General features: G+C 33.2%; 2 protein-coding genes and 1 non-coding gene across 5 annotated transcripts; 1 reads left to right on the top strand and 2 right to left on the bottom strand.

Moving 5' to 3' along the window:
* Window positions 1-2,667: 2,667 nt before the first annotated feature.
* On the top strand, window positions 2,668-20,177 carry LOC129802313 (alpha/beta hydrolase domain-containing protein 17B). Of its 2 annotated transcripts, XM_055848035.1 has the most exons (4): window positions 2,668-3,100; window positions 6,643-6,922; window positions 10,611-10,968; window positions 18,792-20,177. In XM_055848035.1, exons 1-3 carry the CDS (start codon window positions 2,805-2,807, stop codon window positions 10,920-10,922), a joined length of 888 nt encoding a protein of 295 aa, XP_055704010.1. In that variant the 5' UTR covers window positions 2,668-2,804; the 3' UTR covers window positions 10,923-10,968; window positions 18,792-20,177. The 2 variants fall into 2 exon arrangements, with proteins under 2 accessions (XP_055704010.1, XP_055704009.1); XM_055848034.1 differs by lacking the exons at window positions 2,668-3,100; window positions 6,643-6,922 and having other exon boundaries at window positions 10,609-10,968.
* A 7,059-nt stretch (window positions 20,178-27,236) lies between these two features.
* On the bottom strand, window positions 27,237-33,617 carry LOC129802307 (senecionine N-oxygenase-like). Of its 2 annotated transcripts, none has more exons than XM_055848025.1 (4): window positions 33,478-33,617; window positions 31,367-32,347; window positions 27,591-27,737; window positions 27,237-27,523 (listed from the first exon to the last, which is right to left on the bottom strand). In XM_055848025.1, exons 2-4 carry the CDS (start codon window positions 32,330-32,332, stop codon window positions 27,356-27,358), a joined length of 1,281 nt encoding a protein of 426 aa, XP_055704000.1. In that variant the 5' UTR covers window positions 32,333-32,347; window positions 33,478-33,617; the 3' UTR covers window positions 27,237-27,355. The 2 variants fall into 2 exon arrangements, with proteins under 2 accessions (XP_055704000.1, XP_055704001.1); XM_055848026.1 differs by having other exon boundaries at window positions 31,367-32,358.
* On the bottom strand, window positions 27,778-27,850 carry Trnav-cac (transfer RNA valine (anticodon CAC)). The gene has a single exon. It is a non-coding gene; the product is annotated as a tRNA-Val (tRNA).
* Window positions 33,618-72,089: the final 38,472 nt, after the last annotated feature.

The following is a 72,089-nucleotide window of genomic DNA, read 5'->3' on the forward strand; positions in this document are numbered from 1 at the left end:
ACTTAGAATTAGCATACCCTAATGATATTCATTATGTCCGGTCCCTGGTAGAGCACTTCTAGCTCATGGTTTGTCCGAATACGCTCCTATCCGTTAACCAGTTCCTTCAGAGGACAATAGGTCTGTTTCAAGTCTCTCTGACAATATGCCTAAATATGGTTTTTTAAGTGATGACAAATCAGGGGTAATAACGATAATAAGATAGTATAGTACCCATTTATCATAATTTTACCTTTATTCAAGCTAACCGTTACGTACCGTGTGTACGTATTTAAAGGAAAATTGGAATTTTCGATCTGCTTTTTGGTCTACCGCTTGAAGGAAAAAAAATTCTACCATATGCAAATATATAATGCTTTTTGCTGAAATAAAATAACTAAAAAAAGGCCTTACAATTTTATGCATCAGATTTTTGTATATATCAACTGTTGGTCCATTATCGATAACACCTTTGAATGGGTTAATTGAAGGGTAATTCATTTCGGAGAACTCGAACCAATCTGACCAGGGAACCCACGGGGAACTCGGGGAATCCAGATGAACTCTGGGAATGCACGGAAAATTCCAGGAATCCTTACAGTTTTCCGGGGAACTTACGGGGAATTCTGTGAACCTATACATTTTTTCAGTGAACTCGCGGGGAACTCAGGGAACCCATAGATTATTTCGGTGAACCGGGAATTCGAGCCACTCTATTTACTTATGAATAATTCCTTGTTTAACGGCGTTATCACACTTGCGCATTAAAATTTTAATGTGATTCACATTAATTGTCGTTTGTGAGCGTCCAAATATGTTATTTGTGTCTTTGAGCCACTTAATAATTAGGGGTTTTTCTATTTATTGATAAAGAAGTGGACTTGGCCTGCAAAAATAAGTTTAAATTTACCTAAAGCACAAATATTTTTTACATTAAAAAATTAAAGAGAAAATCGCATTAATTTTTCGCATTAATGCTATAAATCAATTTATATCAAATTTTGCGGGCCAAATCTACTTTTTTATCAACAAATAGATCAAATTTTGAATATAAAATGATTCAAATACACAAATTACACATTTGGACTCTCACCAGCGACAATTAATGTGAATCAAATTAAAATTTTAATGTGCAAGTGTGATAACACAGTAAAGCATTCAGTATAATGTATTTACAAAAAATAACATAGGTAACCCAAACATATTCTTAAAGTGGCGGAGGATCGACAAGGGATAAGCGGTTGAAAATGAATGCATGAACATAGGTTTAGAAAGTGTATTTTTAACCAAACAAGTCTATTGCTGTAAGGATCTAATTGTTATAAGGATAAGTCTTAAACCATTTCCAGGTTAAGTTAAGAACCGGTAACTATTCGGATAAGGATCGATATATAAAAAATATTTCTAAATTTGAATGAATCAATCCTAAGCTATTTTAGGCTATTTAACACTTTAAAACCCGAGTCAAAAAATCACGTAAAATACCAAATTGGCATAAAATGCCAGTGTAGATATTCTCCACGAAAAACCAAATTTTCAAGTTTTTTGTTCCGTAAGACTTCTACAGCAGTTCGAGGACTCGTAAATTATTTTTTTGAATAAATATTTTCCCAATTTTCTTGCCAATTTTATATAAATTTTGTGAAAATGGACAAAAAATGCCAATGTGAATTTTTACAAATTTTCGTAGAAAAAAGCCAATTTCTATTGAATTTCCTTTTTCTTAGCAATTTGGTAAGAATCTTAGAACACATATCTATAATTTCTATCTATTTCCACATATCTATTTCCTGTAAAATTTTCAAATTAATTTGCGCTTTTTGTTTAATAAAATTTTATGTGAAGTTCCAATAGGAATTAGGAAAAGAAAAATAAGACGTAAAGTGAATTTTCACCTTATTTTTCTCTGTAGTACCACTTTACAACAATTTTAGGTCTTATATTATTTAATTTTTAATAATTATTTTGACATTTTCACGTATTTTTTAAGATTTTTTCGAATCGTGACAAAATTCAAAAAATGGTAACATTTTTTAGGTTATGTAGAATAAACCATTCAAATGTTCATTTCGGATGCAAACTCCATATAAAAAAAAGTTGGCATTTTTACGCCCATTTGGTATTCTACGCCCATTTTTTGGTTTTTTCCTAATTTTTTAAATAATAAAAAAGTTATTAACTATTTTTTTGGACTAAACGAAAGCTAATTAAATTCTCTACACATTCGTGTTATCACTTAAGCATAATATTGAATAGAATTCCTACTATAAAGCTCCAAATTTAAAATTGGAGTAAAATGCCACTTTGGGTTTTAAAGTGTTTAATTAATAACCGATAAGTAAATTCGAATCGGTTTTGAATCGGTTAAACATAAAAAATGATACAGAGGAAAATTTTTGCCGGATTTTTTTAATTTTTGAACAGAATACTCTGACCAACAAAAGGATTATTTCTAAGTTCGAATAATATTCACAAAAGTTTAGAGGCCCCTCCTGAATGAGTTAATGGGTTAACTTTGCCATAAGAGACTCTTATTTTAAAAAGCGCGGGAAATGTGAGATCTCTTAATTTTAAAAGTTTCTGGGTATAACTTGTTCAAATGCTTGTTTTTCGCCCAGATCTCGTGAAATATTTCGGAGAGTGCGCTGTACCTGAACCCATGTATTTATTCCTCCAGAGCCACTGGTTGTCTTTCCCCTGAACCACAGTGACAGATTGGTTTGTGTGGAATCTCTCGGTGTCTGTGGCAAAGGCAGGAAATACTTGTGTTTTGTGCTTTGGGCGGTTCTGTGAGACTCCTTTAGATTAGGGTGCGTTTGCTGGAGATGCCACCAGAGGCAAAAACAATGAATGGGTTAAGCTTTAGTGAGCTGTGTTGCCTCTTCTGCTGTCCACCATGTCCTGGGCGGATAGCATCGAAGCTGGCCTTCTTGCCACCAGAAGTTTCATATGAACTCAAAGCAGATGAGGCATCAGCCACAAAGTATGCCCTGGTACTGCTAGAGAAGGCTGATTGGCAATATACAGATCGTGAGAAGGATTTCTTTGAGGCTTTCTTCACACGTTCCACGCGAGGCAATAGAATTGCCTGCCTCTTTGTCCGTTGCAGCACAAATGCCAGGTGAGCCCCATTTTTCTTACTTTGTCTCCCATGCCCTGACTCACGCCTAAGGCACTCGGTGGGGCAGACAAAGATAAATCCACGAGGTGATACAGTGTTTCTCAAACTGTTCCACCCTGACCAGGAAACACTTTCGCTCCTGGAAGAATACTTCCAAGAGTTCCGCGGCAAAAATCCGCAACATCTGTTTGTGTTTCATTGCACTCGGAGCAGTAATGAGTTGTTAACAAGCTCATTAGCGCATTAATCCAATTATCTCTGTAATCGATTGGCTTAACACCTATGTTACTTGTGACGACAAAATCCGCCCTATCCAATTTACTCCTCAGTCTACGGGACAATTGAAAATATTTCAGCTGGAAATTTAACGTCTTTGGCCTTTCAAATACTTCCGGAAAGATATAATTTTTTTTCTCACAATTGATAAGATATTCAAGTTTCTTAGTACTAAGGCTTCTAGCTTTCTAGAGACGTTTTAGTGAGCTTAATTTAGAAGACAGAGTTGAAAATCTAGCTGACAAAAATTTAGTTTGTATTTTTATAATGAGGACAATTTGGTTTAAGTTTTTTTTTAATTTAACTGAACTTATACGACGACTAAAGGAACTGATGAACTTCTATACGGTCGGCTGATTGTTCTATACTCTGGAAAAAAAACTGTTAAGCGGACAAACGGATATTGTCAAAATTTTGTCAAAAGGATGTTATTTACCAATTTGACAAACCTTTTGTGACATTTTACGTGAAAGATTATCCTTTTGACAAGCTTTTAACAAGATCCAGTTGATCCACGATTTGGCAAAACTGTTCCCTATTCGGTTTTAAAGAACCATAAAGAACATCCTTTTGACAAACTTTTCTTGTTAATTTGACAAAACCATTAACTATTAACTAAATTGACAAAAAAGTTCCTCAAATCTTAAATTAAGAACTCAAAAAACAATTGCAGATTTTGAATATTTTTAACTTCCAATGATTCTAAAACTTTTAAAATTTTTTTGGTAGTTAGAGATAGAAATGAAATTAAATTTAAATTAATGTACAGCTCTGATTTCGAAATTACAAAGTAATTCAATTTGAATTTAAAAAGAAACTTATTCGAATTGAAAATTTTGAAATTTTGTAAGTGCCATTTTTCACTTGGTCTCTTTTTATCAAAATAAAAAAAATAATTAGATTTTCATTGAAAACAAGAAAAACTTTAATAAAATTTGTTTTTTTTTTTAAATTAAATGACAAAGCTTCAATTTTTAGGATTTTTGTCTCACGAGTTTTTTTTTGGAAAATTAAGAATAATAATACGTAGAAAAGAAACGTAGAAACTCCATTCACAGGAAGAAAGGGGATTCGTGTATCTGGTAAAAGTTGAACTGAGATTGATATAAGGTAAAGTGCACTCGAGTCGACCGGATCCTCGACTCGACCAGTGGTCAATATTTGAATGTTTTATGGTAAATTTCCATAAAATTGTCACTGATTCGTATTTATTTATAGAATAATTGACCTATTAATGTTAGATCATACGCCAAATATTAGTGCAAATATAAATAAATTGAATAAATAACTCTATCGGTCGAATTGAGGAACCGGTCGACTTGAGGGCACTTTACCTTAAAAGGCAATAAATTGCTTGGGTCATAAGGGGGTAGTTTAAAGCTCCCCTCCTTCTCTGTCTCATCCACAGAAATTGCCTATCCACAGGCATATGCGTGATCCTCCCGAAGTATAGAGCTTAAGTGTAAAAAAAACACTGAAGCCACTATTCTGCAATTTTTGCCCCAAAACAAGTAGTTAGAACTATAAGGGTAGAAAGGCGCATTGTGAGATAAGGGGGAGGGTTCTCAATAATTCACTATTCTAGACATTTAAGAGGCAAGTTCGTCACAATGCTAAAAATAATAATAATGGATAATAAAAATAAGAATGGGTCAACACTCTCATAAACAAACTAAGTGAGATTTCTACGCCCGCATCTTTATTACATCTTCAGCTCGACAGTCCTGTTCTTCCCGAATTTGAAATATTCATAATTGTTCAGAATGATATAAAAATTGTTAGTCCCCAGTCCATAATGGCGCTATTCCAAAAAAAAACGAGCACGCTTTTTTGCACTTTACTGTTCTCAAGTGCTTCTACATTATCGACTTTTCTTTCTGTATGTTGCTGTTTCGATTGTTTTGCGCAGTCCTTGTCGTGCTCCAAAGTCACAAAACCGTCGTTGACAGTAACCAACCCAAAGATAGGTATATTGATGGTGAAACCGGAAATCGTCGGGAAATGGGATCTCTCAAGGAAAACTCTTCAGTTTTTCTCAAAGCTTTCGGCTCAGGCTCCGAGTCTTCATCAGTGATCAAGTCTAAGCTAAATCGAAAGCTTTGAGAAAAGTTGATTAGTTTTCCTTGAGAGATTCCATTTCCCGATGATTTCCGGTTTCTCCATTAATATAGTTATCCTCACGTCGGTTTTTTCTTCGCAAAGATAAGCCGATAATACAGAAGCAGTTGAGAACAGTCAAGTGCTAATAAAGCATATTCAATTTTTCATAGGTTTTATTTGTCTAAATTTGTAAAGTCAAGAATAAAAATTTACAAGTTCTAAATTTCGAAATTGAATAGAAAAGTGATTATATTTAATTGCTGTTTGATACCTTTTTTTAAATATAAAAGCTCTTGACATTTCAAAGTGTTATAGTGCTATTTCGTTCAAATATGAATAGGGGACATCTTCCTACTGAACATTTTTTAGTACACGACTGTTCCCAAGTGCTTCTGCGTTATCGACTTTCCTTTATGTTGGTTCTTTTCACGACTATTTGGTGGTTTTGAAACAAGACAAGAAATGGGGGAAACTATCGTACCAGGAAACAATGTCGATAAGGCAGGAGCACATGAGAACAGCCATGTACTAGAGATATTCAAGAAAAAGATTTCTTATTGCTTTTTTCATTGGAATTGCACCATTAGTCATTTTTTATTTGCATGAACATTACAAATTGAATTTGTTATTTGGAAAGATTCTATGGCTATGCAAGCCTTTGTGAGGGAACCTCAACTTCAGGGCATACCTCAGGAATCATGCCTTGGAGCGCTTTGGGATCGATCGCGTTATTGGGTCGACGTTTACAAAAGAACTCATATCTTCAACATTATCTTTGATTGACTCTTTTCACTTCAATTTTATCTTAAGCCCATTTTTATCAAAGACTAAACTTAATTCTACTAATTATGCATTTTTTCAGCAAAAAGTCATTGTCTAAAATATTCTTTAAAAGTTGAAAACAATAACTGAAAGTTGACATGTTGAGTATCACTGCCTTGGTTGGGTGAATGTTTACCAGCGGATTTCCTAATAGTTTGTTGTTGTGATACCACATTATTCACTTTCTGATTTTTATATCAACAACGACATAAAGCACGACCAAAGCTCGACTAATCGCAGTTTTTGTGCTACTCGCGACGCGTTTCGCACCATCGAAGTCTCTTGGGAATCACCGTGAATTTGATGACGTAAAAGACATTCCATTTCACTGGTTCTCTCAACAGATTCACATTGCTGTTCAGCCATGGGAATGCCGTAGATTTGGGCCAAATGACGAGCTTCTTCGTGAGCCTGGGCAAACAGATAAACTGCAATATCTTCAGCTACGACTATTCAGGCTACGGAATGAGCACGGGAAAGCCATCTGAGAAGAATCTCTATGCGGACATTGATGCAGCGTGGCATGCTCTGAGGACAAGGTACGGAATCAGCCCTGAGAACATCATCCTCTACGGTCAGAGCATTGGAACGGTACCTACAGTGGACCTAGCCAGTCGATATGAGGTAGAATTTCAAACACCTTTTAGATTAAATTTATTAATTCCGAATAATTTAAATTAATCTTGTGCATTTTCCTGCAATTCATTATAATTTTGTGTCTGGTTCTGGTTATAAGGAATATTCAAATTTAATCTTTTTATAAGTTTATTTTTAATCCTTTTAGACTATCTTTGTATTTCACTGTGAAATAATTTCCAGTCAACTGGACACAAACTGTGACAAATTTATAAATTACTCCACCAATTAAATCGTTCCCGATCTTGGCAAAATAGGCCACGCCCTAACATGTTATAAATGATAGACAAAGGGTTGTTTAATAAAACCACGCCCACTTGGAGACCACGCCTACTTCTTTGACAGAATTTCCCATTCAAAACTACAATTTTACTATAATTGCGAAAGATTTTCGGATATTTTATTCTAAAGGGAAATTTATAATGTCATGCTCACTTTGAAACCACGCCTGCTCATGAAGAATATTCCTATTATTCTAAATTATAATAAATTATTATAAAAACCAAAGGATGGGAAGAAAATCTAGGATAAGACATTTTACTAATATGACGACCATTCAGAAATCACTCTTACTCATTCTGGTAAATTTAGTAATGCCACGCCCATTTTAAAACCACGCCTACTCATAGAAAATATTTTAACTGACATTTTCTCACTCGAAACTAAATTTTGTTTAACAATTTATAAATATTATCGGAAAATCAGAGTAATTTAGTTTTCATTGTTTTATAATTACTTTTGTAATGAGCTTTTACGTTGATTTTAACTGTAAAAAGGGGCGTGGTCTAAATTAATTTTAAATTTCATGGATCGTTAAAATAGTCTCTTAAAAAAGCCATTAAAAAACAAGATATTGTTTGCACTAGCTTGGAGATCTAAGTGGCGCAATAGTGTTAGCATGTTAGTTACACATTTCGAAGGGGTATCGTAGAGAGGAATAGAATTGAGAGTTAGTTCATGTTAGATCGTCGTAAGGAATAGATCGTTAGGAGGAACGTTGAGGGTTCTGGAACAAGCTCTGGCGGCTAAGACGCTTTGCTTTAAAGGCTCCACCCTTACAAATTTTTTAATGGATCTAAGAATATATTCTTAAATTTGAAAACCCCATAACTTTTATGGTAGTTTTCCATTGAAAAATTAATATGTATTTCATAACTTTATTGTTCTCACGGGATTTTGCATTATCGACCTTCCTGAGTATCGGTTTCTGTCTCGACTATTTGATGATTTAAACTTTAAAGACTGCATGGACTTAGGGAAATAGTCGAAACAGAAACCAACAAAAAAGGAGTCGATAATGCAGAAGTACTCGAGAACTGTCCTACTTTCTGTCCTAGCGAAAGACATGAATTCTTCTGTATACTTTTTATTCACAAAGCAAACGACATTTATTCTTTCTGTCCTATTATTTAATCACTCCATAATCACTGAGTAACCCAAGAAGCAAAATAACTGCCTTATAGAACCAAGTATTAAACAAGTCTTTTAGTGCACTTTTAAAAGACTTAAAGTGAGAATTTTCTGTTGAAATTAATATAGAAGCTCTTAAAATCCTTAATAGTGCGCCACTTTACTTATAGTAATCTCAGTGATGGAACCAGGAGCGTTATAAGCAAATAAAAAGATTTTTGGTTCTATAATGCCTTACTTGGGGAATTCCACAAGACTGTATTGAGAAAAAATTGCTTCTTGGGAACTCTTTTGCAAGCTTTTTAGTGCAATATTTCATAAAAAATCCCCAGCTTGTTCTACAATTTAGTATTAAAATTCGAAATTGAATTTGAATTCTTCGAACATCAACAAATTTTTGTCAAGGTTGTGCCTTTACATAGCAAAAAATATTTTTTACATTTTACATGTAAAACATATATGTAAAAATGTGAAAAATATGTAAAAATAAAAATGTAAAAAAATATGTAAAATATAAGAAAGGAAATTAAGCATTTATGAATCTTTTAAACATTTCCTATAAGCAATTATCACTATTGATATTGCTTACGAGAAATATCAAGAAAACATTCTTGGAAAAGCCATGAACAAAATTTTGTTATGAAAACCTATTGATGTGAAGTTAAGTAAACGATTTTGTACACATAAATCATACTCTCTGTAGTAAAATAACGTTACTATTTTCTAAGTAATTGTTCTTCTTCCACAGATAGGTATTTCAGAATGTTGTCTGTATTAAATCCTCAACATGTTGATTTTTTACCTTTATCGTATAATATTAATAGACACAAAAATACAATTTTTGCACTGCTCACAAACAGGCAAATAATGTAATTTGATCAATGAATTTTTAATATCTAAAAAAATACTTTTTAATAATTTTTTATAGTAATTATATAGGTTATTTTTAACAGACTTTAATATAATAACACGTAAAAAAAAACTTGCAATTTAGTGTTTTTGCAACATTTGCAATAATTGCAATGTAAATATAATACAGTGATAATATAGTCTACATTATTGGTTATTATTTATCCAGAAATTGAAACTAAAAGAAAGTGCTTCAAATAGAAGAGTTGATCAAGAGTTATTTAGTTGTTTTCGTTTATTGAAAAAGCCAATCAAAACTCCAGGAGGGCAGGAAAAATTAAGGACTTTGTGTTCTTAATACAGGGGGTTAAAACACACAACGCAAAAAATAAAGGCGCAATATATATTTTTAAATTAATCTTTAAGTAAAATATGGTTAGTCATAAAACCGGCACTGCTTCAGCATAAAAGGGTTAATATTATGTTCAAATCCCGCACAACTTAAGCTTAAAATGATTTCACTTGTATCACTAAAAGGTTAAAATTGCATATAAAGAGCGCACAGTTGCAGCACAAAACGGTTAAAATTGCATATAAAATCCTCACAGCTTTCGAACAAAACGTTTGGCAATTTAGATCGTTTTTCTCGGATCTTGTGCAGATTTTATTAAAACCCGATATAATATTATAATTTCTGTGTGAATTTTTGTTTAATACTTTAGTCTCATTTTAATAACAAATATTATCACAGAAACATTCATTACCACAGAATCAGTAAAAAATGATGTAAAATGTAAAAATTTCGCCCAACCCTGCTATTTGTTCAAATAGAGTTCCATTTACTTTTTATCCAAGACACTATTGGAGAATCAAAATCTACTTCTGTTAGGGCTCACTCTGAGCCTTCCCATGACACACTGACTTCACCACACATAGCGTCAGGGTGCAGTTCCTCTCATTCTGAAGAAGAGAGGTTTGCCAATGACGAGGAGAGTAACGGCACAATCGCTACTTTGCCGCTGTCTAATGGAAAAAACTTATACACTATGTAGAAAATAAGTGATACTGCATTAGCGACTTTTTTGTATTGGTTCCTCTCTCGACTGTTTTCTCACCCCTCGTCGTATTTAAACTACTAAACAGTCATTACAGGAACCTATAAACAAAAAGGTCGATAATGCAGAAGCAGTTGAGAACAGTCATGTGCTAAAATACATGTTCATTTTTCATTGGTATAGCGCCATTATTTCGTAATCGCTAAATTTTCATAATTTCGAAAAATCTTTCATGTCGATATAATATTTATTCTGAGTGAGAAATCACTCATTCAAAATTCTCCCAGCTCTAATTTGCAGTAAATTGAGGTGGGAATAGCTGAAGTTCATTGAGTGTGTATAATTTTCTCACGGATTTACAGGTTGGTGCCGTAATTCTCCATTCACCCCTCATGTCGGGCATGCGAGTGGCCTTTCCCGCCACGAAGCGCACGTGGTTCTTCGACGCATTCCCCAGCATCGATAAGGTGCCCAAAGTCACATCGCCAGTCCTCGTGATCCATGGCACGGAAGATGAGGTGATTGACTTCTCGCACGGTGTCACCATCTACGAAAAATGCCCGAGGGCTGTGGAGCCATTGTGGGTGGAGGGTGCCGGACACAATGATGTGGAAATGTATAGTCAGTACCTCGAGAGGCTCAAGCAGTTTATCTCGGTGGAATTGCTTAACTGACATAAGCAGAACTCCACCAATAACAGCGCTCAAGAGGCTGCTTCTGGTGAGTCTGGTTACAAATTCTCTTGAGATCGCAGATGTGGAAAAATCGTTTTTTTTTCTCAACACTTTGCTTTCTTTCTTGCTACTTGAGTTGGGATGAAAGAGAAATCAAAGTTTAGCTTAATCTAAAATTGTCCCAAAGCACATGTTATTGGATCTTTCCACACATTTCTGCTGTGATTTTTAGCTTCATGATTTAAAACAAAATTCGACTCTATGATTGTTCCTGAGGTTGTTCCTCAATATTTATTTTTTATTATTTATTTATTTATTTACTTCCCAAATATGTGCATGAGTTGCGTCTGCCGCCGACTTACCATTACCGGCCTCCCCAGGTAAACGGCAGAAACCCTGGTTCACTGACCGTTTAAGCCAACTCATACAATCGAGTTAAGCTGAAAAAAAAAATCAGCTCAATAATATATAGACTAGGTTCAAGTTGACTCATTTGGCATGGTAAGGAAAGTGGGGAAGGAGCAAAGCACAAGATGGGATTAAGTGACAACGGACTTCTTAGAAGTACGTGTTGTTGCCACTGTGAGTTCAGTTAAATACAATAAGTGTAGAGATAATAGAAATAGAAATACAAATAGAGAGGCTTACGCAGAAGATCCAAAGGAAAATAATAATAATTGAGATATTTAAAATAATAAAGAATAGAAAGTACTATAATAGTTAGTCAGAAATGGGCAAAAATTGAAAAAGCAGGAATAGGCAAAAAAAGATTTTCAGCAAAAAAAATAAAAAATAAAAAAACCAGATAAAGTTACTACATCAGGGTAACAGGGAAACTATGAAGATAGTAAAAAGTAAGGAAAGAGCAGAAAGCTAGAAGAGAGTCGAAAGTCCGCACCAAAAACGGGCAAACCGACTCGGCAAGGCGCAAAGACAGCGACCATAAGATAGATCATCCCAAAGTGCTAGGTATTAGGTGAGCTCACTTAAAAGAAAAAATAAAATAAAATAAAATAAAACGAGCAGTAATGAATCTGTGAGACAATTTACCGAGCGAACACTTCACAAGGGTGGGCAGAGAGAGGGCAGAAGGCCCGAGAGAGATCCCACTAGATATCGCGCGGAAACAATCCCAGCAACATCACACCACTAAGACATGCCGCGAAAATGTAAAGATAGCACCATCCCACGGTCGATTACATGTCCCAACCAAGCCAGCAAAACAACGTCAAGCTACGGAAGACAATTCGACTCAAAAACCGCTAGCCCCTCGATGCTCTATACTCAGTCCATAGGAGGACGTTGACCTTATTTAGGAAAGTTTTGTATGAAATGTTTTGGCTTCTCAAGCGTTCAGGAAGGGAATTGTAATAAGTGGGTCCCAAATACGAAAAAGATCGCTTAAACCATTCCTTTCTAGGAAAAGGAGTCGGAACGGTTAAACCTATCCTTAAAGCGCGAATTCTTCTGGAGTTAAGGAAGCCACCACGAATGAAGAAGGTACGCAGAGTTTTATATTTAAATGAGTATGCAATAGGGAGTATTTTAAGGTCAATGAAGGTCTTCCAAAGCGAGTCAAACTTCCCAATCCCAAAAAGAGCCCTCATTCCGGATCTCTGAGCCAATTCAATTGTTTTAAAATTTGATGGAAAAGCCGCACCCCAGGCAGTCAAACCATACTGTAATCTGGAATTAATACAGGCGAAATAAAATGCACGAGCTACATCCCTAGGGCAATAGCGACCTATTTGAAAGGCATTAGAAATTATGGGTGCAAGGGAATTCTTTAATCTGGCTATATGCGGTTTCCACGATAGTTTACTATCAATGACCACTCCCAAGTAAGCGACCTCATCAGTGAAAGGGATATTAATGCATGCGTCTCCACAATTAGAGAGACACCCTGGTGAGTGACAAATCAAAGCTTCATCACTATCACATGGAGAGGGAAGAAAAAAACGCATTACTCTAGATTTACTGCTTAAGATTAGCGAATGATCGTCCAGCCATAGCCTAACCGTCTTCATTACACTGCGCATATCAGAATTAACTTCATTCCAAGAATAACCCTTGAAGACCAAAACCAAGTCATCCGCGTATGCAAGAATTTCGCAATTGAGATTAAGTTTTAGTAAGTTGTTAAGGTAAATTAAAAATAGAATAGGCCCTAGGACAGTACCCTGTGGAACCCCATGCTCCAGAATCCCAAAACTACTCATAACACCATCAATACGTACAGATTGGGGTCTATTAGCGAGGTAAGACTCGAAGAAACTGAGGCCAATTCCATTAATTCCCAGTTGAGTAAGAATTGTTAATAATTTGGAATGATTTACTGTGTCGAAAGCTTTTGTCAGGTCTAGAAAAATCGCACTGACACATTTTCCCTCATTAGCGCTGTTACAAATCCCCTCAACAAGAGTTGTGATCGCATCCTCAGTACATCTACCGGAAGTAAAGCCGAATTGATTCATACTAAGAAGATCTTTATTACGCAGAAAATTTTCTAGACGAGATTTTATAAGTTTTTCAATAATCTTTGAGAATACGGATAAAAGAGAAATGGGTCTGTAATTATTGGGGTCAGATCTAGAGCCTCTCTTGTGAATTGGGATGATAATTGCAACCTTAAGACAATTTGGAAAAATACCACTTTCAAAGCACTTATTAATCAAAACAGTTAATATATCAACGATATTGTAGGCAATATTTTTAACACAATCTGAGGTTATTGAATCATAGGATTTAGATTTATTGTTTTTTAGACTAAATATAGTTTTAAGGACTTCGAAAGCAGTTACTGGAAATACAAAAAAATTTGAAGAAGTATCCACAGTAGGGGCGTCAAAAGAGGGTGATGAGTTGGAGTTGGATGGTGAAATCATTTCATGTATAAGTGCACCTGGAGTATTTATAAAAAAATTATTCAAGCAACAACCTATATCTGAAGGCGCTGTAAGAACTTTATCAGAATGAACGATTTTTTCAATATTGGAAGACGCAGCCGACTCTCTACCCGTGAGCTCATTTATGAGCTTCCATTGAGCCCTACCATCACCCCTTGCAGCTTTAAATTTCCCCTTATAATACGCATTTTTTTCTTGTTTGACGCTCGCAGCCACTGATTTTCGCAATTTAGAATAGTCCTTACGTAGTTTAGCATTATTTGGGTGCTTTTTCATACGTTTGTAAAGCTTATTTTTAAGTGAAATTCGTTTAATTAAAGAATTGGAAATCCATGGCTGCAATTTACGAGTTCTTTTACTATGAGGAAGAGCAATGGAACATGTGGAAATCATATTTTGTAGTTTATCAATGAAACTCTGGAAGCTTAGGGACACATCAGAGATTGAAAGAATATCTTGCCAATTTTCATTAAGAAGACGTTGGTTGAGATCTGAGTAAGAAATTAAAGTGGGAGAAATTAGGTTTTGCGGGTTTTGCGAATTTTTGGTAGAATTTAATCCCTTCACTGTGAGACACAACAGGGAGTGATCAGTAATATCCAGATCATGTACAACACAAGAATTGCGAATTTTTTTGTAGTTGCACTTTGCAAAAATATTATCAATACATGATGAACTGTTGTTAAATATTCTAGTCGGGGAATTCACGAGAGGCTCGAAACCATATGAAGAGAAAAGAAACAAAAAATTATCTCTATGAGTACCAATGCAGAGCAAATCAATGTTGAAGTCACCCAGAATATATACGATCTGGTCATTAGAGAGAGAGATCAGAAGACTTTCAAGTTCATCTAAAAATGAAATAATAGAGACAGAGTGCAAACGGTATATAGCAACGAAAGTGAAAATTATCTGATCAATTCTGCACTTTACGAGAAGGCAGTCAAACGAGACAGTCTGAGGACTAACTGTATTAATCACTTCAATATTGCTCCTCACAAAGGCAGCCACACCTCCAGAACGATAGCTCTCATTGCAACTAGTGAAAAGAGTGTAATCAGCCAGACTAAAGTTGTTCTTTTCGCACTCCCGTATCCAAGTTTCAGTTAGGAACAAAAAATGAGGAAGGGAAGGAAATGAAGCCAAATGAGCCATAAATGAATCAAAATTTGCCCTCATGCTTCTAATATTTTGAACTACAATTGAAATATCATTTTTTAACATTTTAGAGAGGTTAGGAATGAAGGTGAAAAATCAAAGAATCAAGAGGCAAAACTAAATAAAAGAAAAGTCAATATCGATTTGATTACAAAAAAAAAAAAATGAAATTGGAAAGATTACTTAGAAATGATCTTTAAATCTGAGGTAGTAGAAATAAGATGAACTCTCCCAGCGTTCTCACGGCGCACCAGTATTTTTCCTCCAGAAGTCCAGACGTGACGCCACCCACACTGAAACGCAGTACTTCTCGCCTTCTTCAGCAATTCCCTCGTCGATTTATTGAGCCTTTCAGCAACTCTAAAGCGAATTAAAGGCTCACCATTGAACATGAAGCCATCTCTATGTGATTTTCTTTGCTTCCAAGCCTTGAAAACCTCCTCACGCATTCTCCGCGATGTAAATCGAATGATGAGTATCCCTGTTGTTGTTCGTAGTAATCTTTCGGAATTATCGGTCCCAGAAAGATCCCCATTCTCCACGACCTGTCCCGCAGCATCACCGACCTTCGATTTTCCACCGATGTAAAAGCAATCATCCAAGTCTCTCACATCCACCGTTATGTCCAATGCTTCTTTGAGAATTTTTTCCACCGATGAATAAACCTCATTCTCGATAATTTGTGGTACTCCATGCAATTCAACAGCTCTGAAGTCACAAGGGGGGTCTCCATATAATTTACCGTCTGCTTGGGCAATTTTTTCTTTTATATCCAAATTTTCATCATGGAGGTCATCAATGTCGTCACGCATTTGAACCACATCATGCCGGAGACCATTCACATCTTTTTTCAAATCCGAAAACTGGTCACACATCTTAGCAAAATGCTCCTCAATTCTTGCCAGGGAGCTCATATGATGCTCTACCCTCTCAAATCTCTTCTCCAGAGCATCAAATCGTCCATCCAGCAGTTGAAATCCCGTCTCAGCCTGATCGGATCTGAGAGCAGATTTTCTGCGCACACCACAATCACTACAATGCCATGCTTTCTTCTGCGCAGGTGATAAACTCTGAAAGCTTTCCAGATCCTTTCCGGATAATCCCTCACATTCAGCGTGAAACAGTCCTGAACACAAGCCACAACTCAAGCCAACTGTTAATCCATCGATACGCAAGATCTTCTTATCGCACTTTGCACAAGTAGATGACATATCAAAAATCACTGCACTGTTAATGATTAATAAAAATTCAACCGAGTAACAAAGAGACACGTCCAAACTCTTCTGCTGACAAAGCTGAACTGATTTAAGTCCAGAGAAATTGACAGAAAGAATAGGAATATTTTTTTAATAAAATCGAATGATTATTTCAATACGTTATGGACCGTTTTTCGATTTTGATGACCCCGACACACATTATAGATCGATAAAATTTCATAAAATCAAAATTCGTGTCCCTTTCTCAAAAGGTTTGCATATGTCTATCTCACTCTTTATGACGCTGGCACACCTTTTCAATTGAGTGAAATTCAAAAGATTGAAATTCAACCTTTTACTCTTTCAAACAGAATTCAGATATAGCTGTCTCTTTCTGTCAAATGATATTTCAAATTCAAATTGAAAATGAAATTAAAATTGAAATTTTCATTTGACAAAAAGAGACAAACATATCTTATTTCAGTTTGAAAAAGTAATGGCGCTGGCACACCTTTTCAATTGAGTGAAATTCAAAAGATTGAAATACTACCTCTTACTCTTTCAAACTGAAATCAAATATAGCTGTCTCTTTCTGTCAAATAAAATTTCAAATTCAAATTGAAAATGAAATTGAAATTTCAATTTTCATTTGACACAAAGAGACAAATATATCTTATTTCAGTTTGAAAGAGTAAGAGGTAAAATTTCAATCGATTGAATTTCACTAAATTGAAAAGGTATGCCAACGCCATTATCTCTTCAAATTCGATTGAGATAAATCGAATTTGTTGTGATGTTCAAAAGAAGAAGAAGAGTACGAAAGAATGAGACAGACACATTCAAAGCATGTGAAAAGATAAGAATTCGAATTTCGACTTCGTAAAATTTTCCTGATCTAAAAGGTGTGCAGGAGCCGTGATCAATCATTTTTAGAATTTATATTTTTTATTTAGATCAGTCAAATTTCATTAAATCAAAATCACGTCCTTTTTTTCGAAATATTAGGATAAGTCTATTCCACTCTTTCGAATTCAAAATTGGACTGAACTAAATTTAATTGGCATTGAATAAACGAAGAGTAAAAAGTCAAATTTGGTCAGCAAAAAATTCGAAATGATCAGTATAAAATAAGAAAACGGTCAGTAAAAAATAAAAAAGAGCAGTACTTTATTAAAAGCGGTCAGTAAAAATGAAAAGTGGTCTGCAAAAAATGAAACATGATCAGTACAAAGCAAAAAGTGATCAGTAAAAAATAAAACATGATCAGTAAAAAGTAAAAGAAGATCTGTAAAAAAAAAGTGGTCAGTAAAAAATTAAAAATGAGCATTAAAAATAATGAATTTAGTCAGAAAACAATTAAAATTGATCAGTAAAAAATTTACAAAAGCAGCAAAAAAATAAAAATGAGCAGTAAAAAATAAGAAGTGGTCAGCAAAAAATCAAAAACGAGCAGTAGAAATATTCGAGATGATCAGTAAAAAGTTAAAAAGTGATCAGCAAAATATTAAAAATGAGCAGTAAAAAATAAAAAATGGTCAGTAAAAAACAAAAAATGGTCGGCTATAATTTTTTACTGACCAATTTTTGTTTTTTACTGCTCGTTTTTAATTTTTTACCGACCAATTTTTATTCTTTACTGACCACTTTTAATTTTTTACTGACCGCTTTTAATTTCTTGCTGACCACATTTCATTTTTTACTGACCACATTTAATTTTTTACTGTTCATTTTTAATTCTTTACTGACCAATTTTTATTTTTTACTGCTCCTTTTTAATTCTTTGTTGACCACTTTTTAATATTTCACTGATCAATACGAATATTTCTACTGATCATTTTAATTTTTTGCTGACCACTTTTAATGTTTTACTGCTCATTTTTAATTTTTTACTGCTTTTTTAAATTTTTTTTGCTGCTCATTTTTAATTTTTTACTGATCAACTCGAATATATCTACTGATCAATTCTAAGTTTTTACTGACCAAATTCAACTTTTTACTGACCAAATTTAACTTTTTTACTGACAAAATTGAAAATTTTCACTGATTATTTCGAATTATTTGCTGATCAAATTTAATTTTCTGCTAACCACTTTTGACTCTTTACTGATCATTTGTTTTTTGTCAATTTAATTTGGTGTGATGTTCGAAAGAAAAAGAAGAGTACGAAAGAGAAGGATAGACATATTCAGAACCTTTGAGAAAGAAAGTGATGTGAATTTAGACTTTGTGAAATTTTCCTGATCTAAAAGGTATGCATGCCGGAGCCATAATGGACGGCTTTTCGATTTCGATCAAACAATTTTCAAATTTCTAAAATTGATCTTGGAATATTTCCTAGAATTCAAGGAAAGTTTAATGGCTTCGGCACACCTTTTAGATAAGGAAAATTTCACAAATATGTCTATCCTGCTCTTTCGTACTCTTCTTCTTCTTTTAAACATCACACCAAATTAAATTACTTCAGTCCAATTTTGAGACCGAAAGAGTGGGATAGACTTATATGCAAATCTTTTGAGAAAGAAAGGGACACGAATTTTGATTTCGTGAAATTATATTGAGCTAAAAGGTGTGCCGAAGGCATAAGGAATTATATTCAAATTTTGCTCCAGGTGACGATATTCTTCATGGCTCCATCACTATTAGCTCATCGCCAACAAACAATTCGACAACGGAGAAGTTACTCTAGCATCAGGCGCCCGGCGTGACTGTCACGGCCACCGACGCCGCCGTTGTACGCATGTCGTGCACGAGTGGCGTCGTCCGTGACAGGAAGCCGGGCGACTGTCCATGTGCCAGTCTCCTCGAGATTAATCTCAAGGTGAAGGTGTGCCGGTGTCCGAAGGATGACGTTCCCATTGATCGTCAACCAATGCCCTCTGGAGAGTCTCCTGGCCGGGAATGTGTCACAGTAGACCTCGTGACTGCTGCCACCAAGGAGATTCGCGACAAGGTACGCGTGAACGTTCCTGGAGATAGACGTCGGGTACTGGTGCTGAAGTTGACAGATGTCAATGTTCACTGCAACGGAGGAATGTCTCATGAGATTCAATTTGCCGATGGATCCAAGCACTTTGTATCCAAGGGTGATGCCTTGAGGTTTAGCGTCAAAGATTCTGCTGGGATCTGCTCAAAAAAGGATCACGGAAAAGGCAAGGAGAGTACTGGAAAATCTGAGAGCAAGAAAAAGTCCATTCGGAAGGTGCTGAAGAGTCAAAAGAGTGAAGATGGGAAGATGTACAGCAAATCAGTGGATGATGTCACTCTTGGCAGCAAGAAAACCTTAACAGTTGAGAATGACGGTAAAGTTCTTTCCAAGTCTGTTCAGGATCTCTCCGAAGAGAGTCACTCGGAATTCAGCGATATGAATTCCATCGAACTCATCATAATTTCGGATGAATTTCTCAATGAGACCACAAAGCAGGAAGTTATCATAGTTAATGATCGCAAGGACATTGAATCCCGACGACCATCGAAGCTGAATGTGGCCAAGGAGAAGCCCAAGAGGGATAAGTCTCCAAAGGAAATCACTCGAAAAAGCACCACCAATCAATCCAGGCGTCGACTCGTCATCATCTCCGATGAATACAAGAAAAAGTCCCTCGAGAACAAGACAATTGTGGTCACAAAGGGAAAATACGAGAATGCTCCGAAGAAGAAGGAAGAAAAGGAAGTGGCACCACCGAAGAAGAAGCCAGAAAAATCCCTCGCAGAAGCCGTTGGTGAGATCAACAGTAAGATCATCTCATGCGTCCTCCAGAGCTACGAAGAGCCCGAAGCATCGGTGCTGGAGAGCAAAGACATCAAGCAACACAACACAGATCAGCCTTCCTCACTCCCAACCTGCTGAACAAACAATCATCTAATCCCTTCTGTGTTAATTTCTTTCTTTTGTGTTCTGAATGTGACAATTATGTGAGTGAAAATCAGTGCATAAAAAAGACCAAGGAAATATTTACTTAAGTGTTGTGCTCATTTACAGAAAAAGAAAAACAAAATCTTCTATTGACAATCTTTAGCTATTATTGTTGTTTAGTTTCTATTGATAAGAATAATTTTAATTCTTACTTAATTACACAATTCTTGTGAAAATATTTTTGGATAAATCATGAACATTTCTTTTAGCCGTTTTCCAGCATTATAAGCCGCGTTCTCTGATTGGCCAGTGCCTGAAAGTACTGAAAGCTTGAGCCAATCAGAAACTCGCAATGGTATTAATTTATTTATAGGAAATTTGCATGTGGATAGTGCATTATGGTGCCATTCCAATGAAAAATAAAAAAGTTTATTTTTATTGACAATAATCCGGTGATCGTCGGATGGTAAATTTCAGCCCAGAATAAAAAACTTTTCTTGAAATGGGAAGAAAATTTTTTATTCTGGGCTGAAATTTCCCATCCGACAATCACCGGATTATTGTCAATAAAATTGTTACGTCGTTCGTCGGTTCCTTACCCTATAAGTTTATTCTTAGCACTTTACTTTGGCGTTTTTAGAACGCAGCGAGGACTGAAGAAAACAGTCGTGACAAGAACCAACATAAAGAAAAGTACGCAATACAGAAGCACTTTACTGTTCTGAAGTACATATTTCTGCACTATCGCCTTTTCTTTGTGTTGGTTCCCGTCTCGACTGTTTCCCCAGCCCACGCCGAATTTAAACCACCAAATAGTCATTACAGAAACGACAAAAACCGATACACACAAAGGTCGATAATGTAGAATCACTTCATTGCAATAAAGTGTTAAAAACGTTGATTTTTCATTGGAATACCACCATAAATTAATACAATTTTCGAAAAAGAGTGACAGAAATTGGACTATAACGAAAAAAAATTAACATTATCTACGTATAATTAAATATTTTATTATATAAGCTTCAGGAGCTTTAATGTTCTATCCAAAAGTTAATTAATTGGAAACATAACTATAATTTAGAACTTCACATATTAACTGTCAAATTCTGAAATTTATTACTCAAGACACGAACCAACTGTTCGGAAAATTCAAAATACAGTGTAAGCCATAAGTTTCTTGACAAATCTATGTTTTTGAGAAACCAGATGGAAAAATAACATTAAAAAATAACATCTTAAAATTTTTATTTTTGCAAAATCTGTCAACAAACTTTTGGCCGATGAAAAATGCTCAACTTTGGGAAAATTATTATTTCTAATAGGAAATAAAATCAATAATTTTTTCAAAATACATAAATAACATCTATGGATTATAAGCACTCGTTTGCAAAAAGAAAAATTCTAAAATGTTCAAGGATTCTCGAAAAGAGATTTGTTAAAGAAATTATGGCTGACCTTTAATTCAACTAGCACCGTACCGTAAATTCTTTTTTTTCTTCCTAATTCAAAACAAAACAATTTTCTCTCCTGTCTTTGTGTAGAACTATCCATTTTAAATTTACAAAAAAAAAACTGAAGATTTTAAAATTGTTCAATGCAGCGCTGTTGATTGGATTTAATTTATTGTGTATCGGTTAATAAGAAAAAATTCTGTAATAAGTTTCTATACTGATCATTTTACCCATTTTCAAATTGAAATGGCTTTTCTCCTCAAAATTAATCTAATTTTGTTAAAATTGGTAGGGAAATATGCATTTTGGACATCCAGAACGTTTTTAACTATGACAAAAATATGGAAAATCGGTGTCTCATATTAGAGTTTTGCCAAAAGAAGATCATTTTTTACAAATGAGTTTGTTATTTTTTCACAATTCACGATTTCACCTACTTCTGTTAAAAATTTGTAAATATTTTGTTAGTTTTGTTTTATTATTAGTTCTTCTTTTTGTCGTGCCATCGACGTGTGCTGCCATCTTGTCAGTTTATCATACAAGTACGACAAAATATTTTGTTAAAAATATGTCAAACGTATGTGAAATTCAAAGGAAATGTTATTTCTTTGTCAATTATTTGTAAAGTTTAGTCAAAGTTTCGTCCAATTGGCAAAGTAACAAAAGGCAAATGTTTTATTAACAAGAGAATTCTTAATAGTATTTAATGTTTCTTGAATATTAAATCCTGATTTGACCTCCTTTTGGCACTCTATCACAAACATTTACAAACTTTTCATCTAGGAGTTGAATTTTGACAGTTAATGTGTTTCAACCATGATCCAATTGATCACAATTTTGTTTTTCATTAAGTCCAATTTCTTACAAACATTTAATATTTCTGTAACACAAAAAACCAGTTTCGTAAAATTGTTCGTAAATGTTTGTGAATTTCTATTGGGGACTTACGAAATGCTCGTTAATCGTCTAATCCACAAACAAGTTCATAAAAGTTTGTACTTTTTTCACAAACATTGTTCGTAACATGATCATTTGACGAACATTTTTTGTACTTTTACAAACATTTGTTCGTAAATGTTCGTAAACACACAAAAAATGTTCGTAAAATTTTGTCATTTGTTCGTAAATGTTCGTAAAATGTTCAACAGGAAAACAAACATTTACGAACAAATTACAAAATTTTACGAACATTTTTTGTGTTTACGAACATTTACGAACAAATGTTTGTAAAAGTAGAAAAAATGCTCGTCAAGTGACCATGTTACGAACAATGTGAAAAAAGTACGAACTTTTACAAACTTGTTTGAGTGTAATACGATTAACGAGCATTTCGTAAGTCCCCAATAGGAATTCACAAACATTTATGAACAATTTTACAAATTATTTTCTCCTGTGTACAATTTTCTTGGTTCGTTCTTCCTCCTAAAACAGTTTTACGTTCCTCTTTTATTCAGAATTACCAGAGAAAGAACAACTGAAACATTTATAATTGTGTTTATCCAAATTTTAATTTGAAATAATTTAACCTTTTATCATGACTTGTTCAGCCAAAAATATTTTCACAAGTAATTGACTTTAAAATTTAATCATTTTCCTCTTTCGAAAAGCGATCAAAAATAAAATGTAGAAAGGAGATCTTCCAATTTTAAGTGCAATATTTGCTCTTTTTGCATTCATATATTTTATTGATTTTTCCAATTGTTACAAATGAATCAAATCTTATGTGGAGAAAAGAATCAAAGATTTTTTTTAGTCGATTTAGAATTGTATTATCTCCCCTTTGCTAGAATTAATTCCCACAATTATATCTCTTCACACTCTCTTTTTAGAGGCAATTTTCATGGTTATCTCAAACTTGTATATATCTTCAATGATAATTGCGATGAAATGTAATTTAATTGCCGGGAAGAAGCATAACAGTGGCGTGCAAGTGGAATATTAGCCTCTCGGAAGGAGGATCAATTACCTTGAGATTGTTTTTTAAGATCTCACCCAATGAGACTTTCTTGCCAATTTACAGAGTTTCTCAAATTGTCGTGGAAAGTGTTCTTTAGATTTATTTCCATTGTTTTGTTATGTGCGATTTGTTGAGTTTTTCCGTTAGTATTTGATTTTGAATTGATTGACGGATCTTTGAAATCTGTCAAAATTATTTGACATATCTTTGGCATTTGTCAAAGTCAAAAAAAATATTTGAGACTTTATTAGGAAATATTTTTGAGTTATGAATTTTGAGGACCAAATTTTTGAAATTTGAATGAAAGCAAATTTTTCTATTTAAACAGTATTCCCTAAAAAAAAAACGTCCTTCAGTAGATAAGTCACCCCTTTTTCACACCGAATTTTGCACGCTACTGTAAATACTTGTAAGATTCACAAAGTTTAGGGTATATCCCCCAAAAATGCTTAAGACTGTACATTTACTAAGATGAAAAAGATGAAAAGTTAAGTGGAAAGAGACATTTTGAACACTCTGGGAATTTTCAAAAGAAACAAAAATATATTTGAAAATCTTTTAAATGAAATGTATTTAATTGTAATTTAGTGAAAGTGGTCTTTGGTGGGGAAGTAGGGAAGCTAAAAGGTGCTAAATGAGGGATGATTTTGGGGAAGGAAAAGACAGTGTGGAACATTTCGGTCAGTATTTTGGTAAATCTTGTCACTAAGGCTTCGTTAAAGCTTGAATATTTCGAAATACACTTTTCGAAAATCACCCTACCTTTAAATTCCCCACTACAGTGTCTCCGCTAAAAGACAAAAAACAAAAATATTAAAAACGAATTGAAATAAAACATTTACCATTTCAAATTATTAATTAGAACACAGAAAGAAATATTTCGTAAAATTGTTGGTTAATCTTTGTGAATTCCTAATGGGGATTTACGAAATGTTCGTAAATCCTATAACCCACAACAAAGTTCGTTAAAGTTTGTAATTGTTCACAAACATTGTTTGTAACTTAATCACTTGACGAGCATTTTATTTCTTTCACACACATTTGTTCGTAAATGTTCGTAGCCACATAAAAGTGTTTATAAAATTTTGTCGTTTGTTCGTAAGATTTTGTCAGGCATACAAAAATGTACGAACAAATTTTTGTAAAGGAACAAAAAATGCTCGTCAAATGATCATGTTACGAACAATGTTTGTTATAAAATACAACAAAATTTTACGAACTTTTTTTGTGAGTTTACAAACATTTACGAAAAAATATTTGTAAAAGTACAAAAACTGATCGTTAAATTATCATTTTACAAACAATCTTTGTTGAAAAAACTTTAACAAATTTTTCAGTGGTTTGTAAGGCCCCAATAGGAATTCACAACATTTGAAAACAATTTTACGAAATTATTTTTCTGTGTAGGTAATTGCGAAAGTCTTTTTGCAAAATCTTTATTTTTCTCCCATCTTTTTTAGACACTTTTCATACAAAGAAGCAAATTTTAATAAAGTTATATTTTCGAAAATTTACCTCAAAAGTACTTTCGTATCATCTACTATTTATCGGTTTTCGACCGATTTAAACCGATTCATAATTCATTCGAAAGATCCCCAGAAATAGTTCTAAGAGTAAGAGAAGCGATTTTCGGGCGAAAATTACTTATCAATTCATAACCAGTTCGTAACCGGTTTATAAGCGATTTATAACCGTTATGAACCATTTTATAAATCATTCAAAACAGTTCCCAATATACACCTCAGCGAGGCATAAAAATATTTATACATGTCTTTCCCATAAACGCTCTACGTGGTCTACGTAAATAGCCGCGGGATAAGCTGTCATCCAATCGCCTGTCTTACATGATACAGGAGCTAGTGCAAAAGCACATAAGTGTCTGTAATCTAGCGCTCTCCAAGTTTTCCAGTCTTGGTCAACATCAGGAGCAATATAATTTAATTTCGAATAAAAATTAGTTATCGGTTATGAATCGGTCCATTACCGGTTCAGAATCGATTGAAACCAGTTCAGTTTAATCAGCAATTCCAAGACCTTTCCAACAAGCCCAAATATGACCCCATTCGTTTGATAAATGCGCTCTCTAGAACTTTTTTAATATTTGATTTTCGTGTAAGGTCGAAACGACCTCCTAGATAATTTCTAAAACGTAGCCAAAAATTAAAAAAAAAATCGTGCAAAGCATTTCCGAGCAATCTTAGAAAATATGATTTTGGCGAAGAAGGGAAAGGGGTGGAGTGGAGGGAAAATGAGTGGTCTGTTAATGATCCTTCGATCGACTTGGGACTCCGAAGGTTTCAAGTCGCTATCTCTTACCGTTTTGCCTCTGGAGCTGGCGATAGCTGGATGGAGAGACACAGACAGACAGACAGACAGACAGCCTGTCGATATTTCTTAGAAATCGTCCAAAAGGCGAAGATTTGTTGAGAAAAGTAGTCTCCGAGAAAATAAGCATGAGGATATCAAAACTGAGGTCGAATTCTTGAAAATAACCAGTCACAACTGGTTACTGGTACTGTCTATTTCGTTCGTCGATTGCCTGATTAATCAAAAATGTATCCATGACCGAAACTAATTATCTCATACAACACTCCATTTTAAATTAATCCGAAACACTTTCCTTTCTTTTCAGCAGAGAGACAATATTATTTTTACAAATTATAATATTAACCAGTAACCAGTCAAAAACTTATCTGGTTACGCTCGTGAATTACCTCTCTGGTCTAAAATAAAGTAAATCTGCCCATTGCCTATTTTAGCCGAGACACACTTGAAGGGATTATAACAAATCGAATAGAAATTCTATCTCAGAAACAAACCAACTTAGCTATTAAAGTATATTACGATTAGGTCAGACTCAATAAAGGAATACGGGAAAAATATGAAACGTTCGAAGCCAGAGTATATGCGAAGCTTGAAAGCTTTCCCTTACCGCTTATTGATTACCCTTACCGTTTATTTCGAAAATATTTCGAACTTTGAACTTTATGCACCGAAATATAGACAAAAACAAACAGTAGTAAGCTTCTGTGGAGTATTTCGGGGAAAGTGCGCTACCTTCGAACGACTCAAGCTTCGAATAATTAATTTTTTTTTAAAATGTGTTTTAAATGAATTCAGCCCATTATAATTTAATGGCTAATCCAATGCCTCAAATTTCCGAAATGTAAGTCGTCCGAAAGTAGCAAGCTTTCCCCTACTTTTCGAATCAAAATAACTTCGTTTAAATGGGCTTTAAAAATGTAATTTGAAATGAAATTGTAATTTTTACCATTTAATAATAATTTTTTATTAATTTTGTGATTATTATCTTCCAAAATTTGAATATTTTATTGACAGTTTTGATTATCAACTGACCAAAATACTAATTTACTGACTGAAATGATTCTGCCGAAAAGAAATGGGACAAAGAGCATAAGACAAACAATGAGTAAAAGTAAATAAGAAAATCACACATGTTTTGACTGCAAATTAGAACTTATAGAAATTAAAATTAAAAAAAATAGATGGTAACATAAAAGTAACAATCAAATAAAAATTAATTATACAAAGATGTAATCTGGTAATTTGCATTTATAATAATAGCGTAATTAATTATACACCATTAGCAGTCCACATAATGCGAAGAAAAAAAAAGAATTATTTACTATAAGTATTAGTCTTTGAGATAAGTAGCGGCATTCGAGGTGAGAAAAGTGAAGAAGTTTTTCCGTAAACTTCCAAAAATTAGGTGTAAAGACAGAAATCCGTCGTGTTAATTGTGGCAAAAGACAAGAAGAATGGAATTAAGACGTTTTGTGTAAAACATTTATTAGTTTAATAATAACAATATTGTAATGGAATTGTACAAATGTTTCATCTCCCTCAATCACTTGATATCTCGAATTTTCCTCTTAGAACATTATTCAGGCTTCACTTCACTTGGATGAATGTCTCATCATCAACAATTTCATACACATCGTTACGGAAGTTTGTAAGATCATCCAGGAATTTCTGGCTGCTTTCATTGTGGAGCTTTGTAATAACAGGCTTCAGGGGTACCAATCCAGCACATTCTGCCAAGTCCGCATAGTATTTACCCTAAAGAAGTAGACACATTTTGCTAAACCACTCCTCTATTCCATCTCCTAGAAAAATTCAATCTCACCTGATCCGGACCCATCATATGAGCATGACGCTTCTTGTATCCTCGCTTCTGGAATCGTTCCTCCATTTCACGCTGAGTATCCTCAATCATTTCCTTCCGCGAGGGCATAGAAACACCTCCATTCCATAATTTCACACAGAACCGAACCTTTAAAACAAAACAAAAAAAATTAAAAAAAAATAAAGAATGTTTTCGCCCGGGATCGAACCGGGGACCTTGTGCGTGTGAAGCACACGTGATAACCACTACACTACGAAAACACATGGCTCTCCATGAGCAAAAATGCAATACAAGCAGTGAGAAAAATTCAACAAATTCACCTATATTCAGGGGAATTTATGCTTAAACCTCTTAAGTTAAGAGTTGGATTGGGAATGTAGGTACCGTACATGAGGGTGACTTTGCCCCCTTCCCGTTCTTAAGCTTTTCTTTAATTCTAACACTTAAGAATGGTCTGTACAGATCTAATCTACCACGTCCAATCGGTGAGGGCCATTCTTACACATTAAAATTAAAAAAAAAATTACGTACAGTAAGGGGGCAAAGTCGGAAAGTCACCCACGGCGGACAAAGTCACCCGCATCTACGGTAATTTAATAAGGGTATGATATGTACTGTATATCCCATATATTTCATATAGAACCCTAATCTTGTAGCATTTATTTGCTGATATTTTATTAGACTACTCGACTTAACAAATATTTAAATAAATTAAAAGCCATAATGTCGTAGTATGTAGTTCAAGAAACTTTAAGTTATGGGTTTTCAAGATATTACACGAATAAAAGCCTGACGGAATTAAAATTTTACACTAAAGTACTTGTATTTCAGTATATCGTCAGTTAAATCAGCATTTGTCGTAACTTCCTTTTGACAACTTTTCAGGAGAGGAAATTCTCAGTTCAGCATTATTTTTCTTAAAAATGAGCCCCGAATGCGATACTTTTGAGTAAAAATAATAAAAGTGGCACTAATAAACTGTAAGTTGACTCGAGAAATCTTTATAAAATTATTTAAAAGCTGAGATATTGAGATATGTGTTCGATGAAACACAATAAGATTTTATCGTAACTTCCATCGTTTATAAAGCCGTAACTTCCAATGTATGGAGATTCTGGAAGTTACGACAATTTTCTAAAATGCATTATATCAATTTGAATTATTCTAGTGATAATAAGCGCCTTTATTTGACTAAATTAGTCAATAATACTGTTATCCCTGTCCCTAAAAGGTTTTATTTCATAAGTTTTATTAAATAAATTGTAATAAATTTTGTGCGCCACGTCGCTTGTTTTGTTTTGAATTAATGACAGATTGGCAAGGATTTTTTCTCACTTTTTTCTCGCAAATATTGAATAAAAATTATTTCATGTTACACTATTCGCACTGTTTTTCGATATTTGGAAAAGTTTATAAATGATTTATTGAGAAATATTGCAATTTTGCTGCAAATTACAAGCCACGCAAACGAGCAAAAGAAGTTACGGCAAATGCTGATTACTGAAAATTTTGTATGGAAATTTGACGTACCTTCCCCAAAAATGGAAGTTACGACAAATTCTGATAAATTTTTCTTAATTAAGGGCACTTACGATAATTTTTGTTTAAAATAATTTTTATCGGGCTTAAAAAAGTTTCTTTTTCAGAAGTGCGTTAAATAAACAAAATTACGCTGATTCCAAATATGTATATATCTCAAAATCGCAAAAATGAAGTTACGATAAATGCTGATTTAACTGACGATATCTCTTCCTCAAGATAAACAACAAACAAAAATCTCTCAAAAAAACAAATATTAAAAAAAATTACAGAATGGGCAGGAACGTTATGGTTTTTCTCAGATATCAGAAGTTTAAGCAGGATTAAATTTGAAGAAAAAAACGATTGTTTATAGTCACCAAGAGAATTTTAATTCTTGAAATAAACATTATCTACCGTAGATACGGGTGAGTTTACACTCACAGTGACTTTATACCCCTACTTTTAGAAATTAAATTAAATTAAATTAGAAATTAAATTTTATTAGGGGAAAGTACTCTCCCTTTGAACGTTGATGCCTTTGAATAATGTGATTTTTTTTCCTAAAAGAGTTACGCATACTTCTCACAATATTATTAGCAATTGATAATAAACTAGCTAATATTTAATAGAAATGTGTAAGTTTCTTAGAAGAATTAAAGTAAATTCACATTATTCGAATTCATGAACGTTCGAAGGGAGAGTACTTTCTCTTACCTAACGATTATCTTTAGACCCTCTCTTAGTACCCTTATGGTGTCTGAACCATCCTCAATTGCCTAGAATTATCGAAAAGATTACGAAAATTCGGGGTGTAAAGTCATCCACATCTACGATATCTATCTATCAACGAAGATTAAGGTCTTTACATTTTGATAGTTTTTTTTTGAGACTGAGGCAAAAAGTCACAAATCGAATATTTCAAAATTCAATATCTTTCAAGATAAATAAGATAGCGGCTTAATTTTTTTCATAGATAGCTTCCATAGACCTTCTTCGATGTTGTATGTATAATTCGAACAAGGGATTTAGAAAATAAAAAATATCAAAATTTTTAGGCCTATTTTTGAAATATTTTCCTTGAAGAAATTAATTATTAGTAGGTAATCAATTATTACCTACTTATTATTCAAAATTTATGCACTGATGATTATTTCCTAAATGATTTAGATTCTTTGAATACGAAGCCGCTATCTATTTTAGAATTTTATAAAGATTCTTCTCTCAAGAAATCTTATTATTAAGAACGACCGCTTGGGGTAAAAAGTAACAGTAACAGTCTCACGGCAAAAAAAACGTAATTTCCATGAAAGTTACTTTCACAAAGTTGCAGAGAGGTAAATTTCCTATAAAACTGTGCTAATTAGAAATTTTTGGGGCGTTCAGGCAGTTTGTAAAAAAAAATATCCGTTTTGTGACTCTCGTGCCACTGATGATGACATACCCACGAGTAAGGGCAGGGAAGAAAGTAGTCCTTCAGAGAGTGAAGCCCCTTTACATTGACAGTAAAGTGCTCACCGTATTTCGTTAATTTACGCATTTTCATTGCAATTCTTACGCAAATTTTCCATTACCGTATTACCTGATCTCATACTCGGTGGCACTAGGTGGAAATAATATAAGAAAATTGAAGAAATAAAACGAAAATTCGATAAACGGTGAGCAAAAACAAAACGGTACGAATTATTTCTCTTAGTTTTTTTCTCGCCGTTTATCGAATTTTCGTTTCATTTCTTCAATTTTCTTATACTATTTTCACCTAGTGCCACCGAGTATATGATAAGGTAATACGGTAATTGAAAATTTGAGTAAGAATTTCAATGAAAATGCGCAAATGCTTAAATTAACGAATTACGGTGAGGCTACGGCGAGCATTTTATTGGCAATGTGATTTCGCCCTTACCCATATAAGGATAAGCGGTTGAAAATGATGAAGATATGTAAACCGGATATAAAAGATCTGGGTGATTTTCCAGCCCTTCTTTTTGTAAGCTTGTCTATAATTCTTGGATTTGAGGATTGTCCTGAGATAATGAGGGGTACTTAAGGATGATCTAAATATTATCTTTAAATAATTTAATGGAAGCTTACTAAAAGCAGAGGTACTAAGTCATTCACGAAATGCAAAATCAACTACATGGTATTACCAAATTCATATTTTTCCGAATCAATGCTATTAGAGTTCGAAGCCAGAGTGTGTGCGAAACCTGAAAGTCTTCCCCTGCATGCTTGTTTAATTGAATTAAAAAAAGACTTACTTGCAAATCAATCATTTGACAGGCGCAAACGTAGAAGGGCAGTCCTGCAAATCCCATCGTAGGGTAGTTAATATTGATGCAATGCTTGTACAGGGGCTGTACGAAGTTCTCCTCTACGTTGATACCGCAGTCGACGCTCAGGAAGGGAAAGGTGTAGCGATATCCAGTACAGAAGAGGACTTCATCGAAAGTCTCGCTGGTACCATCTTTGAACTCAACTCCATCCTCAGTGAATTTTACAGGGTCTGGACGCTGAGTCACGTTAGATGGAAACTTGGTTTTCGGTTTCTCCGGCAAATGATGACTCAGGGTCACTCGGCTGGCGCACTTAGATATATCATAGGCGATATCCATCCCACTAGGTCCAGCACCAATTACCAGAACACTCAAGCCCTTGTAAGGATCGGGACATCGGTAATCGTGGCTGTGTGTCAGGCGCCCACGGAAGCTATTCTGGCCTGGATAGCGTGGGGTATAGGGGGTGTGGTAGTGACCATTGCAGACAAAGACGAAGTCGAAGGTTTGTGTAATGAGTTCATTATTGGGCAAATCCTTTACAATAATCTCCCAGGAGTGCTTGTCATCTGGCTGACCGAGAGGTCTAACTCGGATAACGTGGTGGTTGAACTTGATCAGAGACGTTACACCGAAGGACTTGGCATAAGACTGAAGGAAGGCCAACATCTCTTCGGCCGGAATGTAGGACACCCCTTCGCCTGGGATTGGGAAATCGGGATAGCCCATGATCTCCTTCGGTAGATTCGTCCTCAAGCCCCGATACATGGACGTGTGGACTTGTAGGCCAAACTTATCCGTTCCGACGTCTTCGGAATACACCCAGGTTCCTCCAGGCTGAGACATCTGCTCGTAAACCGTAACATCCATTCCAGCTCCAATACTGTGCTTAGCTGCACAGAGTCCAGCAGTTCCAGCACCAATCACTGCCACTCTCTTTTTAGATCCCATCTTGAAGATTTGAATCTGAAAATATGCTTTAAATTTAAAATGAAATGTTTCTAGAAATCCTCCTTCAGTAGGACCCTAATTAGTGAGGTAAATGATTTTTTGAGATGAACATTTACGACAATTTCAGGCAAATAAAGAAAAAATTTTCCACTCTCCTGGGACTGCAATTCTTAGTTGAGAAGTCCTCTTTTGCAAATAAATTTAAAATTAAGAGTAAGTTGTTCTTAAAGAGGCCACTCCATTAATTTTACATAAAACCGGTCAATCAGGAAAATCACCATATATTCAATTAATATGCTCCATTCGCATACGACTATTGCAGTTTCCTAAATACCATCGTATATTTCATTGGATTAAAGTTCATTTTAAGAAAGAATTGGCTTTACTTTCGATAAGATAAGAGCCATGTGTGTAAAGCAGATTAAGTAGTTGGCAATCAAGTTGGAAAATCAATTTTTGCGGAATTAAAAGGATTTACCAAAAAGTTATTTAGAGCCTGTAATTGATTTGATCACCAATTAACAGCAAATTTGCGCAGAAATTACTTTTTAATTGATCCTGTGGTCTTATCTTAAGAACCTGTAAGAGCCATTCCAAATGATCTTGAAATGAATGGAAAGATTTGTGATTGTGATTGAGTGAGCCCAGCTACAGAAGGTTTCTTAGTAACAAAAAATATATAGTAATCTTTTATCAATCAATTGTCGCTAAAAATATCTTCTGTTTGAGTTTATGAATAAAAACTTTGGTGTATCAATGGCATTTGGCGCCAAAAGTCTTGTCGCTTTCCAGTTTATCAAATTTACAAACAATAGGATTGAGGAAAACTGAAAATATCAATGTCTTTGGAAGTCTCCGAAATTCCAAACAAACCGGAAAGTAATGGCATGATCGAAGAAAAGAGCTCTGTTGCAATCTCGCACATTTCTTACCAAATCAATTCGCTTTAAGAAAAAACATCAAAATATGCCACCAAGGCACTAAAATGCATCAACGGAAATGCAAATGAGATTGAGAGTTGATCACTGAGAAATCACATTCCGGTCATGTGATATTTGTTGAAAAAATAAAATGATCACAAGATGGAAAACCTAATGGGGACTGCACTAAAAAGTGATGCAGATTAATTTGAAAAAGTCACTCACCTCAGTTGGAGTTAGTCACTTGCACTGCAGAAATATTTATAAAACACAATATTTTTTTTAAATCTTTTCACACTTGGCACAATGTCTCAAAGTTTCTGGTCGATCCGATCGTGTTGACTGGTTCTTCTCAACTGAAGACTAACCAGAGTCAGGGCAGATCTTTATGTACATTGAAAAGTATTCGTCACAAAGATACTGATTAAAGTTACTCGTCTCACTCTCACACTGACTCTTATTATGGTTATTGCACATTGATTTCCTACGTCATTCAATCACTCTCGAGATGACCCCAAAAGTTCTTTTACTCAAACCCAGAGATATCCCAATTAACTTGTATTACAAGTGTAATATTTCTATTTATTTCAATTGAATTAATTAGTAAATATGATTACAATGAGGCATTGAAAATTCTTTGGAATATTCCGTTAAAAATAATTTATTTTGTTATTTTAAAATTTGTTAAAATATCTTTAGGCACCGATATGTCTCAGTATTGTTAGCGATAAGGTTCTTCTAGCTTGAGAGAACTAGGATTCTTAATTCGGAATCCAAACTTTGTGAGGTCTAATACAAAAATTAGGGAGCTGTGGCTTCTACAGTGCACTCAACTAACTAAATTATTATTCTGATTTGTACATTTTTATCAAATTTTTAATTAAATATTGACCTAATTTACCGATTTCTGTTAAAATCTTCTCGCACTGCCGATTTATCGACACTAAATCGGCGATGATTTGCCGATATCTTATTCAGGGTCCGTTTAAATGAGGGTTTTTCCAAGTTCAGCTACATTTTGTCAGACTATAACTAAGATAAAATCTCCCTGCTGACTGTTATAATCGTTATAATACACCCAGTGTGTCTCGGCTTAAACAGAAAGTCGAATAAACTTTTGTAGTTGGGACTGTTAAGGACTGAGGTAGCTGAAACAGCTAACTTCATAGGGCATTATACCGCCAGTAAATAAAGTAGTAAGCGTCCGATGAATTATCTCGAACCCAGGTGTGTACGAATCAGTTTTCAGTCCAGGGGCCTCTCCACATTTCATTTTTCCATATGTTTTTGCACAGAGGCACTGAAGACTATTGGAAAGTTTTTTCCTAAAGAGAATTGACTTATCAGTTTAATATATTACGAAATAGTGCATTAAAAGCTATCTAAAAATACATATTTAATAATGCTCGCCGAAATAATACAAGAACTACGAGGAAATTTGTTTAAGTCGCGGTGCAATATCTGCAAAATTTTTACAATGAAAGAAAAATATAAGTTAAATTTTGTTGTATTTTTTAATTAGGAATATTTTCCTAGAATTCTGTTTCAAAGAGTTTTTCAAATATTTGTATTTTTTGATAATAAGACGTTATCAACTATAAGACTTTGCATTTGAAAAAATTTGCTTAAAAATGTTCAATCCTGAGAATATAAATAATATTCTAAAAAGATTACTCAAACTGATCCATTACAAAAGCTGCAATATGAAAAATTTACTGATATTTTCTTTAAGTATATTAAGTCAATACATTCACAGGAATTAATTAAGAGTTAACTCTTTTTTGAATGAGGGACAAGTGGAAGATTCTAGAGGCAATATCTCAGTTGAGGAAACCGACTGCAAATATTTATTTCTCAATTTAATTTTAATCGCAATCTTTAGTAGTTTTGTGCTCGATGAAAAGGTTGATAAGGGTATACGTCAATACCATTTATTTTCCTCTCCAAACAAACAAACGTTTACTTGTTGATCTTCCTGCTGCATTGTATATCAGCTAAATTAAGTTAAGATAAGTTTGATCTTTTTTGCCGAAAAATAAATGATTTAAAATACTCCTTGTATCTAATTCTTGTTAGCTTGACAACATCAACTACTAATTGTGTAATAATGACTATTTTAGCAACATGTGGTCTTCGGAAATATATTTTTTTCACACTTGCCAAAGCAACATAAAATACATATCGTATTACTTGGAATACCACCCAGGGGTCAGACTAAACGAAAAGTGTTATCAGACAGCGAAGTCAATGATATTTGTTTTTCTTTCTCATTTTGTTAATTAAGAAGAGAAAAAAAAAAGACAATTTCTATTCTTTTCATTGAAAGTAAATTTTTTTTTATACATTTCAAGACACTTCAAATAGAACGTTTTTCAGTATTACCAAAATTGCATATATTTCAATAAGATATATTGAAAATAAACTATTTCGAAAAAATCTAATGCAAGCGACAAAACAATAACTTTATAGTTTTTTTTTCCTTTCAATGTAAATAACAGTACACATAATTTCTTATCACAGACATTTGCCTTTTAAAACTAATCATGTGATGTGGTTTATCAATAACTATTGAGACACAATTTAAATGTTTTTTTTTTCTCTTATCTGCGTCTCAAGTGACTAATTTTATAAGATTTTTTTCTGTCCACAAAAAATGTAGGTCAATTAGTTGCTGTCAAAATACAGGAAGAAAAATTCTCATAGTTTGTTTACTCTGGGAGGAAACTTTTGTCAATGGATGGAAAGGTTCAAGGTTCAAAGATGTTTTGCCTGACAAGTGACACGCGAAAAAAAAATTATCTAACAATTAAATAAAACACGCTAAACACACCCCTCAAAAGGCACATGGCTTGAAAACTTACATTTCTTGTAAAGATAGAGGAACCTGAAGGGGGATTCTGTAGCGATATGACAATATCATATGACAAATCTTCGTGATAAATTCGGGAGTAGGATTATATTAAAAACCTTAAAGACCAGTGAGGATCGAATGACATTTGCAAGCAGTTCAATGAAACTTTCAGTAATTGGTACGAATGGCATTATCGAATTCTTTTCTTGATATTATTACATCAAGAAAATAAATTTGTCATATGACATTGTCATAGTCTTCCAGAATTAGAGTTTCTCTAGTCTGTCTGTCTTACTAGAGACACTGACGACTTAGTAATATCGTCAGCAACAAACAAGCAAAACGGTGGAAAATTTTCTATTATATGTATTCGCATTCGGAGTTTGGAAAATTCGAAGATCAATTTTAAAAGCCAAAAAAAAATATTTTTCGAATACCAGCAATATAAATGTCATGTATTGACAAGATGTTAAAAGTGATAATGTATGTGTAAGCCCGACCCGGCTATAAAATAGAGTTCAGAACCGGATCAGGTCTCTTCTGCTATTAGCTCTTGAATAAAGGACATCTCAATAAACAGATGCCTATTTATTTAACCCCAGGATAATTTTAGAGAATAAAAGCTCTATTGTGATAATTTGAGACCCATAATAGGGCAAATTAAACCATGTATCCCCAGTTGGTGTGTCATTTTCCAAAAGTGTCTCGGCTATAAACTAAAACGGATTCCTTAAACAAAATTCGAACTTAATTTCAAATTTTCCGATTATACTTTCCGATAGAGTCAAGGAAGGGGAATCAGTGGCTCAATAGGCAAGACCGTTGGCTCTTGGGCGGATCGATTCCCAGGCTCGATTCACTGTTGTGAGTTCGAGTCCCGCCCGGTGCAAGGATCTGAATGTCTAATTTAGACAATTTTCATATGTTAGTAACGTAATATAATGCACCGCCTACGCCCAACAACTCCGGAAGCATGGAAGAAGCATCCACAATGCGGGTAAGGCGCTCCTGGGCGAGTCTACAAACGGACTAGCAGATTCTTCTAACACGGGATATGGACATTGTAAAATGATTACCTTTTGTAATGAATATATCTCGATACGATTAATAATAATAGAGTCAAGGAAAATTATTAAATACCACACTGAGATATTAAATTAGTTTAATTAAATTAGTTAAATTAAATATTAAAAAAGATATTAAAAAAGTTACTCATTAATTTATGATGAATTATAATAGAACAGGTATAATATAAACGTCGTTGTTTTGTTTTCTTCCACAACAAAATGAGAAATACCATGTTAACACTAGAGATACTTCGAAATCGAAGAAGAAATACATCAGTCATTACGCGGATGATACCATAAATAAAAAAATCTGTTCCTTAGTTTTCGATAATTATCTTCGAATGCTTCTTCTTCTTTGGAAGCTCTGGCTGTGAAAAACCAGACAAAATTACCCCGTGTTTGTTTAATATCTGCTTCAATATTTTTGGGACTTTCATCAAAATCATTTATTAAAAAATTAAAAATGGTGCAAAGAGTGCATTTCACTTCAAGATAGAAGAAAATTGTCTTATTTAAATTTTTAGATGGATAAATTTAATAAATAAATTAGAATATAAGAAATTGAAATATTAGTTTTGTCATATTTTACCCCTACTTCCCCAATATTACTTCTTTATTAAAAGATCTTATAGAAAAGTTACTAACGAAGAGTTCACAGGATTTAGTATAGTTACAAATAAAATTTTATCGAGTGTCAGAGTTATCGAATCGATAGTATCGATAAATCTATATCCGTTACATTGAGTTAGGGTGGAATCACCACTTCTCGCCAGTGCCCCACTTCTCGCCATTTATATTGAAATCGCTATTTTTCACTATTTATGAAATAAATGAGCCGTAAAGTTACTTGGGTTTTTATTGCTGCTATGTATAGAGTCGAAAAACACTCATTTTTTGTTTTGAATTTAAATGTTTGAGCATTTTTTAGATGAATATTTTAAGCAAGTGCATCGAATCCAATATTTCTTACCAAATATAGTAAGTGTCATGAAACTTTTATCGAACAAAATTTCCGATTTTGAATCAATAATTTGTCTATTGAACATTTAATTACATTTGACGAATACATAGAATTTGTATTTAGTTAGTCAATATTTAATTTTATATTATTTTTATGTAAAAATTAGCCATGGCGGAAAGTGGTAATATTCTGGAATTGATTCACCACCTGTCGCCATAGCTTTCCAACAGACGACGCTAACTTAATAGATTCTCAGTTGTCAAATCTGCTTTGTTTGCTTTCTGCAATAGTCTAATAATTTCATTTCTCAAATAAAAGTGAAGAAAAATCATTTAATGTGAGTAATAATAAAGTAATCATGAGGAAAAGGAAATGCTGAATGTATTCTTTTCTTCTGAATGTGTTCTGGTAAAAATAAAAGGGTCACTGTTTTGACACCTATTTATCTCCGAAATAAACGAATAAAAACAATGAAAAAGTCACCTTTAGTGTTCACTTAGATGTGAGAAATACAATAAGAGTAATAAATTTACGATAAAACACGATTTATCGTGATAAACATGCCTACAAAATTTCAAAAGATTCAAGTGAACCTTTCAAAGGGTCAAATATGATCTATTTTTGTTGAAAAGGGTCAATTTGACCCTTTTATTTTTACCAGTGTAATATTGCTCAAAATAATCGAGTTTGAACGTTTCCAAGGGGGTGGCGAGAAGTGGTTACAGAACTGGTGAAAAGTGGTAAAAAATGGCGACGAAGTGGTTATTTTTGCATTATTAATAAAAATCAGTTTTTTATGTACTCCCGCGTTAAATTGTAGGACAATTGTTTTGAAGAATCTAGAGCCAATATATCTAAGTAGCTCTGTGTCAAATTTGAGTTACCTGATAATAAGGGGTCAAAAGTTATAATACAACTAATTTAACTTTTTCCTAAAAGTGGCAATAAGTGGTTACTCCACCCTAATGTCGACTTTTTAAAAGCATTGTTGAATCATTTATTGCGACATTCTAAAAGGGATAAATTTCTTGATAAAGATCTATATTATCTACAAAAAGCGCAGCTACGGTTTAATTTTTTCAGAATCCACAGTCGATAGTTTCGAAAATAAGTTATCATGTTACGTGTAAATCAAATTTTGATAAAAACCGAGCTCCCTTTAGTAGCTCAAAGTAGCCCTACTTCCGCGTATACGTAGCTTGTAAAATCTCAACTTGAAACCACTGCCCTGTAAACTTGACCACTTACGTGTTATTCGAGTCTTATTTTGAGCAATCGATATGATTTCTAATGCATGAACTACTTGGCTTTACAAATGGTAATAGCAGAGAAAACACGTTTTTGAGATCGAAGCATGTGGCTTAGCATCTTTGATTTCTTAGTTGGCACGATTTTAATGAAAATTTTGATGTAAGATTAGATTTTAGGGACATAATGATCCATTATAAAAATTACTAAAATTGCTTGTAGTTTATCATTTTGAGACCTTCGATTACTGCTCTTCACATCAAGTATGAAACCCGTAAAGGTACTGAAATGTTAATGAAAATAAAACATTTATAAGCTAAATTTAACATTTTGTCACCTATACACTTACTTTACTTTGGATTTAGACAGATATATTTATTCTGGTTTCAAAGTCTACCGACGTCTTGTTAATGTCCAAGCTCCAGAGAAAAACTATGGAAAAAGGTCTTTCTCAGGTTGTATATGCCAGTTATGTAAGAACATCTTCGACTTTGATATTGTTTAATATATTTCTTTTATTCCGTTATAGTTAGTTTTATATGGCATTGAATAAATGAGCAGTAAAAAGTTAAGATTGATCAGTAACAAAAAATTTGAAACAGTGATATTATCGTCCAAATTTTGGCAAAGGGAAAATAAAGGGGTTTTTCACTTTATATGGAACTATTTTAAATGTTAAATATATAAATTAGGCCCATTTTTGTAGAGATTTAATTTTTTTACTGACCATAATTAGATATTTTACTGCTCACTTTTAATTTTTAACTGCCCAATTAGAATTTTTTACTGCTCGTTTGTTTTTTGCCGTTTTATATTTACGTTCAATATTTATATGTTTAATTGGCCTAGTCTCTGAATATTTTACTAGTCTAGTCCTTTTCCCAGTAAAAATCATATTAAGTCTCAGCTTATCGCTTTATAATATTTCTTTAAAAAAAAACAAGATTTGCTGCTCAATATGAATTAGATCATGTGATATCAATTTTTTTTTAAATAGTGAACTCTGAAACGTTTATACAATTTTGTCCGTCACTGTAAATATCTATCTCAAAATGTACCAAATATAGGAAAGTAAAGGAAAAAGCTTCTGGGTAAAAATCTCTTAACGTAATGTTAGTATCAGCACAGTCTAAAAAAGAACAGTCAAATAATGCGAGTATTTGGTCATGATGTGCATAGATTACCCGTATTTAGACATAAACCTTTGGAGTGTGTCTAAATAAATTTGCGTAAGAAATTCATTCATAAAAATTAAGTATCGTAAATGAAAAACCCACCCCTCGTGTATATTTTTCCCCGTCGCTCCAATAGAAAAATGCAAAAAGTTGTCTCAGCGTGCCTTTCAGCCACACCATGCAACGAAACATTAACTGCGCGCGATACTTTTTCTCTCCATCACTCCTGCGAGTTCAAAGCGGGAGATCGAAAGAGGAGAGAAAAATACTCTGGCGCGCGCAGTTCACACAGACAACACATACACTTAAATCAAATTCCGCCGCTCAAGTTTACTCGCTCGCACTCGCAAGTATCAAACGGCAGTGCGAAAGGAAAAAATATACACTCTCACCACTCACACAATACATCTTTTTCCGCATGTTTCCACCGCATTGCCTTGGCTAGGGGCAAACAAAGCTAAAATTATAAAGATTCTCAAGCGTTCCAATACCACAAATGGTTTTATAATATTAATAATTAAAATAAGAATAATTTAGAAATGGATATTATTATAAATGAAATAAATAACACGTCAATTCGCCTAAAAGAAATTGAATGAATATTTTCAAAGTGATTTTACAGAATATCGGCTAAAAGAAGAAAAAACGAAATCAAAATGATACATATTCTTCAACTTTAATCTTTCAAGGACTATTGGATAACCGGTGTCCCATAAAGAAAATAATTTTTCCTGACCACCTAAAGTTATTTTTTTTAGGTTTATACGTAATTGCAAAAGGCATTGAATAAACGAGCAGTAAAATAAAAAGTCAAAATTGGTCAGCAAAAAATTCGAAATGATCAGTAAAAAATAAAAAAATGGTCAGTAAAAAACAAAAAAAGAGCAGCAAAAAGTTTAAAAAGATCAGTAAAAAATTAAAAAAGAGCAGTACTTTATTAAAACGGTCAGTAAAAAATGAAAAGTGGTCAGCAAAAAATTAAACATGATCAGTAAAAAGTAAAAGATGATCAGTAAAAAACAAAATATGGTCAGTAAAAAATTAAAAATGAGCAGTAAAAAATAAAATTTGATCAGTAGAAAATCTAAAGTGGTCAGCAAAAAATAAAAAGTGGTCAGTAAAAAATAAAAATTGGTCAGCAAAAAAATTAAAAGTGATCAGCAAAAAATTAAAAGTGATCAGTGAAAAATAAAATATGGTCAGTAAAAAATTAAAAATGAGCAGTAAAAAATTAAAAATGATCAGTAAAAAATAAAATTTGATCAGTAGGAAATCAAAAGTGGTCAGCAAAAAATTAAAAGTGGTTAGTAAAAAATAAAAAGTGAGCGGGAAAAAATTAAAAGTGATCAGTGAAAAGTAAAATATGGTCAGTAAAAAATTTAAAATTGAGCAGTAAAAAATAAAATTTGATCAGTAGAAAATAAAATGTTATCAATAGAAAATAAAAAGTGGTCTGTAAAAAATTAAAAATGATCAGTAAAAAATAAAATTTGATCAGTAAAAAATAAAAAGTGACCAGTAAAAAATAAAAAGTGGTCAGTTAAAAATTTAAAATGGGCAGTAGAAAATAAAATTTGATTAGTATAAAATGAAGTGGTCAGTAAAAAGTTCAATAAAATACAAGAAATTTAAAATTGAAAATCAACAAGAAATTGAAAATATTCAATACAGTAAAAAACTGGTCAGCAAAAATTAAAAATGTGCAGTTAAAAATATAATGTGGTCAGAAAAAATAAAAAATGGACAATAAAAAATATAAAGTGGTCAGTAAAAAATTAAGAATGAGCAGTATTTTTTTTCATTTTCAAGTGAAATTTCGCACATCTCGAGCCTAAAGGAGACTTTAATAGGGTGTAAATTATGAGGCCTGTATCTCTCATAGTTTCCAAGGGTTTGCGGAATCTTTTTTTCCATTTTGTTTTTTCCAATTTGTCTTTGGAATCTTTTTCTTCGGTAACCCTTCTTTTTTGGAAACTTTGTCTATGGAAATCTTGTCTTTTATATATTTTAAACAAATATTATTTTATTAAATAAAATAATGATATTACAATGGTGTTCTTTGAAGTTTTTAGTTTCGTCCTTCAGGGCAAAGGGAAATTTTCTGTGTTTTGGGAAATTTTTAGTTTCGTCTTTTGGGGCAAAGGGAAATTTTGTTTTGGCAAATTTTAAGTTTCGTCATTTTGGGCAAATGGAAATTTTCTGTATTTTGGGAACTTACCAGTATTGTCTGTCGGGGCAAAATGAAGTTTTCTGTTTTTGGGAGGTTTTTAGTTTCGTACTTTGGGGCAAAGGGAAATTCTCTATGGTTTGGGAAGTTTTTAGTTTCGTCCTTTGGGGCAAATGGAAATTTTTTGAGAAAAAAGAAATTTTTGGAAAGGTATAAAATATACTTGTGCAAAATGTGTTACAGACAAAATTTATGAAAATTGTGAAAAATGTATGAAAGAGAAGATTTCCAAAGACAAAGTTTTTAAAAACAAAAGTTACCGAAGACAAAGATTTCAAAGAAAAAACCGGGAAAAACAAAAGTATAAAAAACAAAATGGAAAAGACCAAGATTCCCGATCCCGAAGGAAATGCACCTCTATAAGCTGATTTAGGATTATTACTAGCTTAATTCTTCGCTGACCAATTTATATTTTTTACTGACCAATTTTAATTTTTTACTGACCAATTTAAATTTTTTACTGACCACTCTTAATTTTTTACTGCTCTTTTAATTTTTTGCTGACCACATTTCATTTTTTACTGACCACTTTTAATTTTTTACTGGTCACATTTAATTTTTTATTGTTTACTTTTAATTTTTTACTGACCAATTTTTATTTTCTAGTGACCACTTTTGATTTTCTACTGATCAAATTTTATTTTTTACTGCTCATTTTTAATTTGTTTACTGGCCATATTTTATTTTTTACTGGTCACTTTTAATTTTTTGCTGATCACTTTTTATTTTTTACTGACCACTTTTTATTTTTTGCTGATCACTTAATTTTTTACTGACCACTTTTAATTTTTTACTGACCACTTTTAATTTTTTACCTACCAATTTTGATTTTTTACTGCTCGTTTTTTATTTTTTACTGACCATATTTTATTTTTCACTGATCACTTTTAATTTTTTACTGACCACTTTTAATTTTTTGCTGGCCACTTTTTATTTTTTTGCTGACCACTTGTGATTTTCTACTGATCAAATTTTATTTTTTACTGCTCATTTTTTATTTTTTACTGCTCATTTTTAATTTTATACTGACCATATTTTATTTTTCACTGATCAATTTTAATTTTTTACTGACCTCATTTAATTTTTTGCTGACCATTTTTTATTTTTTACTGCTTTTTAATTTTTCACTGACCACTTTTTAATATTTCACTGATCGATACGAATATTTCTACTGATCATTTTTAATTTTTTGCTGACCACTTTATTTTTTACTGCTCATTTTTAATTTTTTACTGCTTTTTTATTTTTTTTGCTGCTCATTTTTAATTTTTTGCTGATCAACTCGAATATTTTTACTGCTCATTTTTAATTTTTTACTGACCATATTTTCTTTTTACTAACCATTTTTAATTTTTTGCTGATTAATTTTTAATTTTTTACTGATCAACTCGAATATATCTAACTACTGATCAATTCGAAGTTTTTACTGACCAAATTTAACTTTTTACTGACAAAATTGAAACTTTTTGCTGATTATTTCGAATTATTTGCTGATCAAATTTGATTTTCTGCTGACCACTTTTGACTTTTTACTGACCATTTGTTTTTTGCCATTGCAAAATAGAAGGTTGAAGGCGTTGAAGGAATCTAGGATATTTTTTGCAAGTCTCCAGCGTTTTGCTATATTAGTAAATTTTTAAGCTCAAAATGACGAATTTTTAAATTCTCATAATGAAAACTAATTTTAATTATTTATTATACTTCCAATTTTTTTAAGCAAATCTGTTTTGGAAAATTAACTACAATACTCAAGCATACTATTTTCCATTATAGTGAAAATTATAAATTCTTTCACAGAAAAAATTTTGAGTTAAGAAAAATTTAAGAAACGTGGTTTTGAATCTAAACTACCAGAATTTAAAACTATTTTCTCTTATAATTAAGAAATTATGTGCTTGAATTTTTCTTATAGAGTATGATAGTGATGATAGTATAAAAGTAAGAATAATTAGTGGATGACTTTCGGCCAATAGGTTGATATAGCAACAATTGAAACACGGATATGACCTTTGGCTTCTTCTCCTTTACTTTCTCGACATTGACGTTTCGGAGGGGTTTTCCTCCTTCATCAGGTATGGAAATGATTGGGAAAGAACTTGTCACAAAGGATTTTGTTACATTTACAAGAGAGGTTCTCGGACACATTACTGAATTAATTTGCACATTACCTAATTTTGGCATGCCAAATTCAATGATGATAATAGAAAACTTCGGAAAAACTCGTATCCCCCGCTATAGGGGGTGAAGTTGGGGTTCAAAATTCATAATCTTGACCCTAGCAGATAGAAGGTTGGAAATAGCACCATGGGGTCTTCGGGTGATCCCCCTATATGTTGATTTTGGAAATCTAACTGTGACTTTCATTTTCCCTCCTCCCCTTCTCTTCTCTTTAAAAAAAAACGTGTTTTTTGGTTTCGAAAACTACTCATCCGATAGTTTTCATTGTCACATATGTTTTAGACGTTGTCCAGACGGATATTTCGTATATACATACCAATGACCTTGAAACATTTCTTCATGTAATTTTTCAAAGTCAAATGTATTACGCCTCAAATTTTCATCTTTTTCAATCAATTTTATCAAAGTATGATTTTGTAATACTAATTTATTGATTAATTAACAATTTAAGCCACTTTAATGCCGTTACCACGTTTTTGATATTTATATATACAGTGCCCGCACTCTAATACGGATCGGCGTAATCCGGACGAGTTATCGAGGGTTACATTTAAAATAATTTTGAAGTCATGTATGCATGAAAATGTAGCAATTAAAATGAATTATCCTGTGATGTCTTTGTTTAATAAATGAAGTATAATAACATAGAATTCTCTAATTAAGTCTTTTTAATCTTCCTTAAAACTTTTATTCTAATTCTACAAAAAACTTGTATCATATTTTCGAGACGTTGAACAAATTAAAAAAAACCATCCGGATTACGAAGCGGATTTCTGTCATATTGTCTCCCAATCATCCGGATTACAAAGCGGGCACTGTACTTCAATTCCAAATATTATAAAAATACTTTATGTCTACCAATTTCTGATATTGGGCATTGACTGTTTTCCTGAAGTAAGACATTATGGTAATGAAATTTTTATGAAATTTATGAAATTTATTAAACTTTACGAAACTTACGAAAACTTACTGAATAATGTTTTAATGACTGCTGATTAATAATCTTAAATTTATAACAAGGATTGTAGTTAATAATGATTATTGTATTGAATTTCAAGTAAATAAAAACCTATATACTATCATGAACAAAAAATCCTATTTTATGGAAGGAATATTTTTAAAATTAAATATTTTAAAGTCATACTAGACATCTTTAGAAAAACTACGCAGATCAATCACAAAACGGTAAAAAGTATATTTAAAACATGCACAGTTCAAGCATAAAACGATTAACCCTGTGGTACAAATAGCTCAAGTATAAAATTTGTAAAAAAAAACGCTAAAAATACGCTCTGCTCAATCATAAAACAGTAAATGCGTTTAAAATCACGCACAACTCCATCGCAAAACGGTAATGTGCTTAAAATCACGCAAAACTCTATCTCAAAACGTTAAATTCGCTTAAAATCTGCACAGCTGAATCACAAAACATTAATATGCTTAAAATCACGCACAATTCCATTATAAAACGAATAATGCGCATAAAATCACCCATAGCTTAAACGTAAAACGGTAAATGCGCTTAAAATCACACACTGGTGAATCATAAAACGGTAAATGTGCTTAAAATCACGCACAGCTGAATCATGAAACGGTAAATACGCTTAAAATCACGAGCTTGATCATAAAACAGTAAATTCGCTTAAAATCACGCACAGCTGAATGATAAGACGGTAAATGTGCTTAAAATCACGCACATCTTGATCATGAAACGGTAAATACGCTTAAAATTACACACAGATCAATCATAAAACAGTTAAGAATGCGCTTTTTTATGCGCAATCCCAAGCGTTTCGTGATTGATCTGTATGTAATGACAAGTACATTAAAAAGTACCGTTTTATGATTAAGCTGTGCGTGATTGTAATATTTTTAATTAAACCTTTTTAATATTGAGCTATGCATGATTTTAAGCGCATTTACGGTTTTATGATTCAACTGTTCGTGATTTTAAGCGTATTTACCATTTTATGATTCAGCTGTGCGTGATTTTAAGCACATTTACCGTTTTATGATTCAGCAGTGCGTAATTTTAAGCGCATATACCTTTTTATTATTGAGCTATGCATGATTTTAAGCGCATTTACCGTTTTATGATTCAACTGTTCGTGATTTTAAGCGTATTTACCATTTTATGATTCAGCTGTGCGTGATTTTAAGCACATTTACCGTTTTATGATTCAGCAGTGCGTAATTTTAAGCGCATATACCTTTTTATTATTGAGCTATGCATGATTTTAAGCGCATTTACCGTTTTATGATTCAGCTGTGCGTGATTTTAAGCGTATTTACCGTTTTATAATGGTGTTGTGCGTGATTTCAAGCGCATTTATTCCTTTATGATTCAGCTGTGCGTGATTTTAAGCGTATTTACCGTTTTGTCATAGAGCTATGCGTGGTTTTAAGCGCATTCACCGTTTTATGATTCAGTTGTTCGTAATTTTAAGTGTATTTACCGTTTTATAATGGTGTTGTGCGTGATTTCAAGCGCATTTATCGTTTTATGATTCAGCTGTGCGTGATTTTAAGCGCCATTACCGTTTTATGATTCAGCAATGCGTAATCTTATGCGCTCGATAACCAAAAGGTCACAATTAAATTTCGTGGGAATGCTCTATAATCTCTGACACGTAGTGTGATGTCATCATACCGTAAATTCTTTGCTACCAATCTTCTTTTGCCAACACTGTTTCTTTTTTCTTAAGTAGTGCGTGTTTTATACTAATTCTGGAGCATTTTCATTAATGTTTGAGGAATTCTATTCAATCCAGCTGAGTTTTTTTACACTTTAAAGTACCAGAGGCTTTATATTGTTTAAACATAGTTTTTGTTTGGTAATTGTTTCAAAATAAGACATTCTTTTACTAAACCTGATGCGAAGCTAGAGAAGTACGAGAAAAAAATCCCTAGACTCGTTTTTCTATTTTTACGATTATTCCGGTTGCCGCATAGCTGCAATTCTATTGGAGTGATAGCGACAGAGAAGAAAAAGTAAGATCACACCGATACACATTCGGCTGTTCAATTTTCTTTACTACATAGGTTATGGAAAATTTTATCTGATACATTTTACAATGTTAGGTGAGATTTTTAATAATCTCACCTACTATCTACTTTCGGCTCCACTGTCTATGGGGTTTGAACATATAAAAAAAAATGCCAGGTATAGTCACCATGTGGTTGAACTCAGAACTGATCATTTCTGTTAGAAAAATCAAGAAAAAGCAGAAGAATTTCCTGTCTAAAACAATTTTGGTGATGGTCATCATGTGGATGGACCTAGAATCCGAACAGTTCTGGAAGAAAAGTCAGGAGAAGCAAAAGAATGTTCTGTCCAGAACAATTCTGGGGATAGTCATCATGTGGATAAAGAAGATCTGAATTTTAGAAAAATTATGAAAATGTTGTATTATCTTAAAAAATCAGAAATCGCTTTTCGATTCAAAATTGAACTCAGTTACAGTCTGAGAAATTCGTGTTAAATGGTTTTTTTACTGCCCAATTTTATGTAGCCGCTTTTTGCTGTCTAAATTTCTGGGGAGGTGTTTTGATGTCACCACTGGACATACAGGGCTTTTGCTATGAATGACTCATATATCCGTCAGGACAACGTCGAAAGCATGTGACAATGAAAACTATTTGATAAGTAGTTTTCGAAACCGAAAAACACGTTTTTTAAGAGAAGAGAACGGGTGGAGGGAAAATGAAAGTCACAGTTAGATTTCCAAAATCAACATATAGGGGGATCACTCGAAGACCCCATGGTTCTATTTCCAACCTTCTGTCTGCTATGGCCAAAATAATAAATTTTGAACCCCAACTTCACCCCCTATAGCGGGGGATACGAGTTTTTTCGGAGTTTTTTACTATCATCATTGAGCCCTCTAATTCCCTTCAGACTTTTCGACTTATGATGACTTATGATATGGGTTGATTTTGAATCCTAAAAAGTCTCAAACTATTGTAATTTCTAAAAAAGGAGTTTCCCTTTATTTCTATCCATTACACCTTTATGGTGAAATTATTCCTTTTTCTGATCAGGTGGAAAATATGGGCATAATCTTCAATGCAACTCTCTAATGGTCTGATCAGGCCATATCTATTTGCCGAAAGATCAACTATTCTCTGTATACCCTTAGAGCTTCCGGGACATCACGCCCTATAACACTCGTTTGATTCTCGAGCCAGCGCTTCATCTTCCTTTTTTAATTACGGAGCAGAGCTATTTTTACGACGGATAGTGACACAATTCTTCGGCTGACGGTTTCCTTTAATGATTGAGTCAGGTATATTTGCGGCATAAACCGCCGGGATCACATCCCTTTTGGAAATGAGAGCTGTACTGTTTCTGTTTCATCTATTGATTTCTGGATGTCCCGAGTACCTGCCGAGTCTTCTGGTTAAGGGCGTCACTGCTTTTAATAGTGTCCCGAATGACAGGCGCTCTTCTGCAGCTGCCATTCGAAATTTTTTCCAAGACGAAGCCAAAGGAGCTTAGGAATTTTTCTTTACTTTCTTTTTCTTTTATTTTTCTTTACATTTTCTTTTCATTCGTACCTTAATTTAAACTCCTGAATTTGTTAATTTCTTTTTTTTCTCATTTTTTTTCTTTTTTTTCTTTCACAATTGTAAAAGGGATGATCCTATTTTTGTGAATAAATATATTATTATTATTATTATTAACTTGGCATGCCAAAATTATTATTTAATTATTTATTTATTTACTTTATTGAATTATTTTTAATCGGTTACTTTTCCCTTTCCCTTTTACCATGTATTTTTTTTACTTTTGTATTATCTGTTTGCTTATCCAGTATATAATAATTCTAATACGAAAATTACACTACAAGAAACCAAATGATATAATTTCTCTAACATTTTCACCATTTTCAGCACTATTTAGACTGGTTCTAAAAGCTTTACATATTAGATGGGTTTTATTTTTATTCAATTCAATTAAGATTTAAGTGAGAAAGATAAAAATTTTGAGGTATTAGAAAATCAATGGATTACATTATTTTTCTTCCACACTGTAGAGATCGAGCAATTCACAAGATGTACTGTGTGAGTGGTGAGAGTGTTATTTTTTCCTTTCGCACTGCCGTTTGATACTTGCGAGTGCGAGCGAGTAAACTTGAGCGGCGGAATTTGATTTAAGTGTATGTGTTGTCTGTGTGAACTGCGCGCGCCAGAGTATTTTTCTCTCCTCTTTCGATCTCCCGCTTTGAACTCGCAGGAGTGATGGAGAGAAAAAGTATCGCGCGCAGTTAATGTTTCGTTGCATGGTGTGGCTGAAAGGCACGCTGAGACAACTTATTGCATTTTTCTATTGGAGCGACGGAGAAAAATATACATGAGAGGATGAAATGAAATAACATTGGGTGGGAACATTATTCATTCATAAAAACTTATTCTGGACACAAAGTGAAACTGCTGTCATCTACTGCGATTATGACCAAGTAGGTCATTACTTGACTGTTGTTTTTTAGACTGTGGTATCAGTAATATGTTGTACAAGATTACGTTGTTAAGAGAAATTTTGAATAGACCAACTTTTAGACAAGACCAAGGCCAAGACACCCAACAGCTTAGACCGCTTTTAGAGATACAGCACGTAAAAGTGAAACGTGAAACATTTTTAAGAGAGTCTCTTAAAAATATTTCATGAAACATGTTTCATCTTCTGCAAAGGAATTACATGAAATAATAAATTTATGTTTGTTAATAATAATAATTGATTATTTAATTATTTGGAAATTGGAAAATTTTTATGAAGTCTTATATTCTAAATTCTACACATTTTCTTTCCTCTGTTCTGCCAAATTAAGTATTTTGCAGAATTTCTTTTCTGGATTCTTCTGCATTTTTTCACAAAACTTTGTGAAAAGGACTCAGTTTAGCGATAGTCATCACTGGATTGCATGTTTCTATTTTTTTTGAATAGTTCTGGGACGAAAAAGGAGTTGGTCAAAACCCATGTGCATTAGAAAAAAGAGCCCACTCGTTATTTATGCAATTTTGGAACATGATTGTCTCTCAGGAGGGGTTCCTTATTGTCCCATTTGGATTTTTTCTGTATATTGTCAATTCAGAAGAGTCCATAAGAAGTGACCCTTTCCAGAGATTGTCCTTTGCTGCTGTTTTTTATGGTGGTTTTCTTGCCAAGAAGTACATTCCTTGCCTCATGAACACGTTTTTTTATCGAGCTTCTGCTGCTAGAAAGTGTGGCTGAAAACAGCAAAAACATCTTGAAGAATCCGTTAAAATTCATTCAATTAAATAGTTAATTAATATTCATAATTAGAATCGTTCACCGTTTGCAATTAATCATTCCGGAGCCGTCTTTTGCTGGCTGGAAAATGAGGAAACGAAGGACATTCCTTGAATATTTTCACGGCGACGCATGTGACAAAAATCAATGGCAAAAAAGGCAAAGAAAAGAGGAAAAAAATGTTCAGTATGGAAATAAGGAAAAAAGGAGAGGATGTGAAAAAGATGTCAAGGATCGATGATGAACAGCCGCTAAAAGGAGAGACAGTAGCTGATCGGGAAGAGGTCTCTGTGAGTGAGAAAAAAAATGGGAGTTGAGAGGAATAAATCGAGAATTGGTGCAGATAATCCCAGCCGAAGAAGGATTGTCACCATATGGGGCATCATACGATCCTCAGAGGAGGAGATGAAGCACAAGAAAGGATTCCGCATGGGATTACAACACTTCTATATACCTCTTTTCCATTGGGTGTTTGGTGTCATAGCAACAGATTATCTCATATTGGGAGCACTTTTATGCAAAAATATCATAACACTGGACACAAACAAGTGATTACCATCGAGGATTGACCCATTTCCACCCCAAAAATCTCATTTCAAACACACCGACATATTCCTAACCACCTCACTTCTTTTTGGATGTGAAAGATACCAAAGGTGCGATAAGCAACAAAAATCCTTCAAAGAAGCCTTTCAGACCAAACCTGTGCTAAACTATACAACTCTTTGTCGCCATCTTCGGATTTATTCACTAATATTAGCAATATAAACAAATATCCGACAGCGAAAGAAATAAAAATATAATATTATCTTTAAAAAAATTGAATTGAGTATTTTCTTCCTTACGAAACTTGCTGATCCAAGCGACAAATTGAATTTTCACTTTGGAGATATTAATTTATATGATTTATAATGCTTTTCATTGTCCTTTTGGTATAGATCGACTTGTAAAGGATCTACACTAGGCTACAAATTTGCACAAAAACAGCCAAAAATAGCATAGATCACATAAAATTCGATTAGGGGAATATGGGGCTACATTATTATACGATTACACTACATTATTATACAATTGTTTTGTCTATCCAAATTACATCATCTTAAAATCCAGCTTCCTTTAGAAATATGCGAAAAAATAGTATATCAATGTAGATCCACAGCTCAAAGTAGCCCCGCATCCCCCTATCACATAATTACAATCATTGAATATATTACTAAATTGATATCACTTGCAATTTGTTCAGAATTTCGGATCTTAAATTTATTTTAGTAAGGTAAACTTTCTATATAATCCGTGCCATATGACTTACATGCTATAGGGAAAAGTATCCATGCTTTGCACGGTTTCAGGATTCATAATGACTATTTTTTTTCCTATGGTAGGGTCGGAGGAACGTCTGTTCGACAGGGAACCCCTATTAACACTTTTGTCAAAATGTTGAAAATTATTTAATGTATCTAGTAAAATATAAGTAATATAACGTTTTTTCTGTAATATACCTTTTACTACAAACAGAGATGTTCACATTTCATATCCCAAATAGTACAGAGTAGGGTGTCAATAGGTGCTGACACGACTTCTTAAAGTGTCAATAGACGTTCATTTCACCCTAATTGCCCAGTTTTTAAAATACATTTCGGAGTCACATTTATTCAGTAACATAGGAAAATTTAATCATTACAAAACTTAAGATCGTACGAAGCGTGGGCACTTCCCCCTATATCAAAATTACTTTAATCTCTTTCACCGTTTCACAACCGATTGCAACTAATTCATAAATCACTTAAAATATCTCCAAAAGTATCTTAGAAGTAATACAAATGATTTTCAAACAAAAATTACTTATCAGTGCATAACAAGTTCACTACCGATTTATAACCGACGGAACTGGTTCAAATTTTTGAAAGATTCCCAGACCTTTCCAAAATCCAAAAAACTCAAATGTGCCCCATAGCAAAAGAAAGCGGAATAGAAAAAACAAGCGAAAAATTCCTCGGAATTTTCTAGTATTTTTCCTTCAAAAATTCCGTAGGAATTTTCCACAATAGGTTCCAAGGAAAATCATATGGATTTATACAGGATTTTTTCTGTGGAATATATCCATGGAAATGTTCGTGGAATTCATGTGGATTTTTCTACTTAAATAAAATGGAGAAAAAATGAAGCTATCACATGCACCTCATTCTTTTACTTTCGAATATTAAATAAATAGCAAAGATCACGGGGATTTCAATAAGTTTTAGTGAACCAGCGATAACGAATTACCACTTTAGATAATAAAAAACTATTTTATAAAAAAAATAATTTTTCCTAAAATAGATCATCATAAAATAGATCACTTTCACTATTATCTACACGAAACGCAGTGTCGCATAATTGATTATATTAAAATAATATAATTAATTAATTAATTATTAATTAATTATATCGCAGGAGTCACTAAAAATGCTTGCAAAAGTTTGGAAATAAATTACCCACGTTGTCACAACACCATTTTATTTGTTTGACATTAGAGGAAAAAGTGGATAAAACCATGGAAAACCCTATGGAAATATAGTAGAAATTTCCATACGATTTTTCCAGCTTTCCCCGGGGACATTTCACGTGTAAGTTTCCATATAAACGTTCCACGGAACTCCACGGAATTCAATGCTGGAATTCCAGTGGATCGTACTTGAAATTCCATGGAGAGCTATGATTCCAATGGAATTTCCGACTCGAAATTCCATGGAAAACTTCCTGGAATTTTATCGTCAAATTCCGCGGATTATTGCAATTTGGACGCTAGTTTTCCACTGGAATTTCCGCGGAAATTTGCTATGGGGTCATTCGGTTCACAAATACGCTTTATAGAACCATTTTGATCTTTGACTTTGAAAAATCCTTATAGGATTGATTCAACGACATTTTCGAAAATCTGTCTGTCGTTTCGTGATTTTTTTCATTTTTTGGATATGTTTTAGAGATTAAGTTTATTTAGAGATCATGTTTAGGCTCATTAGAAAGTTCTTGGTATTTTTGAAAAGCCTGAACCGTTTCTAATCGGTTATGAACTGTTAATAAATCGGGTCGTAACCGATACCTGTAAATGGTAAATGTTGCGAATGCGAAAGTACTTTTGAGAAGTTCGAGAACTTCGCAAAGCCTGGGACTCTTTATTACCTTTTTTTTGGAAATTTTCGACACTCTACTCACTTGACAGTGTTCAGTTTAATTGTGAATTAATTAAGATAATTTTGAGAATTAATACAGAGTACGTGCTTACAGCTCTAGTTGAAAATTGACACTAATAGTTTCCCTTATCTCACACTAACGTAGCTCCTTCTTCATGTTAAGATTTTTTCTTTTTTGATTTTGTTGAGAAAATTATGATCGGGCCGATCCATCTCAAGACGACCGAGAAAATCGCAAATCGCGGGTTCATGGTCTTAGATTTTTTTGAATTTTACATATGTTAAAGTACACGATAAAATAATATACCCCTATTTTTTTCGCCCAAAAAAAATTCCTGGCCGGAGAAACATGGCGTCAAAGATAGCGTCTCGCGCTTCATTCGTTAATTGAGATTTTTGGCAAATATTTCAAAATGCTCTATCTCGCGAACGGGTCAAGATTTCTTCTTACTCTTTTTTTATTTGAAAGATAATTTTATACTCTTTAAAACGATATACCAGTTTTCGTATTATCTGCTCAAGTTTTTTTTGTAACCGTCTTTTAATTTTTTTTTGAAAAAATTTAAAAATTAATTTTTCTCAAAAACCCCATTCTCAAAAATTTTCATTTTTTTACTGTTGATCAGTAACATTGAGTACTACATTCCCTGAAAAGGCGAGCTTCCACTTTTGCGCTTATTTTTTTAAAAAAATATTCAAATTTTAACAACATTTTCAAAAAAGAAAAAATACCAGTTAAACTCAAAATTTTGAGTTCAATTTTTCAGGGAATACAGTACTCAACAATACTTATAAACAGTTAAAAAATCAAAAATTTTCGATCTCCCGTTTTTGAAAAAAATTTTTTTTTGATTTTCAAATAAAAATGCCTTTTATTGACAAAAATAAAGCTTTAAATCATATTTAATAAAAGTACTAATTATGTTTTTTTGTTTTCTTTAAGTTTCTCAAAAAAAAATTTTTTTGAAAATTTTTGGATTTTTTTGAAAAATTAAAAAAAAAATTTTAATTCTAGGTTAAAAAAATTCAACATTTTAACACGTGTGTAAAATGTACCTTAAAGTTGTAAATATGTCAATAAAAGGCATTTTTATTTGAAAATCAAAAAAAAATATTGAGTTTATAAAAATACTCAGAACTCTTGAAAAATTTTAATCCACAAACTTTTTCAAACTTTTCGTTAAGAAATGTCGGAAAATTAAAATAAAAAAATTTGTCTAGCAAAAATATGTTTTGATCTTTTTAATAAAATTATTCCTAATACTTTTATTGATTGACAGACTTATATTGATAAAAAAGAGAATACTTTTTAGCAACGGAATCTATAAAATGCATCACCTGCCATTTTTAAAAGATAGGGAAACCTGGAGGAATATGTCATAAAAGATGTTATGGTATTTAATTAATAAAATGCTATTTTTAAAGGGGTTGATGGGGCTATGTTGAGCTAGGGCGGCATTGAAAATACTATTTTTTTTTATTTTGAAAGAAAAATAGACCTAGCCATAATTTAATAGAAATATGTGAAAAAGTAGCATTTTTAATATAGCCTCAGCTAAATGTAGTCCCACCTTCCCCTATCTCGGTTTCTTTATTCAGCAAAAAACTATTTTTTTTTTCCTTTCAAAATAATTGAAAAATATTGAGCATAAAACAAATATTAAAGAGAAATATGCTGCCTTTCACCTTTAGAATTCCTTAAAAGACAGTTGTGTCAGAATGTTTACTGGAGGTGTAAGAATATCTAAATTTATAAAAAAAGGGATTTAGATTCAGAGGAGACATATGCCACGACTCCGGTAGATCCTCTTTCGAGACGTGGACCTTTGAGGGTCAGGAGAAATGTAATAGATTGCCTAAGGGAGGCTTTTTTTGTGAAAGTATAAAAAGGACTTTTATGTGTGAATTTATAAGATGGATCACAGTATTTCGCATTTCTTCCAACGCAAAACTTCTTGAGTTTCACTGAACTCGACAGACGAAGATGGGGCCTTATAGTGTTAAGAACAAAAGTGGCTCCTTTTTTTTTCGGGGAAAAAACCTCCAATTTCCCTCCTTAACCGGGTGGTGACACTTTATTAAATCATTCTTGGGTTACTTTTAACACAATCTTCTCACTTTTCTGTCAAGTCGTGTTATGTGTCGCTCGAGAGGGTGGAAAGAAAACACTCATAGACTCCTCAAGGGGCTGAGAGTGTGACGGAAAAGTCTTTGAATGTGGAAAAACCATCACAAGTGAGGAAAGTGTATGAACTTTCGCTTTTGCTTCTTTTTTTCTTCTTCTTTAGTGCTACTTTCTGTGTTTCTGATATAAGAAAGATCAGAAGGAAAAGATGGAAAAATTCTGAGAAAATTTAGCACAAGAGGAAAATTTATTTAACTCGATAAATAAAACAGAAGTAAAGGCTTTTGAAATGTCCTTTAAAACTCAAAAGGAATCTTGATGCAACGTTGAAAAATATTCTCAGCAAAAAGAAGTAATGAAAAATTATTTAATTTTTTTATCTAAAATAACTACGATGAACATTTTCCATTGCCCCAATAGTAGATTCATATATGGTTTCCTTACTAAACACATTCCAGAGATCAATAGTGACTCAGAGAATGTAATAATATTGTTAAAGTAAATAAAATCAATTCATTTTATCAGTAGAATCGGAATCCAATGGTTCTTAAACCATTAAGTCGTGTTTTCATCAAAACTATGTAATTGTAATCTAGTAATTCAGTAAACTATGAAAAAGAGTTCATATACATCATATACATACATAAAATAGATATCTTAGACATCTCTTAAACAAACATTTGTTAAAATCGTATCGGTACACCGTAACATGTTAAATGATCATTTACATATTACGGTGTTTTGATACGATTTAAACAATTTTCGAGATCGATAAAATATGTTTCAATACTTGTGGTTTAGGTATTTTTATATTTTAGGGATCTGCAAACCAAACAGTTAAGAATAGCGAATTGGTATTTTCGGAAAAATCCCCTTGTAAATTAACCCCGGGATTCCTAATATGGCTGTCATTATCACAAATAGTTCCTCTTTAACCCTTTCCAAAAGTATTTTCAATAGGTGCAAGTCAGAATCCCGAATGCTAAGTTGAAATGTTGAAATCCCGAAAGTCAAAATTCCGGAAAGGTCGTAATTCCGAATGGGTAAAAACAACCGAAAAGCCACAATCTCGAAAATACATAATCCCGGACGGGTGGAAATTCCGAAAGTCAAAACACCGAATGAGTCTAAATCCCGAAAATCAAGTTTTCGAAAGGATCATAATTCCGAATGGTTTAAAATCCCGAAAAGCCACAATCCCGAAAAAAACAAAATCACGAATTACGTTCAGCCCCAAAACTCAACAATCCGAATGGGTCAAAATAACAAATGAGTCGAAATCACGAAAGCTAAAACCCCTAATGGACTGAAATCCCGGAAGTCAAGATTCCGAAAAGATTATAATAATTCCAAATGGTCTAAAATACCGAAAAGTCACAACCTCGAAAAGATATAATCCCGAATGGGTGGAAATTTCGAAATTCAAAACACCGAATGAGTCTAAATCCCGAAATCTAAAATCCCGAATGGATTGAAATCCCGAAAATCAAGTTTCCGAAAGGTTCGTAATTCCGAATGGTTCAAAATCCCGAAAAGCCACAATATCGAAAAAAAAACAAAATCACGAATTAGGCGCAATCCCAAAAGTCAACATTCCGAATGGGTCAAAATACTAAATGGTTCAAAATCCCGAAAGCTAAAATCCCTAATGGATTGAAATTCCGAAAGTCAAGATTCCGAAGAGATCGTAATAATTAAAAATGGCTCAAAATCCCGAAAAGTCACAATCTCGAAAAGATAAAATCACGAATTAGTGGAAATCTCGAAAGTCAGAATTCCGAATGGGTTGAAATCTCCATTGTCAAAATTTCGAATGGTTTAAAATCCTGAAAGCCATAATCTCGAAAAGACAAAATTCCTAATTAGTCGAAATACCAAAAGTCTAAATTCCGAATGTGTCAAAATCCTAAAAAGTCACAATCACGAACGACAAAATTCCGAATTTCAAATTCTGAAAGCTAAAATCCAATCCTGAATGTGTAAAATAATTTCCTAAAACAAAGAAAATTTCCTGTTGCCTTCGACAAGCGCGGGTGCAATTGTGGGAGTAGCTGTGACATTTTTAAGATTTCGGCATTTTGGTTTTTGGAATCTTGGCTATCGGGATTTTGGTTTTCGGGATATTGACTATGACACATTTTCAATATAATTTAAGCAATTTTTACGATTTTCGGAAACGTATTTAAGGTTATAAACTACTCATTTTATCCCGATGACCATGGATGATTCCTTTCTTCGATTAAGACAAAACAGATGTTTCATTAAACAGTTCTTGAATTCCGGATAAATTGTAATCAATTTTCAATTATAACTTGTAGTTAGTTTGAAAAAAAAGTATTATGATTTCATTATATATGCTTCCAAGAGCGCAAGCTCAAAAGCATTATTAATTTAAATTAAATAAATAAATAAATAAATAAGATGAAATATTTCTCAAAAGGAATTTAAAAAAATGTTGATCTACTGCGCTTTTCATCACTGAGAAAAAGGGGGTGCGATTAACTTTTTTTCCACATAACTTTAACACTTTTGAGGTGTAAAAATATATCAACATTTTTTAACGCTAATTTTACACCTTTTTGAGGGTAAAATTAACATGGAAAAGGGTAACTTTAACCCCTAATACACCTAAAAAGCATAATATTTACACCGATTTCGGATCAATACTGCAGGGTAAAATTAACATCTCCCGAATGTTATTTTAACTTTTTCGGATCTCTCTCACAATCAGTGATGATTTTACTGCTGTTAAACGAAAACTATCTTGTAAAATTTTAAAACATGAAATTTATTTATATTCAAGGGATCCAAAATAATTTGGGAATATTCATACACTGAGAGAAATCAGAAAAAGTCAAAATAACATTCCGGAAATGTTAATTTTACCCTGCAGTATTGATCCGAACACGATGTTAATATTACCCTTTTTAGGTGTATTATGGGTTAAAGTTACCCTTCTTTCATGTTGATTTTACCGTTAAAATGTGTAAAATTAACATTAAAAAATGTTGATATAGTTTTACACCCAAAAAGTGTTAAAGTTATGACGAAAAAAAGGTAATCGCAGCCTCGTCTTTTTCTCAGTGTAAGAATTGAATAAATTGAAAAATACAAGATTGGCTTAAATGTGATACACCGTCTGTAAAAAATAAAAACAGGGTTATAATTTTAATTTTTCAATTTTTAGTATTTTTTATATTCATTGTTTGACTCTCTTAAAACTTTGGATGATTGAGAGGGGCTCATTAAAGCTGTATGGTTAAAAAAATAAGCCTCTATCTCTTTTATATTAGAGGATAGAAAATTTTGAAATTTTCAATTTGTCACATTTTGCCCCAGGTTTCGGAATTCGAAAATCCGAACCAGAGCGAGGTACTGCCATATTTATGAAGCAGTTTCTCCCAAAGTCCAATGAAAGAATCACAGCTCACATAAGCTCAAGAAAACTTATCTCTCTTCATCTTTAACAAAAACAAGTATTTTGTTATTATTTTGTCAGATTGAAAAAGTGTGACTCTTTTGCTAAAGTTCAAATTGCCTCTTGGGCATCCATTCAGTTGAAAAGTTTCACCTTTAGGTGGGGGTGATAAGGTCAAAGAAGAGGAGATTAATTTCCAAGAAGGGGTTGCTAAGGTTACGTGAACTTTCCCCAACTCATCTCTGGGTCCGTTGCCTGAGGAAGAACTATGGAGAAGGCTAAAGCCAAAAATTTACCATCAACTCTCAAAAAAGTCAAAGCCGTCAAAGAGAAGAATGGGAAAAGAGTGAAAGTCTTACAGCAAAAATTGCCTTTTCACACATCAAAGGAAAATTTCTGCAATTTAATAATCCCTTCTTCTTTTTTTGTTGGGCAAGAGGTTTTCCTGGCATCAATATCCAGCATATGTATGAGGGGATGGTGTGAAAATGAGGTTGCAGAGTGACTTTTTTGCCACTGAGATTTCATTACCCTTCTTTTGAGCCGAAAAAAACGAACAAAGTTGCGAAGGAAAATGGATCAGACGGGTGCAAATCCTATTGAATCATTTTTTCACTTATGAAAGTTGATCTTAACGCGAAATAGAGGACACCCTCCTACCATCTTCAATCCTTCAAATCCTACGGTAAAAAAAAGCGATCGAAACAAAAAAGAGTTACCGCCGAATGTTTTCTGGGTCACACGCGTAAGAAGGAGAATAGAGGATAATAGAGGACACACTTTTAGATTGAGTTGTTTACTGGTTTTAAGGGCTGTTAGACAACAAAAAAGTCCCCTGAATCACTTTCGAGGCAGAAGATCGCGCAACATCATGCCAAGATCAAATTCAGTAGATTTTGATTCGATAAAAAAGGGTGTTAGAGTATAAAGGAAAAGGCTTCATGAGGGAGATTTCTTTGATATTCCCTTGATCCTTTTTATTTGCTGGAAAGGATTCAAAGATGGTTAATTTAGCGGCAAGTTATTGCTTTTCATACGAAGGCACTAAAACGGAATTTATCCCTCAAACGTGTTTTATTGCCTATTGATCCAACAGTACAGATAGATCAATAAATAAGTATCTCACAGATTTTCGATCTTTACTCCTTTTTGTGCCCGCCAAGGAGACTTAAAAATTACCAGAGTTCGGATAAATGATTAAAACCTTTTTGGTAAGTATGTAAATACTGATAAGTAAAATACGAAAATCGTTCATAATAGCTCACCTTTTGGTTCAGGGAAATTTCATCGAATCGAAATTCAGGTCCCTTTCATTCCCACTCTTAAGTAATCTTCTTCTTCTTCTTTTAAGCGTCACACAAAATTCAATTTAGTTCAAACTAATTTTAATAGCGAAAGGACGAGGCAAATATATGCAAAATATTTGAGAATGAGAGGGATAGTGATTTTTTATTTAATTAAATTATCTTATTGCCAGAAAAAAAAATGTTCCAGAGCCATAACTTTTCAATTGTCCCCTTGACAATCTACTTACAATTTTCAGTTTTTACTTACCCATCATTCTTCATTTGTAGGGGAATGTTGACATGGTTCGCACAGAGTAAACCTTCAAACAATGCAAATTTTCTCCTTGCCTGCAAAGAGATAGTTCGTCATTATTAACCATAAGATTGATAAATTATTATAAGCTCTTGAGACGAGATGAGAAATGGTAAGTCAATTTTTTGCAAACAAAGAGAAAATTCGCATCGTTTGAAGGTTCACTCTGTGCGAATCATGCCTACATTCCCCTACTTAGAATTTTACAAACTATACTATCTTATCATTTACTGATTTTAAAAAATACCAACATGGTTTTAGATTATTAACATACCTTTTGTTTCAAGCGGGGTTCCATATCCAAATAATGTATGTCTCAAATATAACCAAAATATTTTTAATGTAAACGAGCTATTTCTAAAAAAATATAATGTACTACAATGGATGTATATTGTATATTATCGTAAAACTATCCCCGCTGTAAGCCAGAAAATAACTTAACTAAAAAATCTATAGAAAATATCAGTTATTTTCTATTAATACAAATAATAAATTTTATTTGATAAATTCCAGACATTTATTGGTATTGCCAATTAAAATTACGACAAAAAATTTTAATATCCATAAACAAGTTATAATATAATCTATTTTTGAGTAAAGATGTGTAAATCTATGTCAGAAATATCGAAAATATATTTATCTTACATATTCTTGCTGTTATGTTCACATAATATCGTGTAATTTTATAAACATCAGGCTTTGATATTTTTTAGTTATATTTGTTACGTGATGAAGACAAGTTGTATACAATTTGTGTTCTCTTTGTAAGATGATGCCAAATTGTCCAATTCAGCTTTGTTTATAGTATCATTCTATCCGGAGTCAATTACAACAAAAAAATCTCGCGGCACTATTTAAAATTGAGCTAATTTCTTGCCAAATGTGTCCTGATTGTGAGAATTTTCAAGTAAATTCTAGAAATTTCAATGCTTAATTGAATTTAGAATTTAATTGTGAAAATCCTAGTGTAATAGCACCGTCACGTCTTAAATGAAAATTTAAAAGAAATCACAATTTTCGATTATTAGGTATAAGATTGATATTACAGAGTGATTATATTTGACTTAGTCATATTTAATACATTTTAGCGCACAGGATGGCGTGATTATGTATAAAATTAAAATTGTTATATTTCAGTTGTAAAAATTCCTCATTCATCCGAATATGGACTTCTTTTATGCAGCTATATAGACGAAGTTTGTAAAGTCTTCGCCATCTATTCGTATTAGATATCGGACATCTATACTCATTTATAGCGATAAATGCTCCTTGGGTATTATGTATACTAAAAGAGACAAAAAAAACCATTTGTTCTCAACATTTTCTAGTAAATTGAAATTTAAAGTCAAAATAAAATGTATCTAATTGAAAGCCGTAGGGAGAGGTGGGGCTACTTTGAGCTGTGGCACTATATTTCTGTATGATTTTTTCGCATATTTGTAAAGGAAACTGGGTTTTAACATATAATGTAATTGAATAGACAAAATAATTGTGCATCTAAATAAAATAATTGTAAGGACCAGCTTCATTTAGAAATAGGCGAAAATATTAGATATTAATGTAGCCCCATAGCTCAAAGTAGACCTACCTCCCACTACTTCTTAAGTAATTCGATTAAAAATTGATTAGAAGATTTTCCAAATTCGCAAAAGCTTTAATCAGTTAATATTGGCTATGAAGTGTGTTAGATGGTGCTCAAAATAGACTTATATGTTTTTTTTAATTAAAGTAAATGTAAACTTTATCTAGAGTTGTCGGCGATAAGAAAGCATTTTTTAAATACTATATTACTAATTCGAAGGTATTTATTTAACTGCGCGATAAAGAAAAATTCTATACCGACATTTTTTATTTGTTTTTTTTTCAATATTTCAAAAGAGTATACTTATTTCAACCTTATAAATTTAAAAATATGAAGCATAATTATTAAGAATTCGCACAATGTTTGAAGTCGTGAATTCGATATTTGCAGTAGCCTTCGAATACTACTATTTTCTGCTATTTCTCAGACAAAAACGTCAAATAAATAATAAAAATTATTTTTTTGATAATGAACCTATTTCTAATAGGGGTCCCGGTTAACATCCCGAAAGCGAAAATCCTGAAAGTCAAGATTTCGAATTTAAAAAAAAATAATAAAAATATGCAGAGGAAAGCGCTCTACCTTAGAACAATTTAAGCTTCGAACAATCCATTTTTTTTTCAATATGTTTTAATGAATATTGTCCATCAGGATATTATATTTTAAAATATATTCTAGTCCAATGCCTCAAATTTCCAGGAAAGAGTCATGGCTCAAATCCATTAAGAACAAAGAAAAAAAGAGACTTCTCCGAAACTAGTGTTCGAAGCCAGAGTGTTTACAAAGCCTAAAAGACTTCCCCTATTGAAATTTAATTCTAAATTCATATTACGTAAATTTTATCTATATTCCGCCAATCAATCATCTTGCATCTAATTTTCACGAGCTCAAACGTTTTGTAAAGCGTTTTCCACTTTACCATTCATCCTTTTTTAAGACCTATTAACATCCTTTTTCCTTTCGTATTACCAAGAATTCTGCACAACAAAGATGGGATTCTGGAGGCAGAAATTCTTATGTGATGTTGAGCATCATGAAATTCTCTGCTGGAGAGACAATAATTCATCGTGGTATTTCCAAAACCCCTTTCACATATTGCACAAAACCAGGAAGAAAAAAAAAGTAATAGTTCAGGAAAAAAAACTACCCTTTGTTCCCCAAGTCCAAGGGATGCAGTGGAAAAAAAGGGAGCAAGAAAAGAAAAGAAATGAGTTAAATTGTTAATAATGTTGGAGTTTTGTTGTGCAATAATTTATGGGCTGCAGCTGCTGACCAAAGGATGAAAAAAAAAATAGAAAACCAGAGAATTCCTGACGAAGGAACCATCACAAAAGGGCATGATGGTCAAGGGATAAAATGAAGTTCTTTTTTGGCGCAAGAAACTGCGAGAGGGATGTTTTTCCCAAAGGTCTTAGAAAGATATCTCGCTCTCACGAAGGAGGATAGCATCGGATAAAGGATTGGGCGTTAATGAGTGCGAAACGATATGATTTATCATTCTCAGACAGATTCATCTTTAAGAAATAGTTTAGCGTGTTGTTTTCTTCCATGAGAATTTTATTGAGGAAAAAAGGACATGAACGAAATCTTTAAGAAAAATGTTAACACTTCCTGTCATCTGTTGAAAGTGTTCCAAATCGACATGATTTCCGTCAGCAAATATCTCTTTTTGGGTAATAAATTAGATCAAGAACTGTTTTTTTTCCTCTTCCCGAAAATCATTGTACCAAGTTTTTCTTACTCTGAACTTTTCACTCATTCTTGAGTCATTTGGGAGGATTAATGGAGAAATTAAAAATGAATAAATCCCCAGGAAGAGGTGAACTCTATGGCTTCTTCGGGGGTTGGTGGTGGAAAATGAGAAATTCGTAGAAAAGAAGCCACCCTAGGAAAAACAGACAAGGGGTTGATAATTAAGAATAAAGAAGACAATTTGGCAGTAGTAAATGCGATAAATAATTTCATCCTTAAACGGAATTATTCTTTTACATGATCTTTCCTTTAATTTTTTAAATATTGTTCTTATTGTAGTTCATTTAAATGCCAATTTCAACGAGTATAATTTATCGAAATTTAAAAAATACTGATAATTGAATTTCCAGTGAAAAGATTTATTTTCGAAATATTTTTAAAAATTATTGTTTTTCAAAATAAATTTTAATTCAGTCATACATACAGGACAATACAGACAGACATACATACAGTCATACATTCAGACATACATACAGTCATACAGTACAGGACAATATAAAGCAGAGAGATACTAAAACAAACGTAACAGGTATCAAATCTATGTGGACCAAAATCCAAGAACACTTGTCGGGGATAGCAATGTTGGTACAAGAGATCCTAGTTAAAATCCCAAATGGGTCAAAAAACAAGATCCCAAATGGGTCAAAACCCAGAAAGCTAAATCCCGCTTGAACCAAAAACTCGAATGAATCGGAATCCTGAATAGGTCGAAATCCCGAAAGGGTTGAAATCCCGATTGGATCAAAATCACTAAGGCCTAAATTCCGAAAGTCAAAATCTCGAAAGCCAAAATCCTGAATGGGCCAAAACTCCGAATGGATCAAAATCCCTAAGGCCAAAATCCCGAAAGTCAAAAGCCCTAAGGCCAAAATCCCAAAAGTCAAAATCTCGAAAGCCAAGATCCTGAACGGGCCAAAATTCCGAATGGATCCAAATCCCGAGCAGGTCGAAATCCCGAATGGATCAAAAGCCCTAAGGCCAAAATCCCGAAAGTCAAAATCACTAAGGCCAAAATCTTAAAAGTCAAAATCTCGAGAGCCAAAATCCTGAACGGGCCAAAATCCCGAATGAATCGAAATCCCGAATTGGTCGAAATCCCGTATGAATCAATACCCCTAAACACCTCTACACACTAAAAGCAATTTTTTTATAAAATGCATTTTAAAGAAAATTTCTCCTATCCTTGCAGGCAGAAACTTCAGAATTTTTTTAAAAAAAGGCAATTTTTAACGACAATTGCTTCTAGTGTGTAGACACCATAAGGCCAAAATCCTTAAACGGGCCAAAATCCCAAAAGTCAAAATCTCGAAAGCTAAAATCCTGAACGAGCAAAAATCCCAAATGGATAGAAATCCCGAATACTGCAATCCTGAAAACCAAAATTCGGAAAATGCAAAAATCCGGAAAGCCAAAATCCCAAATTTTTAAAAGTGTCATAGTTACTCAGACGATTGCACCTGCACAAAAGGAAATTTTCTATGTTTTGGGAAATTATTCCACACATTATGCTCCGTATAATTTCGTTCCTTGCACGATTTTGACCATTCGGGGTTTGGTTATTCGGGATTTTGGCCCTTTCCGGATTGTAGCTCTTCGAGATTTTGACCCATTCAGGATTTTGTATATTTGGGATTTTGGATTTTCAGGTTTTTTTGCCGGCACCGAATACGTAATATACAACCAATGAAAGAGATTTTCTTTTATTTTGATCCCGGAGCTTGAAATCTACGTTAACCCATTCCTTACCATGGTATTATACATCATACGCAAATTGAGTGATTTTAGATGATTTATTTCTGGGCAATTTTTATCCAAATTGCTGTCGGGAATGGATTTTTAGTTACTTTAGTTCTTCAATTATTCGGAAAAAATAGTCTGACAGAGATGAAAATACATTTTGTTATTGTTTTCTTTGTTCGCGGAAGGTCATGCAAAATTTTTGCTCAAAATGGTGAACGGAAAATACGATATCCCGTCGAATTAGTTAAAATTGGCCTTCATCCTCTTTCCTGATTTGAATTATAATTGCCAATTTGTGTTCTCGGATAGTTACTCTATCTAAAGCAATAGAGTTTGTAATGAATTAATGCATAGAATTTAAATTCAGTGACCGTTAAGACGTGTGCTTGACAGGGGCTCCCTGCGCCCCCATAATAGATAAAAAAAATTTCTTTTCATAAAATTCATCTATTAATCTGTAGGAAACTAAACCCAAAATATTAACATTCTATCTCAAGTATTTCTAGTACATTGACTGAATGGTTTAATGCGGCTATGGCCGCTCGGGGGTAAGGAAAATATTATTAATAATGATAAAAATCAAATGAAAGGCAAAATTTTCCAATGTCAGTTTATAACAAAATTTAGTTTTTATAAAATTTATTTTCTTAATATTAATCCGTTCTTAATTCAAATTTACAGTGCCCGCTCTCTAATCCGGATCGGCGTAATCCGGACGACTTATCGACGGTTTAAAATAATTTTGAGGTCATGTATGCATGTGTGTTCAGCAATGAAAATGAATTATCCTCTGATGTTTTTGTTTAATAAATGAAGTATAATAGCATAGAATTCTTTAACTATGTCTTTTTAAGCTTCTTTAAAACTTTTATTCTATTTCTACAAAAAAAACTTGTATTATATTTTCGAGACGTTGAACATATTCAAAAAATTCATTCGGATTACGAAGCGGACATCTGTCATTTTGCCTCTCAATCATCCGGATTACAAAGCGGGTGTACTGTCGTTTCGATTCTTCATTTTAGCTAAGACACACTTAAGCAATTGTTTCAATTCACGGTAAGATTTTTTCTCGGAGACGAACCACAAAGGGAGATTTTCCAACACTCACAGGTGCGTCTTAAAAAACTTCCACATAAAGGATTAAAGTTTTTTTTTCAAATATTGAATACACTATCAAAAATTTGGAAAATAAAAAAATAATATTGCAGTATTTTCAAAAATTACCTTAATAATCCACCCTCTGATTTTGGGAACAAAACCCCCTCAAAAAAAAATTATCCATCGATAAGTTTGTTAATCTAATTAAGTCACTCACCGTTCAAAGGAAATTCCATTAAAATCCCATGAAGTTGTCTTTCTTTCTACTCCTTGTTCTCCTTGTAGCCTGTGAGCTAGGGCAGAAAAAAATGTGACAATTTTTTTACAACAGCAAAATATTGGCTTTTTGTGGACACCCAAAGTCACTGGTGAGCTCATAAAATCCACCCTTATTTGACTCTTCCACGAAAAAGTCACAAAAAAAAAACCGTGCCTGCGTCCAATATAACTTGGGCATACTTTTTACTGTTCTTCGGTAACTTTTTTTCTTTGCCACTTTGACTTTTTGGTTTTCACAAATGCTTCTAAAGGACTGCAACAAAACTACCAAATTGGGGCGATTTTCTAGAGCATGACACACCAATGTCTCCAGTGGGATGGCCTTGTGGTGCCTTCCACCCGAGTGAAGCCCAGTAAAATTTTATTAATTTATGATTTTGCAAATTTTTTTTCACAGCACAACTCACTCTAAATTCATGGTCAAGGATGGGAAAAAAAACTGCCTGAAAATGCTGAAGGGTGATTAATTGTGGGTCACTAATGGAGTTCGGGCTGAAGACCACAAATGACCATTTCTGGAAGCAGACGACAACGAAGGGATATGAATTGCAGTAGAACAACTGTTTTGAATCGTCTGCTTTAATTTAAAGTAGATCATGGATGTAATTTGACCCAGAGAAGATCACTCTTCTCCAGGGGAACCCTTTATGGACCACATCTGGGAAAACATATTGCAGAGGAGAAATTAACAGTCCAAAATTTATGATGAATTACACCGTAGACGCACAAATAAGGACCAAACCCGATTAGACAAAAAAAAAACAGATAAAATTGAATTTGAACTATTGCGTATTTACAAATTATATTGAAAATTATCAAGAATGTTAAACAATTATCTGAAAACAGATCGCTATTTAACGAAAAGCAGCAAAATTTCACGATAAATGTTTAATTTCTATACTGACACTGTCCAAAGATAGTGATAAGCCTAGATCAACTTATTTTAGGTAAGATTCTTAACGTAAGCTAACTCGGAATGCATACAAATTCGATTGTAGAGAGCTGAAGTTGAGGGACGCCATTCACTCATCTTGAATCAAATTCGTGAAATTATATAAATTTTGTATTTCAACCAAAATATCAAGCATTTGGATGATCAGACCGGAAAGCGATAAATGGGTAAAATGTAGACCAGAATATTCTCTATAATTTTGCCAAAGAACACCGAGAAAAATTTGGATGGTATTTTCTACAAATCGTGTCTTTAAATTCTACTGCCTCAAAAGATAGTAGAAAATACCATCCTCCATAGATACTTTCCTTTAGAATCTACCATCTTGACATTTTAAAATTTACTATCCTATGGAAAGTAAATTCTAACAGCCGGATGGTAAAATCTACTATCCTCATTTAGATTTTACCTTGACCTCTCTTAGATTCTAATATCCGGGTAGTAAATTTTACTGGCCGCATATTAAATGTTAAAATTTAACTGGAAGACAGTAAATTTTAACGGAGGATAGTAATTTGGATTGGAATTACTATCCAAGCCAGTAAAATTTGCCATCCTGCTGTTAGAATGTCATTTTGGAATATCGTGTGTGCCGATGCAACGGTTCCCGATATGCTTTGAATACATTATAGCAATTCGTGGCGCAGCTGGAAGATGCTGGACTGTCATCACAAAGGTCGTGTGTTCAAATCTCGGCTGAGTCGTCAATGTTGGAAAAAGATTTTCACGCATCAAAATGGCTTGAAATACAGAGAATGTCATCCAGGAAGGGCCCCAAGCCTTCAAAATGGCCAAAAATCAATGAAAATAAGGAAAAATAAATTTTTCCGACATTTTTCATTCTAATATCCGGCTAGTAAAATTTACTATCCTGCCAGTAAAATTTACCATCCGGCTAGTAAAATCTAACATCCGGGGATATTAGAATTTACCATCCGGCTATTAGAATTTACTATCCATACAATAGATTCTACAATTTTTGACAGTCCAATTTAATATCGCGTTTGCTGGGTGACTTTTTTACTATCCGGCCATTAGAATTTTGTATGGAGGATGGTAAATTTTACCATCCACATTTTTCTCGGTGAATGTGATGTTATTGATTGTCCAGAAGCCGAGATAAATAACCCATCAAATAATTTCGTCAGATATCTTTAAGTTTTCTGCAGAAAATGTCTACACCTCTGCCGAAAATCTGCCGAGAAATCTGTAGATATTCCTACGAATTTTATTTGGGCTTGGGACAAAATTCGTCAGAAATTTTTGCAGATTTTCTGACGAATCCTGGTGCATACTCTGACGAATTTCTGTAGATATTTTGCCGATTTTCTGTAGATTTTTATCTACATTCCAGACTTTCCAGATTGCTGTGTCTGAAGAGGTGGAATATTTTTCACTGAAGTTTGCAAAATTCAATAGAGTTGTTCTTAATTGATATCACAGTGTTTATATAAAATAAAGAATTCTGCGACGCCGTGTCATAAGTAGAGAATAGTGAAGTGAAAACTTTAAGCAGAGTGTTGACCTAAATTTCGTGTTTTTGTATCATTTCATGGGCGATTTTTAAGAAATTAGTATTTTTGTCTTGAATCTTTTTACTCGTCTAAAATGTTTAATGGGTAGGGGAAATGCTCATAATTTTGTCCAGTTTCTTATTTTGGACACTTTGAGGATAACATTGGACACTAAAAATAAATTGATTAAAATGATGGATTTTTATTCCAATATTTGATGAATAATGAATTCTATCTAAATATTTGTTCTTTTTAGAAGATTTTAACACTAAATACGTTAAAATTTGAATATGATTTGAGTTGAAATTGCTTTGTTGAAAATTCAGTGTGAGCAATTGCTTACGAGAAATATGACAGAACTTCGTGGCTTACTTCAGTCTTATTTAGTTTTGGTGAAGTACTAACAAAGTTTGTTCGCTGTTTTTGAGTGATATTATTGAATATTCATTGAATATTGTGTTGATTCACGTTACTGATGATTTGTACATTTGACCTGAAGTGAGATTTGCCTTGTGAATTATATTTTTCGTGTGAAAAATGGGAAATTTTTTAAGACATTCACCAGTGAGGTGATGATTCTTATTTTGGACAGGTGTTTTTCTCACGAAATTTCGTGAAGTTTTAGCTTTTGTGATGACTAGGTTGGACAAATGTCTGGAGAAACAAAGAAGCATCATCTCTACGAAAGAGATGTAGCGAGAAATGCCTTGAAAGGCTCCCGTAAAGGTCAGGGAATGAGCGAATCCGCACGTACTTGGAGTATCGAAGTCAACTCACTTTAATGAATGATATGGAAAGTTTCCGGGCTTCTTGTGACATTCTACGTTTCCCTTACATGAACAGGAAGAGGACTTGGTAAGATTGGTTCATCAAATGAAGAACAATGGGAATCCTGTTGAGGCGGATTAGCTGTCCAAATTTACAGCCAAGTTGGCCAAATTAATAAACAAGTTGTCCAAAATAAGAGCCAAAGTCACCTCTACTTATCAATTCATTTTTAAACGTATTAAAACTAACTTTAGTAAAAATGAGATGATAAATAGCTTGCTAAGTTTCTAAACAACCCTTCTGAAAAGAGAGTAACAAGAAATGTCAATTAGTATAGAAAATATCGCACTTCAAACTTGGAACTTCGATGCTTATAAGCAGACTGTCCAAAATTATAAGCACTTCCCCTAATGCTTGTTAAGCAGAGCATACCATTTTCTTTGTAACTTCTACAGTTTCTTGATAAATCAACAATATTTTTGTTGAGACAATGGAGACTATGCAGATTTCTTATGCAGAAATTCTGCCGAGAATCTACAGATTTTCAGGCAGAAATTCTGCCGAAAATCTACAGAATTTCTCTAAATGTACTAGAATATACCGTTACAATTCAAAAAACCTCCGAGTAAAATCGGCAGCTAGAGCAATGATTTGACGGGAAGAGCGTGGTGGTACATAGGGTTTTGAGAGTAACCTTAAAAACATGTCGCTGATCTGACCGCTATCCTGTCGGATGATTTATTTTTCATAACAACTTCAGTAACTTTTTCAAAATGTGGCAAGAAAATTTTAGACAATAAAAATGATCAACTTTTGGAAAACAATTATTTTTGATAGGATCTTAAATAAAATAATT

Source organism: Phlebotomus papatasi, chromosome 2, assembly GCF_024763615.1.
Source record: "Phlebotomus papatasi isolate M1 chromosome 2, Ppap_2.1, whole genome shotgun sequence".
Classification (NCBI taxonomy): Eukaryota; Metazoa; Arthropoda; class Insecta; order Diptera; family Psychodidae; genus Phlebotomus; species Phlebotomus papatasi.

What these genes read in the sequence shown, in the direction of transcription:
- LOC129802313 (XM_055848034.1), top strand. Translation starts at nt 18,920, where the DNA reads ATGTCGTGCACGAGTGGCGTCGTCCGTGACAGGAAGCCGGGCGACTGT.
- LOC129802307 (XM_055848025.1), bottom strand. Translation starts at nt 32,332, where the DNA reads ATGGGATCTAAAAAGAGAGTGGCAGTGATTGGTGCTGGAACTGCTGGA. An exon ending in GTCAAATGATTGATTTGCAA is followed by an intron (nt 27,738 to 31,366) that starts GTAAGTCTTTTT and finishes TTTGTTTTAAAG; the next exon opens with GTTCGGTTCTGTGTGAAATT. An exon ending in ATATGATGGGTCCGGATCAG is followed by an intron (nt 27,524 to 27,590) that starts GTGAGATTGAAT and finishes CTACTTCTTTAG; the next exon opens with GGTAAATACTATGCGGACTT.